Genomic DNA, 50607 nt, shown 5'->3' with positions numbered 1-50607 from the left:
TTTTTCTAGAAAAAAAGATAATAAACCATTTCAGTCCCAGATCTTTGGCTGATTTAAACTGCCTAATTTATTCAAAAATTAAAAAAGATCCACACATACCTCTAAATCCCTTTATAGAGCAGGGTCTATATAGATGACTACATAGTGACTCAACTGACAGTCGGACAGGTGATCACTTCTACTACTACAGCCTTTTAACACTCATGGTTTTTATTTTGGCTTTATGGTCTTTAATTGTCTGTTGATTTTTTATTTCTTAAACTCATTTTTGATATTTCCTTTCAAATGTAAAGTGAATTAAAAATAAAATGTTTCATTAAAATCGTTGTTATTATTACTTTTCGCTCCTCCTTGCATGGTACCTGCGCCATCTTTGTTGTTTTGTCGACCACAAAAACAAAACCCCCTGCTTTCTGAGGAGCGCTCTTGCAAAGCATTCTGGGATATATCTGCTCGTCTAGGGACCATCGATGTACGCCACTTTTCAAGGAGCATTGTGGGAAAATTTAAGTCCACTACATTTGGACACTCATATGAAATGGCGTAGCCCCTATATAGTGCTCTTATTAGGGAGGAAATTCATGCCATAGTTTGATAAACTTGAACCTTCTGTATGTGTATTTTCATTGATACCATTTGCAGTTAAAATTGTCAGAGTTCCCGTGTGTGTGTGTCAGTGTTGCATATTTTCCAGAGAGGATCTTGGTGGAGCACCTGGGCAGCCTAGACAGGTGGAGCTCATCAGTCTCCTCAGAGTGCTGGGATTTAAAGTAAAGCAGAGCCTTCACTCATTGCTGGATGATTAACGTTTACCGCTAGTCTCTCTGGTCTTCCATTGTTTTAACCTTTCTAGTTGTTTGCTATCTTCTGTGAATTTACCAGAAGTGGCTCAGTCCTTGTGTTTGCTTTCTCTTGGTTTCAAGAGGAATCAGTTCCACTGATTCACCTCCTGTGGATCTACTTGCAAGTTACCTACCTACCCGCTCCGCCGTTCATCATTTCCTGCCCAGCTCCATCAGACTCCTGATTCTCTGTATTACCACCCACCTCGCACTACCAGAGAAATATCATCAACGTCCCCACATGGGACCCTGGCCATCTTCCAGTCATTCAGGAGTAAGCTGTCTTACAAAGTTTCTAGCCACTATTAACTCCACTCTCATTCCAGACGCCACTGTTCACGGAACCTCCTCCTTAATACTGAAGGATCAAGAATTGTCTGTTTCTTATTTTTTTCAAAATAAACCGTTTTCCAAATTTGAACTGAGTTGATCTTGCATGTGGGTCCGAAATTTAAATCTGAACATGTCAAAAATCTTTATAAGACTACACAAAATAATCCGCATATTGGAGTGTTTCTCTGTGGACCTGTGAAAGTTTATCTTTTGTTGAGAATTTCCCCCTTGAGAAGCACTTTCTGAGAAGGTCCTCTTGGTTAAACATCCACGCAATGTTCTTTGCCCATAACTCTGACTTAAAATAAAAAATTAGAGATAGAGCGATCTGATACTTGGATCAGAGATCAGTACCGATATTGAAAAATTTGATCAGATATCTGAGATATTAGAGATTTTATGCTTGATATTGTAGATCCAATCCAGTGCACTTTACATGGAACTGTTATTTATTCTTTTTAAATCAGACTGGTTTGGATATCGACCATTACACTCAGCTTAGGTATTGAATTGGATTGGAAAAACTGGATCGCTGCATCTCGAAAGAAAATCCTTTTCACCTCATGATAGCGCCCCCACCATGTTTTCCCTTGAGAATATTGTTTCCATTGAAGTATTTCTTCAAGAACTTGAAGGAGTCAAAGTGCAGTTATACATATTTTGGTAACTGCATGCCTGTTTAATTTTTTTTCTGTATTGGGATAGTTAAAAATATCAGAGGAAAAAGGCATATTTACATAGTTTTATACAAAACTGATCAAAATAATTGGCACCCTTTCAATAGTATTGGTAACTGTGTTTTACACACTTAATGCTCTTTTCATCTCACCTGTGGCAAGTAACAAGTGTGGGCATTCTCAAAATCACACCTGTCATTATATAAAAAAGGAGAGATCTGCAATCAGTCTTTGTATTCTGTGTCTGTGCCTACTATACTAAACAGTATCGAGGTTACAAGTCTAATTCTAAAGATTTCAGTATTCCTTTGTCTACAATGCACAGCATTATTAAGAAATATGCAACCATGCCACTATAGCTAACCTCTTTGGAAGTTGATGGAAGATTTTTTTGAATTATAGGATAGTCTTATTGGTGTAGAGGCAGTCTCAAACAACCTCTAAAAAATGCAAGCTGTCATGCAGGCTAACAGTTCTACCTTGGATTGATTTCTCATTGAACGTTATTGTAGGGAAGCAAAAATTGCTTTCGTGAGAAGGCACATGCTAGATATGACAGAGCTGGTGCAGTTTACCAAAAAGACTGGTCTAAAAATTACAGCAGAAGTTAGAGTGGCTCAGGTTATGCTGAGCTATCTCTATAGTTATGCTGCTATAGGCTTAGACTGCTGGAGGACATAGGACCCATTTTAATCATTCTGATTCCAATTATCTCTCTATTCTCCCATTCTGTAGTATTTGGCAGTTCAATCTCTAACACTACGCTCTCTCTGCATTTTCTTATCATAGTAGCTTCATCTGGTCTGTTCCTATTTGGGAGTGACACCATCCTGGAGAGAAATATCAGCAGTGCTGTTGCCATAAATGCCTTTTTTTTTTTTTATAGATGTTAGAGCTTTTCAGTGTAGTCCTGGTGGGGGAGTGTAAACAAACAGCCTGTCGGTAAAACGGCGAATACGTCCTTCTTAAAAATTAATGAGCGTAGAGCCTCTTTCTGCTCATGTTTCAACGAAAACCCTATGTCTAATCCTTCCAAAACTGATTCCAAAGCTTAGTCAAACATCGCCATCAGAGCCAGCGGTCCTTCACACATGACTATGCTGAGAGAGGGCTTAGGTTAGCCCTGGCTGCCGTTAGCCACGGAGGTCCACTGGTTGCCGCGGTCCTCTCAACTTCGGAAATTGTTTTTTTAAAATTACGCATTAAATCAATAAATGGACAATTTAGTGACACTTTAAAGTATAATATTCTCACCTCAAATGATCTTAAAACGTACTTTTATTGAACAACAACAACAAAAGAAAAGAAAACTTTTAACTTTCAATGGAGCGCTCCATTGAAAACTCCTGCTGCTGCAGTGCATGCTACTGTTCAATAATGTTGCCATCTTCCTTGTTGTGCTTTCTCCAGCGTGGCGCAGCTTTGTCGTCCCGCCCTCAAAACCCCGCCCACTTTGCATGCAGAAATTCAAAACAAATATCTGCGTTGTGATTGGCCTGCCACTTCTAGGGCCTAGGGCATTGATCGAGGCTAGACCACTCGCAGGCAAAAATGATTTTGGCCTCTGGCGGGTGGGGCTAGTTTATCAGGCTAGTAGTGGTGCTATATAAATAAACTGAACTGAATTAAATTACGAGGAGTCTTTCGTGGTTTTAGAAATCTGTTGATTTTGAATCAATAGTAACCAAATATTAAGTTGAAGGTCCCAATAATTTCAATTATTAGAATTTTGTGGGAAATGATTTTAAATACTTACTTTTTTGTTCCCACTACTTTTTTCTTGTCCACATATACACAAGAAGAAATAAACAAACAACAACAGCAACAAAAAAATAAATAAAAAAGATCCATACTAAGACATGAGTAATGGCATAAACTTTCTGGGAGAAACACTTGGAAGAATTGAAGTGTTCATGGGTGCCAACACTTTCCATTACTTTATTTTCTTGGACTTTATCATCTTCCTCTACATGTAAATGGCCTGTACTTCTATAGCATTTTTTCAAGTCTGGAGATCTGACCAAAGCATTTTACATTCAGTTATTCATGCACACACTCACAAACTGATGGTGGCAAACTGTATTTGCCACCATCAGACAGAGCGAGGCTGCCGTACACGGGCACCACCAGGCCCTCTGACCACCATCGGTAGGCAATGTGGGTGAAGTGTCTTGCCCGAGGACACAACATCACTGACGACACTACTGGGGTCGAACTAACAACCCTCCGAATGCCAAGCAAACCCCTGCACCAGATGGCACTGTCGCACACATATATCCTATGTCCCTTACATGGCTTGTTCTCTAACAAACGTCTGAACCCATCACAGAACAGCTGGATTTATACCTAAAAATGTAAATGAATGAAGTTGGACTTTTCAATAATTTCGTTCACCAGCTGAATACATGAATACCACAGTTTTCCGAAATTTGCATATAAAACTTTAATAGAACTATGTGACATTCACTGTTTAGTGTGACCATCAGCCTGTCTCTTGACTCGGAGGGCACTAGCTGCACTTTATGCACACCAAATTTAATACATTCATACATACATACTACAAAATCAGATTTTATATTTGCTGTTAATTAAGTGTTTATTCACAAACAACACAACTCTCATTTGTCTATAGCTGTTCGAGTCTCTGTTCTGGTTTGATGTATGGGGTCTCCTGTTGATGGACGAAGGCTTGAAGTTAGTTGTTGAAGTCTGTCAAAGATACCAAAGACAGCTGAGAATGGAAGCCTTGATGTGCTGAGAAGTGTGACACCATGAGGACACAGCCAATTATTGAGGCCCACAAGGCTGCTGAACTCCAACGTGTGAAATCCTCGCAGTCAAAAGGACTCCGATGTGTTTCTTCAGGAGGTCTTAAGGTGGTCCCTTTCATAAACACTTGACTTAAAAGCGTCCACTGTTAATGTGATGCTTATTATCAACATCGATCCTGTCCTTGATGATAAGGAGATTGTTGGGGAGGCGGGGTAAGGGTTCTGTCTGAGGTGAATGTATTTATTTCAAGCATGGCACAGAGAGCTTTGTAAGCAGACAGCTGTCCCACCCAGCCTTTTACTGTAGACAGAGAAGGGTAAATTGAGGTCCACTGGGAGCCAAGGAAGGTCTCAGAGAGAGAATCCAATCCAAAATATTCACAAGGTTATCTTTGTCTTCTAGGACAGTTGAATCTGGACAATAGGGACTCTGACAGGATGATGCATGGTCTTATTGTAGCAGTGTGGGTGAAGTAATGGTTTAGCAAAGAAAAACTAAGAAAATGTCTTCAGACATGTTTCTATACAGTTTCTTCACAAACACAGACATTTTTATCACACAATTTTTACCACAAGATGTAAAGAAAATAAATAATTCTTTACATTTTAGTGTAAAGTGCTAAAAGTTAGTTCTAATTGAAAATAAAACCCAACCTTCACTTAAAAGCTGCTTTCTTGTTTGTTTTTCATAATTTCTTTGTCTTCTATCGCAAGAAGGTCAAAACTAAAATAGATCCTGATTTTAAGACCTTCTAATAGGCTTTATGTGAAACAGCCAATGGTAAGATGATCACTCTCATTGTCCACACCTTTATTTCTAAATGCAGATGTTCCCTTTGTGTTCTTGCTCTGTCCTTGTAGGGAGGTGCTGCTTCAGCAAAGCACTGCCTACTGGATGTATAAAAAGAGAAAATCTGAAACAGCAGAGAAGACAGGAACACCACCCCTGCAGGTCAGTATACCATCCTCTTAACATCAACTTCTTTTTATTTTATGAAGTCAAAGTTTTAAAATCTAATTCAACATCTGATCTCTTATAGACCCAACAGATCCATTCAGTCAAGTTAAAGAGGAGGGTCAATCAGGTAAGGAGTTTGATGGTACTTAAAAAAAGTCTCTTTTATAGGGTTATTTACCCTAAAAAATTAAAAATAAAACATGTTCTAACACATATTAACAAGAAAGTCTTTATGTTAGCTGAAAAAAATTTAGGAGCCATCAAAAAATATTAACACATATATTTAGAAGCAACAAGGAATAATGATCAGGAGCAGAAACATTTTTTGAAAAAAGTAAATTATTTAAGATAATACAACAAAATTTTTTATTAAAGAGAATATTATGACACTGAGTAGGGGAAAACATGTTATTCTACCTTATTATACCATTTTTATTAGATAATGAACCAATTTAGTAATTAACCAGCTGACTCAAAGATAAACCAAGTAGACAACTCTTAAAATGTCTTTTAATTTTGCATTTCAGCAGGGATTCATAGATCTTGTGATGTGATTTAAATCCTTCATGCAGGCTTTAAGATCACTTTCCATCATTTCTCACTACAATTTTCATTTCGCTTCTTTGAATTTAAAAGATGTAGTCATTTGAATGTTTTGATTATAATATTAATTTCTTCACAGTTTAGGTAAGGTCTTTTTTTAACTGATTTTTATCCAACTTTTGTGTTTTTCATTTAAATTCAGGGTTTCTTCAGACTTTATTACTTTACATACTAAATCTTTTGATACCAATCTTCGACTTCACAGATTTCAACATGTCGTGCGACGCCCTGATGGCGGAGTTTGGGCCTGCGGCATCCTTCTTGAGAAAATCCGACAAGGAGCGCCTGGAGGCCCAAACGCGACCCTTTGACATGAAGAGGAACTGTTTTGTTCCAGACCCAGACGAGGAGTATGTTAAGGCCGTCATTAGCAGCAGAGATGGGGACAAAGTCACCGCTGAAACTGAAAAGGGAAAGGTAAGAAGAACACACATGCATATTTACAAGTTGGAGATTTTCTTATGTTAATAAACAAACACAACTTTTAATAGCTTTTAAATCAGTCTAAATAAGATGTTCTCCATATAAATTCCTTACAGACTGTAACAGTAAAGGAGTCAGATGTCCATCCCCAGAACCCTCCAAAGTTCGATAAAATCGAGGACATGGCCATGTTCACTTTCCTCCATGAGCCTGCAGTGCTGTTTAACCTCAAAGAGCGTTACGCGGCATGGATGATCTACGTGAGTTTTGACCACCAACAACCAAACAGTAAACACTTTAAACACCCCAATAAGTCATTCCTTTGCTGTCCGTCTCTGACCTCAGACCTACTCGGGGCTCTTCTGTGTGACCGTCAACCCCTACAAGTGGCTCCCGGTGTACGACAAATCTGTGGTGAACGCCTATAGAGGAAAGAAGAGGAGTGAAGCTCCTCCTCACATCTACTCCATCTCTGACAATGCCTATCAGTACATGTTGTCTGGTAAGTTCTCTGCAGTGGCAGCTTGTAAATATTGTTAATCTAGACACTAAAAGACAGGAGACCTAACATAGAGCTTCCTATTTCATATTTTAGACAGAGAAAACCAGTCAATCCTCATCACGTGAGTCAAATACAATCCTAATGCCTTTATTGTGTCTTTTTATATAATCTCTTATATGTTTATATCAGGGGTGGAAATCTCCACTCTTTGAAGGCCGGTTTTCTTTAACATTTAGATTCATCCTTGGTCCAACACACCTGAATCAAATGGTTGAATTACCTCCCCAGTATGCAATCAATTTCTCCTTTCCTTTTAATTATCTATTTACTTGATTCAGGTGTGTTAGTTCAAAGACATATCTAAAAGTTGCAGGATACAGGCCCTCCAGGACTGGAGTTGCCCACCCTTGGTTTATATCATAAATTAGCAAAAGATGGTTGTTTTTTCTTTTTTTGTTTTTGTTTCCCAGTGGAGAATCTGGTGCAGGAAAGACTGTGAACACCAAGAGGGTCATCCAGTACTTTGCCAGCATTGCAGCTGTCTCTGGAAAGAAAGACCCAAGTCAGGAGAAAAAGGTTAATCTGACTGAACAAATGTTTTACACAATAATAAACACACAATCTACAGCTTGAGTGATGAACCTTTGTGCCTGACTTCCACACAGGGAACCCTGGAGGATCAAATCATCCAGGCCAATCCAGCTCTGGAGGCTTTCGGCAATGCCAAGACCATCCGAAATGATAACTCCTCCAGATTTGTGCGTATCATAAAATGAGTACAATGTGTTTTGTTTTGTTTTTTTATCTGAAGGGTGTACAGAGTTAGGTTAAAGAAGACCAACAATGAGTTGATGAAATGACAAAAATCATTATGAATTTAGTTTTTTCAATAATTCTATTTTTCTTAACAGGGTAAATTCATTCGAATTCACTTTGGGGTCAGTGGGAAATTGTCCTCAGCTGACATTGAAACATGTAAGTTTGCTTTGATTAAAGCTTAACATTTGTTTATCCTTTCCTTAATAATAAAACTGTTTTAGGGCATTAATAAAAGTCCTTATCCATTTTAAGTATTACCAATCGTCCTTCTTTTTAGATCTCTTGGAAAAATCTCGTGTCACTTATCAGCTCAAGGCTGAGAGAGACTACCACATCTTCTATCAGATTCTGTCCCAACAGAAGCCAGAATTGTTGGGTGAGAGCACAAAGACTGGAACAATCCTAGAAAAACTCCCAAGTCCTTATAAACAAGCATTTTTTTCCTTGAACAGAAATGCTGTTGATCACCAACAACCCCTATGACTACGCGTTCATCTCTCAAGGAGAAACAACCGTAGCTTCCATCAATGATGCAGAGGAGCTAATAGCTACTGATGTAAGTTGACACAGACTGTTGCCAATTAAGCGCATACTGTTTCCACTAAATCGTGTAAACCTCTGGCTGTTTTAAAGGATGCTTTTGATGTCCTTGGCTTTACCCAAGAGGAAAAGAATGGCATTTATAAGTTGACTGGAGCCGTCATGCACTATGGAAACATGAAGTTCAAGCAAAAGCAGAGAGAAGAGCAAGCAGAGCCTGATGGCACAGAGGGTAGGCGATACTCTGATATTACAGTAACTGCAGAAACACTGACCCAAAAGACTGACACAATAAATGCTTCTAGATACGGACAAAGTGGCATATCTCATGGGCCTAAATTCTGCAGACCTCATCAAGGGGCTGTGTCACCCAAGAGTAAAAGTAGGCAATGAGTGGGTCACCAAAGGCCAAAGTGTGCAGCAGGTGAACAAAAGAAGCATGTCTCTTTAATTTTAAGTATGTCAACAAAATTAACAAAAAAAAAAACTAATATAAATCAGCTTGTGTCCTCCTCATTTATAGGTATACTACTCTATTGGTGCTCTGGCAAAGTCAGTGTACGAGAAAATGTTCCTGTGGATGGTGGTGAGAATCAACCAATCCCTGGATACCAAACAACCTCGGCAGTACTTCATTGGTGTGTTGGACATTGCTGGATTTGAAATCTTCGATGTAAGTTTTAATGCTTTTATTTACCTCAGATATTAACTAAAGCTGCATTATACAATATGTCAATCTGTCTTTGCTTATGACTTCTAGTTCAACACCTTTGAGCAACTGTGTATTAACTACACCAATGAAAAGCTGCAGCAGTTTTTCAACCATCACATGTTTGTGTTGGAGCAAGAGGAGTACAAGAAAGAGGGCATTGTGTGGGAGTTCATTGACTTTGGCATGGACTTGGCAGCTTGCATTGAACTCATTGAAAAGGTTGGTATATCTTAAATCTAAGATCTTATTAGGTGTGGTCTGAGGTTAAAATCTTTGAATAAACGGTTTTCATATGTTGCCATAAGCTATCTAGAAACTGAAATAGCATCTGAATGTATACTAATGCTTCTCGTTTTACTGTTCAGACACAGAGTATTTCTAAACTTATGGCGTATATGATGTTTAATCTTCCATGCCTCTTTCCTCACAGCCAATGGGCATCATGTCTATCCTTGAAGAGGAGTGCATGTTCCCCAAAGCAAGTGATGCAACCTTTAAAGCCAAACTGTATGACAACCATCTGGGCAAAAGCCCCAACTTCCAAAAGCCCAGAGTCATTAAAGGGAGACCGGAAGCACATTTCTCTTTGGTTCACTATGCTGGTACTGTCGATTACAACATTGGCAACTGGCTTGTAAAGAACAAAGATCCTCTGAATGAGACAGTAGTTGGACTTTATCAGAAGTCCAACCTGAAGTTACTAGCTATGCTTTTTGCTGGGTATGCTGGTGCTGAGTCAAGTAAGGTCGCTCTTACTATGCCGATTATTGTTTTTAATTTGATTAAAGGAGTCATTCCTAGTAACGTCCCTTAATTTCTACAACCCCCATACAGCCCAGGATGCAGGAGGCAAGGGAGGGAAGGGAGCGAAGAAAAAAGGTTCTTCCTTTCAGACTGTGTCTGCTTTGCACAGGGTAGAAATTTTTTTTTACAACATTTTCAAGGTTGTCTTTACTGTGTCCAACATGTTAACCATCGACATCTTTCAATTACAGGAAAATCTAAACAAACTGATGACCAACCTAAGGTCAACTCACCCTCACTTTGTACGCTGCATCATCCCCAATGAGACCAAGACTCCTGGGGCTATGGAGAACCCTCTGGTCATGCACCAGCTACGCTGCAACGGTGTGCTGGAAGGGATTAGGATCTGCAGAAAAGGATTCCCAAATAGGATTCAGTATGGAGATTTCAAGCAAAGGCAAGAAAATGAACAATTCATGTTTAGATGATCATTTGAGGCACTAGAGTAGAGCTTAATGGTTCAGGTTCAGGTTCAAGTCTGGCGGGTGGGTCAGAAGGTGTGATTGTAGACATTCTTTTCAGCAACTGTGACTTTACTAGATGTGATGCTGTTGATGTTTCCCCAGTTGGTTTGTCTTAGTAGTATGACATAAGACACAACTGCTATGAATTTACATCAACTCTAAATCTTATTGGTATGTTTTGTTGTACAAATATTTATACTTAACTCAGCTGACAGAAAACTTAGGGATGACAACAAATTAGGCCTGCTTGATTCAGTTAATAGTTATATTTTATTATACGATGTTATAAGAACAGGAGACTTAAAGAAACTGTAGAGGAATGAACTTTCAGCCCAAGATGGTCAGGCAACTGCTTAGTATTGGAAAAGAAAGAAAAGATAAAACACTTAAGCAACTCTGCAACAAGCATGTGACTTATATGGTCAATGAATTACGTTAGCTAATATGTACGCAGAAGAAATCTTAAATAAGACACATTCCACAAACCAAATATAATTCCTCCAAATTTACACCCATGTAAAGATGATATATTTTCCCCATTTGGGAACTAGCAAAATAATATGTTTAAACCTTAAATTTAAACTTAGAACATGTTCCTCATTCAATCTTTTTAATTATGCTGGTTTTTGCTTGATTCAGATATCGCATCTTGAACCCGAGTGCCATACCCGAAGGGCAGTTCATTGACAATAAAAAAGCAGCCGAGAAACTTTTGGGGTCTTTGGATATCGACCATGAGCAGTACAAGCTGGGACACACAAAGGTTGGTTCTGTGGATCAAAAGCTTAAGCTTGAGAAATATGTTCTCTGACTTTCACAAAAATATCTGTCTCTACCAGGTGTTCTTCAAAGCTGGACTACTGGGTGTGCTGGAGGAGTTGAGAGATGATCGTCTGGCTCTAATCATTACAGGAATTCAGGCAAGATCCAGAGGAATTCTTGCCAGGATTGAGTTCCAGAAAATTGTTGAACGCAGGTTAGAGTTCACTGCATATCCCCCCCCCAAGAACTAAGACAACACAAATCAACAAACAAACACCATGTTGTTCTCTGCAGGGATTCTTTGCTGGTGATCCAGTGGAACATCCGTGCCTTCATGGGTGTCAAGAATTGGCCTTGGATGAAGATGTTCTTCAAGATCAAGCCTCTGCTTAAATCAGCTGAGACTGAGAAGGAGATGGCAAACATGAAAGAGGAGTTCACCAAGCTCAAAGAAGCCTATGCCAAATCTGAATCCCGCAAGAAAGAGCTTGAGGAAAAGATGGTCACTCTTCTCCAAGAGAAGAATGATTTACAGCTCCAATGGCAATCTGTAAGATCAATCTCTTAGTACAGCTTCAGACAGATACTTCTGAATTCGGTTATGATGAAATTTCCTCTCTGTAGGAGCAAGACAATCTTGCAGATGCTGAGGAGCGTTGCGAAGGTCTGATCAAGAGCAAAATCCAGCTGGAGGCCAAAGTCAAAGAGCTGACGGAGAGACTGGAGGATGAAGAGGAAATGAATGCAGAGATGACTGCCAAAAAGAGGAAGCTAGAAGATGAATGCTCAGAGATTAAAAAAGACATTGATGATCTGGAGCTGACTCTGGCTAAAGTTGAGAAGGAGAAACATGCCACTGAGAACAAGGTACACTTAATGTTAACCCACTTAGTTGTGCTTTGTGTCACAGAATGCCTCTGGGAGTAATTCCCTTCCACTCACTGGTCTATTCTGTGTTTCTTAAGGTAAAAAACCTGACAGAAGAGATGGCAGCTTTGGAAGAAATCATTGCAAAGTTGACCAAAGAGAAGAAAGCTCTTCAGGAGGCTCATCAGCAAACGCTGGATGACTTGCAGAGCGAGGAAGACAAAGTTAACTCTCTGACCAAGGCCAAAGTCAAGCTGGAACAGCAAGTCGATGACGTGAGTGCTCCCATTGATCATTGTGGTGAGGATAAATGATTCATAGCCTAGAAGGACGTAATGTTTGCAATGTGATTTTCTAGCTTGAAGGATCACTGGAGCAAGAGAAGAAAGTCAGAATGGATCTGGAAAGAGCCAAGAGAAAGTTAGAGGGGGACTTAAAGTTGACCCAGGAAAATGTGATGGATCTGGAGAACGACAAACAGCAGCTGGAGGAGAAGCTCAAAAAGTAAAATTAACTTCCATTTTTACAATGCAGCAGATGGGATGTTATGGTCAGGATCCATAGTAACATTTTCTGCATCTTTGAATCTAGGAAAGATTTTGAAATTAGCCAACAGCTCGGTAAAATTGAAGATGAACAGGCTATGGGTGCTCAGCTGCACAAAAAACTAAAGGAGCTACAGGTGAGGTCATCAGCAGGTATTTTCCCTTGATTCCATTCGAATTTTATTAATCCTTCTCCTAAATATCATGTGATTTCCATCAAGGCCAGAATCGAAGAACTGGAGGAGGAACTGGAGGCTGAGAGGACTGCTCGTGCCAAAGTGGAGAAGCAAAGAGCTGACCTGTCCAGGGAGCTGGAGGAAATCAGTGAAAGACTAGAAGAGGCTGGAGGAGCCACCACAGCCCAGATCGAGCTGAACAAGAAGAGAGAGGCAGAGTTTCAGAAGATGCGCAGAGAACTTGAAGAAGCCACTCTGCAGCATGAAGCCACGACCGCTGCACTGAGGAAGAAGAATGCAGACAGCGTGGCCGACCTGGGGGAGCAGATCGACAACCTGCAGAGGGTCAAACAGAAGCTGGAGAAGGAGAAGAGTGAGCTCCGGCTGGAGCTAGACGATGTGGTCTCCAATATGGAACAAATTGCCAAAGTTAAAGTAAGACATCTTGTATGACAAAAAATTTGTATTATAGAAAATTAAGTTCAATCGTTAAGTTTTGGAAATTATCCAGATAACTTCTTGACTGTTTTCCAAGTAGGAGAACCCTTGCACACATTTATTGTATTACTCTGTAAACTTATGAATGAGGGATTTAGCAACCTACTGAGCCAGTGTTCAAATAATATTTTGTGTCTATATGTGAAGGAAATGTTCCAAGACTTTATACACAACTGTTTTTTTTCTATGGGCTGTATTTAGTCAACCCAGACCCATTCAGTACGTGTCTAGCCTTAGATACTTCCACATTAGATCCACATACACATAATTATTATTATATCACATTGGCTTCTGCCTTCATTACATTATTACACACCCTAAATCTGTTTGCATCAAACATACTGATATTATTCAAAACTAACTCAGTTAAGGGCCCATCCATTATCTGACACACTTTATCCCGAGTGGGGTCGCAAGGGGTGCTGGTTCCTATCTCCAGCTGTCTATGGCGAGAGGTGGGGTACACCCTGGATAGGTCGCCAGTCCATCGCAGAGACAAACAGGGCAAACAACCATTCAAGCAAACATTTAGAATTTTGGTCTTTGGGAGGAAGCCAGAGTACCCAGAGGGAACCCACGCATGCTCAGGGAGAACCACTGAGCAGCCCAGTTAAGGGCTAAATTCATGATACATATTTGAACTATATTGATCTCACATTGGAGAAATTTACCTCTGCATTCAACCCATCCCCTTGGGAGGGCAGGGGGGCTGCTATCGTGGGGCGCCTGGGGAGCAGTGTGGCGTTAAGGGTCTTTGCTCACTCTGTGGGAGTGGGGTTCGAACTCAGAACCTCATGATTCCAAGCTCTATGCCCTAACCACTTTTGTTGTTTTTACTTTAAATAATCTTTAGTTTCATTATTTTCTAAGCTTTTTATTTTCAAGAAAACTCCAATAAACTGTCTTCTTTATGTACATTAATAGCAGCACCAAAAAGCAAGCAATAAAATAGCTGTAACTAATGCAATTAATAGGACACATATGATAGTTCTTTCTGATTAGATCTGATAAATTTATCACTTATTGATATTTTTCTTTAGACCAACCTGGAGAAAATGTGCCGTACTTTGGAGGATCAGGTATCCGAGTACAGGACGAAATCAGAGGAGGCCCATCGTTCCATCAGTGACTTCACCATGCAGAAAGCAAAGCTGCAAACTGAAAATGGTAACAAAATAGTGCAATAAAATTGTTGGCCATTACTGACAGTTAAAATCCATAGAATTGTTTAACGCTGCTCAATATTTGCTCATTGAAGGTAGGATAATCTACAGACTGAACTTTTTCTTTTACAGGGGAGCTGGCGCGGCAGATGGAGGAAAAGGACTCTTTGGTGTCCCAGCTAACCAGAGGGAAGCTGTCCTACACTCAGCAGGTAGAAGACCTCAAGAGACAGCTGGAGGAGGAGGTCAAGGTAAGTGTAACTTCAAGAACTGCTGCTCTTATGACACAATATCATCATTATTTCTGTTTGCATCATATCAGATAAGTTACAAACCGTGTAAACCTATAAACAACAACAAATAGTTCAGATAAATTATGCAAAAGATTCAAGGTAATTTACAAAAGGTTCCCACTTAGGGGTACGTTTTACAGAGCTGCCTTTCAGAATAGACACTACTTTATTAGCCATAATGATATAGATGGAGGTGTAGATTTCCTAGAGAAGTAACACTGCAAAAGAAATATAACTAGGTAAATTTCTTCTTGAAATAAAAGTATTTTTCCTTGTTTTGAGTGCTGAAGTGAACCAATTTACTTATGAAACAAGATGATTATTTATTTAAGGGCAAAAGTGCTCAGTCCATCGGCAGATCATCTTATTTACCTGCTTAAATTAAGGGCAAATTAACACATTTATAGAAATTTTTAGATACATCATCTAACAGTGAACAGAAGCTTAAGCCTCTCATTTTGTTGAGGAGATTCTGATAGAGAAGTTCATTTTTATTATTACTTTCTTAAAGGCCAAGAATGCACTTGCCCATGCAGTGCAGTCCGCCCGCCATGACTGTGATCTGTTGAGGGAGCAGTATGAGGAGGAGCAGGAAGCTAAAGCGGAGTTCCAGCGCAGTTTATCCAAGGCCAACTCTGAGGTGGCTCAGTGGAGAACCAAGTACGAAACTGACGCCATCCAAAGGACTGAGGAGCTGGAAGAAGCAAAGTAAGAATTTCGCAGAGTTGGCTTTATTGCACAAAAAAATTAGTCTCTGAATTGATCGAATGATTCCATTTTGGCTTTAAGGAAAAAGCTAGCTCAACGCTTGCAGGATGCTGAGGAAGCTGTTGAAGCTGCCAATGCTAAATGCTCTTCCCTGGAGAAAACCAAACACAGGCTTCAGGCGGAAATCGAAGATCTCATGGTGGATGTGGAAAGATCTAATGCTGCTGCTGCAGCTTTGGACAAAAAACAAAGAAACTTTGACAAGGTGATGCATCAAAGAAACATTCAAAGTGTCCCTTTGGAAAAAGAAAGACGTGTGATTTATTTCTTTATATGGTATACTTGCAGGTCCTTGCTGAGTGGAAGCAGAAGTATGAGGAGTCTCAGTCGGAGTTGGAAAGCGCTCAGAAAGAGGCGCGCTCCCTCAGCACTGAGCTGTTTAAACTGAAGAACTCCTATGAAGAATCTCTGGACCATCTGGAGACCATGAAACGTGAAAACAAGAATCTTCAGGGTGAGTAGGCTCCATGTTTAAAGGATATTTGCTTCAACCTTCTTGGGTTGGGGGATAGAAAACTGAATGATTTTGACTACAACAGAGGAAATTTCTGACCTGACTGAGCAACTTGGTGAGGGAGGAAAGAGCATCCATGAGCTGGAAAAGATCCGTAAACAGCTGGAGCAGGAGAAAGCCGAGATACAAACAGCTCTGGAGGAAGCAGAGGTGATAAAATGCTGCTACTTCATGCGTTTAGCACAACATGAAGGAATCCTACTAAATTTTTGTTTTGGCGCAGGCTTCCCTTGAGCACGAGGAAGGTAAGATCCTTCGAACCCAGCTGGAGTTCAATCAGATTAAGGCGGAAATTGAGCGCAAGCTGGCCGAGAAGGATGAAGAGATGGAGCAGGCCAAGAGGAACCAGCAGAGGGTGGTGGACACCCTGCAGAGCTCCCTGGAGGCGGAGACCCGCAGCAGGAACGAGGCCCTCAGGCTGAAGAAGAAGATGGAGGGAGATCTCAATGAGATGGAGATCCAACTGAGCCAGGCCAACAGGCAGGCAACAGAGGCTCAGAAACAGCTCAAGGGAGTTCATGCCCACCTAAAGGTGACGCCTAAGAACACAAAAAAATCAGCTTCCATTTAAGGCTCATTATTAAAAGGAAATTAAACAGAATATATCTATATTCCGTCGTGACAGGACTCCCAGCTGCAGCTGGATGATGCTCTCCGTAGCAACGATGATCTGAAGGAGAACATTGCTATTGTGGAGAGACGTAACAGCTTGCTGCAGGCGGAGCTTGACGAGCTGAGGTCTCTGGTGGAGCAAACAGAGAGAGGCCGTAAGCTGGCAGAGCAGGAGCTGCTGGACGTCAGCGAGAGAGTTCAGCTGCTGCACTCCCAGGTACAACAGCCAGCACAGAACAGCCTCTAACCAAAACATCAGGGACTGGGCTCTACACCCAGGGTTGCACAGCATGAGTTCTAAAACACTTTTTTGCCAGCTCTACAACAAACAATGTTTCCTTAAAAAATCTCCGGTATGTTAGCCCCTTTTTTCAATTTGTGTTCAAAAGAAAAAGGTAAGTTAATGAACACATAACATATTGACAGGACATTCAGTTTTAGGGACCTACCTTCCCTCAGGGTGACGTTCATGCAAACTCCACTGGCTCATTTCTAATGCTACCATTTCAACATGATCTCCCAGAACACCAGCCTGCTGAACCAGAAGAAGAAGCTGGAGGGAGACATCCCTCAGCTTCAGACAGAGGTGGAGGACGCCCTGCAGGAGTGCAGAAACGCAGAGGAGAAGGCTAAGAAGGCCATCACCGATGCAGCCATGATGGCGGAGGAGCTGAAGAAGGAGCAGGACACCTGCGCCCACTTGGAGCGCATGAAGAAAAACATGGAGCAAACCATCAAAGACCTGCAGCATCGCCTGGATGAAGCAGAGCAAATAGCCATGAAGGGTGGCAAGAAGCAGATCCAGAAGCTGGAGGCCAGGGTGATTATCTCCAATCTTCACAGCCTTGTTGAAAAATACTATGCCTCTTAGGTTTATTAAAAATGGGACATCCTTTCTTGTTTTAAGGTCAGAGAGCTGGAAAGTGAGGTAGACATTGAACAAAGAAAAAGTAGTGACTCTATCAAAGGGATCCGCAAATATGAGAGACGCATCAAGGAGCTCACCTACCAGGTTAGCTTTACTGTCACACCTTCTCTGTTTTTAACAATTATCGACTTATAAACATGCCAAATTGCTAATATGTTCTGTGCATTAAACAGACAGAGGAGGATAAAAAGAACCTGCACCGCCTGCAGGATCTGGTGGATAAACTTCAGATGAAAGTGAAATCCTACAAGAGGGTGGCAGAGGAGGCCGTAAGCCCTAACACCACAGACAAATGTTGTTTTTGTTTTGTTTCATACATTGATAACGCTGTATTAAAACCAAACCAATCTGGATCGTTCAGGAGGAACAGTCCAATGCAAACCTGGGCAAGCTGCGCAAGTTACAGCACGAGCTGGAGGAGGCGGAGGAGAGGGCCGACATCGCAGAGTCTCAGGTCAACAAGTTAAGAACGAGGAGCCGAGATGCTGGAGCGAAGGTGGGAAAGCTTCTCAGCGTTTAACCTGCAGCATTTCTGCTCTGAATCATTTTAGTGATAATCAGGGCTTGATTCTATTTTACAGAAATCACACGATGAAGAGTGAAACCACCACCGGCTGGATCCCTACATGTAGTTTAGCTGTAGCATTGTAGTTGTTCTTTATCCTCCATGCAACATGAGCGGAATAAAGAATAAATGGATTATGCACGAACCACCTGTTTCTGTTTGGTTTAAATGAACAGACTGTTAGAGCAACACTAAAAAACGCACTAGGACAATACATTTCTGTATGTTGTTTCTGGATAAAAAAAAAGGCAGTGTTGGCATCAATTCTGAGAATTTGGCTCTGCTGCACGCAGATCTGATGGGCTGCTGACACGGGCAGCTGGCGATGATCTGTTAGAGGATGATTGCAGGCAGCTTGATTTAGACAGAACAGATGAATCAGAAAATAAAGCAGCTGATGTTAATTCCTGCCCCATTTATCCATCCTACAGTCAGTTCGGATGTGGAATCATTGCCTCAAGCCTACAATGGAAAACCCCCTATATCACTGTCTCAGTTAAAGCATGTTTTACATTAGTAGGAGTCCGGCAGAGAATAAAGACAAGCATATGAAAGGAAAATATCATCTGGAAATATCATGTAGGGCGAGATGAAGCAACAGTTGACACAAATGTTTGGATGAGTTTATAGGTGAGGCTAAGAATGCTCTAACAGCTAAAAAGCACGGTGGGTGTAGCATCATGCTATGGGGCTGCCTTGTTTTCATAGGAACCGGTAAAATTCAGATGAAATAATTAAGATATGGAGGATCCCCTCATAGTTCTTCAGCTTAATTAGTTGTTTGAAGCTTGGAGACAGCTGCCTCTGATCCCTACTGCTGATCAAAACCTGATGTGTAATGAATTATACGGCTTTACATTAAGCTTCAGGAACAGTCTCAAGCTGAACACAAGTAAAAATGGGAATCATGCTTAAAAGCAAGGTCAGTGCAAGGCAATTGACCCATTCAAACAGACCTTACAAACCAGCAAGAAGTTGGATCTTTATGCTATGCTATCAGTCCCAGGGGCAGAGCTACAGTAGATGGGGGGGCCAGGGTTAGCCAATCATTGGCCACCCCGGTGGCCACCCTACCATTTTTTCCCCCCTCTAATACAGATGGTGACAGCAGTAATACTCTCAAGTGGAATATTTAAAACATAACATTAACAAAACACACACACACAAACAACAACAACAAAAACACTGTGGTTAATTATGCACATCAATATACTAACATTAAAGATGATAAATACAGAATTCATGTTTTTTTTAGAACTAGTTTTTGTGTTATTTGAGGTAAAGAGAAAATTATGTGTCTCTGCAAGTCATCTAACAGTCTTCAGTAAAATTATTGATAAATAGCTATTTTAATAAAATGTATTAAATAATCAATTTATGTAGAAATTAGTACTTGTAAATATAAATGTTATGCAGAATGATTATTGATAAAAGTAGCTAAGTGATGACAATCAAAAAGACGTTCACCCAAAACTCAAAGAATTGTATTCTCTATACCTTTTTATCTAGAAAGCACAGATGTTTAAATATTTGCGTCTATTTGTAAGCAAAGGTTGTAGAAAAGTATAGTTAGTCTTTATTTAGAAAATATGGATGCTGTGCCCATTCATTCTCCTGTTGTAGATTGACCTTGAGGTTCTGGTGCCTATCAACTTTCGGCCACCCCTCAGTTCACTCAAATAATCAATAGCCTTCAATCATTAGGATATCTGTACCACTGAAAAAATGAATGGAAATTATTAAATGCAACTGTAAGTTGGAAAATGCAGTTGTTGCTAAATTATGACATCAAAACAGTAAAGAAGATAAAGGAAGGTGCCTGACAGTACTACAATAGTCCATTAGAGGGTAGCAGACTTGCACTAATCCTGAAGTTTAACTCATTTTAAATGGCTCTAATAACAGGGAATGTTTTTCCTTTAAAATAACTTCACTAACTGTTAAATTATTAGTTTTTAATTAGACTTAGACAGATTTATTTTGTATACATGAGTGTATATGAAATGAAATTTCGTTTAAAACCGCTCTGAGCAATTTCATTTTTTAAAGTGCAGCCTTGAAAAACAACAATAAAAACATTTTAAAAAAAGAAAAAAATAGTAATATAAACAAAAGACTGTATATTTACAGTTCTAAACTTTTTTTATTTTTTTATTTAAATAATTCTTTTATTTTGAAAAGTTTTTGTGGGAACATTTGCCATGTTATAACCTGTAAACATGACATACTGATGGCTCAACAAATGGGTTAGATAATTTTTCACATATGACATTATGGGAATATATTGAGTATTTAAAGTATTGTACTGTATTTAGATAAGGTTATATCCTAACTAATTCATTAAGCTTTTAATTTAAATTTGACTTCACCTCTTCAGTACATTTGATGCTGCAACAGAAATGTTTTTCTATTCAAATGTAACTTGATACAGGACAGCCTGAAGCCTAAAAACATGGTTATGAAATGATCCCAGAAGATTTTTACAATCTTGAGTCTCACCTGAGGTTTCTTTTTTAAAGGAAAGTGAACATCTTGTATTTAATTAATAATGGTGCAGGTTTAGAGCTTGCATGTATTATGGCAACAAAGACGTCAGGGATCATTCCCGGTGACATTTCAAAGTCCAAGCTTGCCTCAAACTCTATAGAAACGCTCCCAATAAAATAAACAGTGTCAGTGTGTTAAACACCTTTGACCTTTATCATGTTACACAATACTAGATAGGCTTCCTTCTGCCTGTCTATCAGCTAGTCTGACCTTTTAACACAAACAGCTTCCTTCTTGTGTTGGAAGAAGCTTCAGGAGGGGGATAATGGCCGGAGATGCTCTGTGTATAACCAGTTTTTCATGTGTTTTTCCTTTTTAGTAGAATGAGCTGTGTAATAGTCACATATAACTTCATTTTAAGCCTTTTATTTTTTTAATTTTGCATGAAAATGTGTAAGGAGAATCGAAACAAAGCAAAAGCATTATAAATCTATCAATATGGAACTTGCAATGGACTGCGTGGATGCAATATTTGATAGACCCTCCTATTAAAATGACAATAAAGTCTGTCTAAGTCTCTTTAAGTCTAAGTCTATTCCAGGTGGAGGCATGCTAATAATATAGTTGGTCATTTGGATGGCATTCTGCTTTATTTTATCCCCATAGTGGATCTAGAAACTTGGTAGTGATCCTACTATTCAGGGAGCATCAGGCATGATGAGGGAAGAAAGGTCCATGCTTTAAAGACATCCTTAGATTGAATCAACTATGTCTTTTTGGCTCATTGTCTTAAACAGCACAACTTAAAATATAAAGGTCTACAATACCACAGATTATTTAGCACCATCAGAATTATTCCTAAAGAGGTGTTACATAAAAAACAAAAAAAACTTGATGATTACCAAAATAATTGAGATAAAGGCTCACAGCATTTGTACAGTACCATGTATAAAGAGTTCAAAGCAGGTCATAGATATCTGACAAAGAACTTGAGAAATCCATGCTACTAATATCATGCATGTAAAAGAAAAGTACTGCTTTAAATCCCTTAAGCTTTGGGCTCTGAATGGTAAAATTTAGACATTTTTGAAAGTGACTAAACAAAACCAAAAACCTTCTTAAAGTTGATGCTTATAATGTGTCCTGATGCTTCTGAACAATCGATGTTTCTTAAAGAATTATGTTTAAAGGTTGACAAAACACTGGCTGATTTATTCCCTTATTTTCTTTGTTTCAATGCTTAAATATTGGTTAAATGGATTCAAAAAGCTTTCAATGTCCAAAGAAAAAAATTCACAGGCTAATATAAAAAATAAAAAGCAAAACACTACTGCTACGGGGAAGACATTGAAATTGTTCATCAGTATAAATATCTTGGGTCTATTATAGATGACAAATTAATTTTCACGAGCAACACAGACATGCTATGTAGGAAAGGGCAGCAGCGCTTATACCGCCTAAGAAAGTTAGCCAGGTTTCAGGTTGACAAGACTCTAATGACCATGAGTCCATACTTACCTTCTCTGCCATCTGCTGGTACGCTCTTCTTAATGTAAAGAACAAAAATGCCATATCTAAGATTATTAAGGTGTGCAGTAAAATCATGGGTGTTCAGCAGAAAAACATGACTGAAATGTATGAAGATCAGGTAATTAGGAAGGCTGAGTCCATCTTGGATAATTATACCTATCCCCTACATAAGGAATTCCAGTTTCTACCCTCTGGTTCCCGTTTTAAATATCCACCAGCTCGGACCAATAGATACAAACACTCCTTTATTCCCTCTGCTGTTCAGCTGCTGAACTCTACTAGGAAAAGCAGATAGCCATATGTTGGATGCATATAGGCTTATGCTCTCATTTATCCCCTGCACTGCACATATTCTTTTATCTATTTTATCCAGCTAACTTTTATATTTTTTAAATATTTTATGTCTTTTATTTTTTTTATTTGTGATTTGTGAAATGTGAACGTGTGTGTGAGAGGTGTAATACTACTGCACAAAAATTGCCCATACTGGGACAAATAAAAGCTACTGAACTGAACTGAAACTGGCTTAATAAACTAAATACATATATATATATATATATATATATATATTTATATTTTAAAAATCAGACTGCTTTGCACAATGGAAAAGCAGATGTGAAGGCAGTTCATTCAGGACTATGACATATGCTGTAAAACAGCAATGCCCTTCCCAGATGATGTCATGACTTTATAATCTGAGCAAGAATGTGTTGCCTTGGTGTCAAAGCATCTTGGAAAGTTAAGGCACAAAGTACAGCACCACCAAAAGTGGAGTTTTGATTAACCATGCAGGTCAAAGGATCATTTATCTAACCATGACAACAGCAGTGTACTGGTTGCCACAACGAGCAGCGATGGGAAGAAACCAGCTGTATGTTGGGAGGTTGTTTCATCGACAGCACAGTTTTAAAAGTAGGTGGCACCTAGAAACTCAATCATTCATCTGGTTAGGGGGAAATCCACAAACAGGAATCATGCCTTAGGCATTATTTTTCTTAATCTTTACAATCACCTAAATTTTATTGACTCTAAACTGAACAAAATCATACACACCCAAACATAAATAACGCCGCAAGCCCAAAAAGCTTTGTTAGAAAAGTCTGATTTATTTATAAAACAGATATATTAAGATTTGGGATTGTCATTGTGCAAATAAAAGCAGAATGTTAGCCGGAAAATATTAATGAGTTCCATTCCAGTGTACAATTCTTATATTTACAAACATTTCAAATACTTAAGAAAATACAGTTCTCCCTTCTATTACAAAATACAATCAAGATCATGAAACCTCACATAACAGCATCTAGTGCACTTAAACTTTACACTTACTGTCACCTTGCAGGATGAAATACAAAGCTGAAGACAGAGCATGTGCCATAACCTTAAATTTACTGAGTGCTTTGTTCTTTTGAAAACAACAACAACAACAACACATTTATACTTAGAAGTACTGGACACCTCAACCATGCCACAACACTTTAATGTTAAAATCAATCACCTTTTGGCATTTAGAGTTTACTGAGCTTTGATCAAATACAATATACTGTACATTGTACCTAAAACTATGCCTATCATATTTGCTTTGTAATGCAGTAATAACCCTTCCTGTCATGGCTACGCACACACACATTTTAAGACCATGCAGCTTTCCCAGCAGGAGAAAAACAAGTCAACTTAAAAAGAAGTAAATGAAAAAAATTGCCAGTCTTTTTCAATTAGTTTAATGTTTCTTTAAATCTTCCTTTCTTGGTTTTTCTTACAGTTCTGTCTCCTTTTCGTCATCTCCATCTGAGTCTATGTAATATTCATCATCTGTTGTTGTGTCAGAGCTGCTGTCTGAGGATTCATCGAAAGTGTCGAGGCTGGATACATAGCTCCTGGAGGGTCGAAGCGCTCTGGACGACTGGCTGTTTGCTTGGTGCACTGCGTCAGGTGAGCTGGTAAAGACGGGGGACGGAAGACTGGGAGCTTTGGACATGCGTCTGGTTACTGGTGAGAGGGGAGGGGTTGGAGGAGGGGTTGGTGGACCTTCTGTATCCCATGAAAAGTGACAGATGTTCATGCTGGGGCTGCGAGCAAGACCTGGCTTTGAGGGATTACCCGTGCTAGACTGAGAAGGGGGCACTCCTGAGCTCCACTTTGCCAAGCACTGAGTCAAAGATCGAGGAAGGGATCTGGATCGCAACTTTCCAGCATCATAAGCGGAATATGACATGTGAGGTTCACAATTAGGCTGGGAATGAAATGGTCCCTCCTCATATGGAGTGGTCGTATCCTGACATAACTCCCTGCCATTACTGGCATAAGACAAAGCTCGCTGGGAAAGATCACCCACGCTCATGAACCTGGTTCCAGTAGAAATCCGTCCGGGCCGCGCAGGTCGACTGGACAGGACAGAGCTTACAGAAAATGTTCTCCCTGGTTCAATGCCATACTTTAAATCTGCATAAGAAGATGTGACAGGTTCTTTATCCTTTCCTGGACTCGGAGTTGGTGGACCAGTAGATGCCCGGCTCCTTCTTGAACTTCCTAACCGGATTCCTTCTCCAGGCTGAAATGGAGATGAGGGTTCCCCGCGGCGAGGAGGCTTTGGGCTATAAAACACATTATCATCAAACACTTCTGCAGTGGATAATGGGGAAACAGGAGAGAGAGAAGAAAATGGAGAGAAGGGACTCCTAGGGCTGGGTGTAGACTTCTTGCACTGATTTGGATAAATAGTATTAGGACTGTGGCTCCCATCAATACTATCATTCGAAAAGGACAGCAACTGGCTTGTAGAAGTTTGCTGTGCCCTGTTGTCCAATGCTGCGTCCGACTGTTCATCTGGTCCATGGACTGTCAAATGCATTTTAGTTTGAGGTGTAGCACAAGAACTTGGATCATCCCTTTTTTTTTCTTGAACAACACTTTCTGAACAAGTAGACAAATCTTTTCCTGCCTTTGTTTCTCCAACTGATAGTGCTTGCACAAGAGTGTATCTGTTGTCAGTCTTTCTTTTAGTATCCACCATTTTGACAGGTTTATGTTTTAGCAACGTCTCTTTCTCCTGTGTCTGGTCCTCCAGGGTTTTGGCACTGTCTGTGCTGACATCACTAATGTCGCTTGATCCACTGACAGAAGGTGTTAGGGAATTTCGCTTCCATTTCCATGGGAAGGGCAATTCATCCTCAGCCCGTCTCGGGTTGAATTTTTGTTTCAGTTTATTGATCATCTGGTCCACTTTGTTGTAATTTTTTACCCGCTCCGAGTCCGTCTTTGCTAAACTAGAGCTTGGTGAGCTGACGCTTCTCTTTAAGCTAAATCGGCTTTTCATAGGAGTCTGCTCATTATTGATCTCAACTGAATAAAACCTATTTTTAGCCTGCACACTCCCCTTTGTGGTTGTGTTATTGGTTTCATCAAGACTAGGTTCACTCTTTGTTGATCTACTTTCACTGCAGCTATTATCAGTGAGCATGCACGACTGTTCAACTCTTTCCGTACTCTGCATTGAGTGAGACTGTTGATCAAATTCTGTATTCACAGAAACCAAAGTGTTTGTGTTATGTTGAGAAGATGTAGGTGCGGTGTTCCTTGGTGTTTCTGTAGCTGTATCTGCTTTAGGTTTAATTCCATAAACTAGTGTTTCAGTTACATACGTTGAAGAAAAGCTGTGTTCCCCATCATCCTCATGAGACTGTGAGCTTACATGAAACCTGTTATCAAGAAGGTGTATTTGGTTATTTGGTTGTTCCTGGGTGTGGTTCTGAGAGTTATTAATTTTGACCCCATCAGTGTCTGAAACATTGGCTATTAAATTCTCTTGCTTGGGGCTTTCAATTTGGAGGGGCATAGAAAATGTCTGGACGGTTGACAAATGAGGTTTGCATGAGGAAGCACACAACTCAGCATTTGATGAAGGCTGTGGAGATGATTGGGAAACAACAAACATCTGTGGTGAGGTCTTTAACTCTCCTTGTGTCTGCCTAGTAGACTTGAGCGAAGAGTAAGGTGGGGTGCTATAGCGATGTCTATAACCACTTAGAAAGTCAGAAGGTAGGGAAAGGGGAGAAGAGTAACGACGCTGAACTACACCAGACTCTACTGATAGCGTAGGCTCCTGTTTGGTTGTAATTGGGCCCTTTTTTCCTTGGTCAGAAATCATAGTATCACCAACTTTATGCTTGCTTTTGTCATGCTCACTGGTCTCTACCTCAACACAATCAGTTGAGAAGGAGCGAAATTTCCCACCTTTTCCCATTTCTGTTTTTAAACTCCCTCGGTCAGAGGCATAAACAGGAGATCCACCCCCTTCTGCAATACCTGACTGTAGATATGAGAAGATAGGGGATCCTTGGGAGAGCTTTGTGGGGGCTGGAGAGTTTGATTGGACCTGGACAGGATCTGGCTTGTCCACATTGACTGACTCTGAACACTTTACATCTACTGAGTCCTGCCATGTAACCCGCCTCTCTCTTTTACCTTTCTTTTTGGGATCTCTTTCTAAACTGTTGTAAACTATGCCTTTTAACTTGGGTGGAGAAGTTTCTGAGGTGGGGCTAGGATTTACAGGGGTTGTAGGGGGAGTTAGAACTGAGGAAGCAGTGATAGAAACAGGAGATGTAATGGTGGAAGGGACAGGAGGGCTTAGGGTGGACGGACTATGCTGGGGGGTAGCAGAAGATATGGTTGGACTGGCGGATATGGAGCTGGCTCTCATTTTGTTTGTGTTGTCAGTTGGACTAAGGCTGGTCACAGGTTTAGAGAAGAAAGGTTTAGGAAGGAAGACGTAACCTCTTTTAAAGCCAAGAGGTGAGACATTAGATTTACTGGTAAATACAGATGTCTGTCCTGCAGAGGAGTAAATATTGGTGTTAGATGAAAACTGACCAGACTGGAAAGAAGATGTGTTTTTTGTGTTTAAGACGGAGGAGTGTTCAGATGTTGTTTGAGGAAGAGAAGGCTGACTTCTGGAAATGCTGGTATACTCATGATAATGAGGGAGTTTTGTTTTGCTTTGAGATGTACTAGCAAGTGTGGTTTTGGGTGGGGAACCATTGTATTTACCAAAGCTGTCTGCAGGTGGATTGGAGGTCATGGCAGGTTCATGTGCTATAAACAAAGTATTTCTTTCATCATTCTTGTCTGGAGCATTGGTGTGCCTTAGTTTCGTTTGTGCTGGAACTGTGCTAAGTTTAGAAGGCAACCAACAGTCAGGCATACTCTGAGGCTTTTGTGGTTCCCTTTTGTCTACATTTAAGCCATACTGTTGGGTGGCAGCCTGCTCTGATTCAGTTGATTGCGTCTTCAAAGAGAGATTCGTGTTAACTTTGCAAACTAATTCTTGTGTGTTTTTGTTATCGCTGTTATTCTGTGTATAACTAGCCAGCCTTTTGTTGTCTGTAGCACTTAGATAGTTTGTGTTTAGGTTGTCTTTTTTGTTGCCTATGTTGTTTTTCACACTGAGGGGAGAACTGCTTTCCTGAGAAACTTGTTTCCACCAGTGAGTTGATTTCATGTCTGTTCGCCTAGGAGGAGTGTATGTTTTTAAAGGTGCAGAGTGATCATAATTAAAGTATCTGGTTGTAGAAATTGGGTTCTTTTGGAGGGAGTTTGCAATATTTGCATTTTCAAAATCCTGGTGCCTCTCTAGGTGACTTTTACCCGGTGCTGCAGCTTCAGAAGATCTTAAACTAGTCTGGGTCATGTGTACTGGCTGAGACTGTTGGGTAAAGGGATTCTCTTTCATACTTCTGTTTGTTGGTGAAGTTAGAAATAAAAACTTATTCTCTCTGTGACTTGAACCTACTGGATTGACAACTGGCCCAGTTCTAATTGTCCTGCCAGAAAGAGTTGAGGGAGAGAGGAGAGTCTTTGATCTATCCTGTCCATTGCTATTGTGAGAACTGCTCAGAGAGGTGGGCTTTACCTCAGGGACAACAGGAGCTTGACATGAATTTGTTTCATTGAGATTGATTCTTCTAGAAGACAGAAGAACAGTGCTAGTTGTTGGTTTTGAGCTAAGAGAAGATTGTCGTTCTTGGGGGTTCCTCGTTTCATTCAAGTTAAGAGAGAGGGGGGACGAGGGCATTGCAGAAAATGCTGAAGGGCTTAAAGCACCCGAATCCAAAGAAACAGTCTGAATAATGTCCTTTCTAGTAGTAAAATCCAAGCTTGAAGGATCACTTTTACTTGACCAGCCAACTGTATAACTCCTGGAGCTAAGAAATGGGACTCTCCTTGGAATGTTGGACCCATGTGTCAGTACATTCTTTATACCATGTTGGTCCACATGCCCCTGGACACTTTGTTGTTGATTTGGTAAAGTATTTGCTGCTTCTTGCAAATCCACCTGAGCTTCTGAATATCCAGATCCATCAAACCTTTTGGTCCGTCTTAGACGGCTACTCCACTGAGGAGCCAGAACTGTCACCATGGTGGAAGACAACATGGGTACAGGTTCATCAGAAAGGTTCCCAAAAGGAGAATAGTTTTTAAGGTTTGTCTCGTGCTTTATGTCTGTTCTAGTTCCAGTTAAAGATCCAAGGCAATGTTTTGGGTGTGTCTCACATAGAGGTCTACACAATCCATTGTGTTCACATGCTTCAGTGATGTCTTTAGAAAGAATGTGAGTTCTGCTTGGGTTCCTGGTAAGTCCTAGATCATGGTTAAAAGCTCTGAGTTCTTCTGGCTTCTTGGGGGATAATGGGACAGTCTCCGAAGATGGACACAAGCTGGTTTCTTCTATAGGGGAGGATGAGGATTTCCCATTAACCTGTCAAGATACAGAAAAATTATTGCCATTGCCTGAATATAGCTGCAATATGTTTCTTTTTACAAATGATATACTGTGTAGTTTCCCTTGTTAAACGCAATGAGGAGCATAAACACTCCTTAAACTTTTCACATTTTTGCCACATTACAACCATTAATTTTATTATAAAGCTAAGATGCTAGACCGTTTAGCAAGCTTTTGCATTCAGCAAGTTAAGTCAGTACTTTACAGGCCTAATAATAAACCAGCTTTCAAGATCTAAATATTTTAATCTAATAAGACCTTTTTCTTTGCAGAGTAACCAAAGCCCAACCAGAATGAATGCAGAACATCTGTAAAAAAGAATACATATTCGAGTCTTGTCAAAGATTTTCAACAAGATTTAGATCTGGTCTTTAACCATTTCCTTATATAACATCATCATGCTTTGAATCAATTAATTCTCTTTTAGCTCTGGCTGTATGCTTGGAACCCCTGTACAACTGGATGATTTCCATGCACCAATTTCAAGTCTTATGCAACCCCTTAAAAGGACTTTTCAAGTTTTGTAATTTATAGAAAAGACAACCTTCATCAAATTAACTCCCCATTTTTCATAGCATGATGCTCCCACCATTACGCCTATTTGTGAGCAGATTGAGATACAGGGTTAGTTTCAGCATTACATAGTTTGCTATGTATGTTTAATGTTTAATTTTGTTTTGCCCCAGAGTTACGTGACAATATCCAATATAATAAATAACATATCCAGTGTTAAACATCTCTGTTATGTGATTTTTTTCAGTTCTCCACTCTTCTTTTTGTTGACGAATGTTTGCTAAAGGTGACTTATGAAGGCAGATTATTTTTTTGGAGTGTATTTATGGATATCAGAATATAAATGAGGATGTAAGATGAAGTAATTAGGATTTTTTTTATTGGTGAAAATGTCTTTAAGATGTGTAACGTTTTTCTTTAACTCTTAAGTTATGTGCCACTTTACATAGGTCTGTTTCATAAAATACAATAAAGTTTGTGGTTGTAATGTGACATGTTAAAAATATTTCCGTGATATGACACTTTTGCAAGGTAGTTTATATTTAACTACAGTTATGATAGATCAATGTTTCAGAACGGACTAGTTGTTTTCATAAGTCAACTTACTCTTATCTTATCTTACCAATGCAAATTCCTAAACAGTAATAGAGAAATCTCTCAGGCTTTTACAGCAGGAAACATGCTATCAGAATTTTAAATATCACGCTGACATGAGCAGGAGGTTTTCTAAAGTTTTGTTCCCATGAGATCGCTATTTAAGAGTTTGAAGCTCAGACAAACAGGTTATTGTGAAAGGCATGAGAGAGTTCCAAAGACAAGAAAGCACAAACACACCCTGTCTCTCTTCTAACTGTTAAAATAATCATCAATCTAAAATGTTTTTAAGTGTCACTCAAAGATCCCAACAAAGCGCACAGTCACCTGATTTTAAAGAACCGAAAGCATTGAAGTCACTCCATGATTAGAGTGGGAACATTATGAATAATGTGGAAATATAATCTGTAATTGGTTGTGATGAAAGATACTTTACCTGCAAGGTGCTGTGCTTGTTCTCAGCTGGCTGTGGGTCAAACAAACTGAAAACCAGAAAGACACAGAAGAAATAATTGATTAAATGCTTAATCTATCTAATTATTAAAAAAAAGAGAGAAAAAAAGTATTTTATTTGTTTTTCTTAACAAGAGCAAGCAAATTTGCACAACTGTTACAACAATAATTAAATGCTGCTAGACACACCCAGCGGTTCCCTTGTCTACTGTAATGTTTTTAACCACAACATTAGAGGCATAACATGTCCAACAATTTTGAAGAAAATGTTGATCAACAGGATCGCCGGCATTCCTCGCCTCGTTCGTTCTACTCTAAACAGCTTTCCCAGAGTCAGATGAACTCCGGCTTTGTACAGAATGCACACTCAGCCGAGCACTTTCAAAGCTTTTAATATAAGGCGGGACACAAGTATAACAACAATAACACACACACACCCTGTATTAGAGATGTCTATATAAGGGAATAGCAGTCTAATGTGATTTAGGGTGGACAGAAGACAAAAAAGAGAAGAGGGTAAAAGTGAAGGTAGAACACAGTAGCTCAGCTGAAAAGCTAATTGCAGTTATATTTACCTCCTAGTTTCGTAGTCAAGACCACACCAACTGAGACCAAGGAGTGCAGAGACAAGACCAAGACCATATAGGGTTTTAGCCTTGTCTTGGTCTCAGTACTTCTTGGTCTTGACTACAACACTCTCCTCACACTGTGACGAGCAAATGTACAGAGCTCCACATATGATGCGTTTTAAATAAAATTTTGTCCCTATGCCTGTCCTCCTTGTGTCTCAGTGATCTGGGGGACCTTTGGATTTTTGGGGCTTGTGTCGCCTCTTCTTCTATCCAGGGCACTGTAGTGTGAGTCTGGGGCCGCCCACACCTGCTATTAAGAATACTTTCCCTTTGAAAAAGCTTTGTAAATCATTTATACACGAGTAAGCCCATGCATACATACCACAAGAGTTTGTTTCCATGTGTTGACGGATACTTAATAATACTAAATACCAAGCTGCAGCAACAGAAGTATACCACCCTGAATAATATTGATTTATCACCATAGGTTTTGCCTTCAACACACATAGATATCTAAGGGACTCCAGCTGCTCTCTGAGCTTTTCTTGTTGTTTACTATGTCTATTTTTTTGCTATTGTTAAGTTCCCTGTTTTCTTTCCCTCTCATCTCATACCTATGTGGAGCAGACTTCTAAGAGTTGGTGTATACCTGTTGTCTCTTTTTATGCACTCTTTCCTCCCTTTCCATCTCTGTAGTACACGGTTTTACTCACTAAATAATGTTCAGTAAAGTTCATATATAAGTATCAAGTGGAACCTTATGGCAACAGTTATAATGGTCTGCTTGTAAAAGCAAAGTTGTTGAACTATCAGCTATATTGGCAAAACAGCCAACACACAAAAAAAACTATGACTAGTATGATTTATAGTCATGCATCTGAAAAATGAAAGTGTGTAGAGAGTCCACGGCATCATCAAGGAGTATCTTTCAGTGGAATACAGCTTAGGGATCTGAGCTATTTGACAAATGAAATCTAAGAATGTAGAGTTGGATTTCCAGAAAGATGCCTCAAACTTGATTTATTGATTGACTTTAATGATCTCACAGTGGAAAAACGTACTCCTCACATCAGCTCAAATTGTCAAAAAGAGAAGAAGAAGGTGCCAAAAGAATAAAAAGGTGCATGGGATATATACAGTATATACAGTGCGTCCACATATGACAGCTTTAAAGTGGTAGGGAAGCGGCTCTTCCAACTGTTGCATTACCGAATTCTCCCAAGTGGTGCCCGATTTTACACGAGTTAATAAAGTGAATGTGATTGGTGGTTTATCAAGGGTGCGGGATTGTTGTGGTGAAAGGTTGGCAAGCAAGTTTGGTAGTGGCCGGTGTCTTTGAACCATCTTGCTAACCAGTTAGCAACTTAATGCTAGTAGGTTCCCAATGGGAAATTAAATTAACACCAAGTAGCACTTAGCAACGACACTGTCAAGGAACGCTACGGACAGCGGAAACAGGCAAGAGGAGGAGAGTTTTGTGTCGGAGGTCGTGGACGAGTCTCCTCCGTCAAACATTTTTTATTAAGAGGAGGAAAGCGGGAACAAAGTTGTTGTGGAAGAGGAAGCCAGGGCGGCAGAAGCTTGGTTTGGTGTAGAAGGCTTACAGCCGTACATGTTTGAGCCCTTGCCTCGCAACGCTGCCAGTTCACAGACTTCCATCCCCATGAACACTGGGACGTAAACTCAATGGGAAAGTAAATGATTGTTTTTTATTATTTCAGTCGTTGCATATATTAGCGGCGACATGTGAATAAAATGCTATGACTGAAAAAATTTGATTGACAGATGACCGTTGATATATGATTGGTTGAATTTAGGTGTACAAGCTGACGTATAATTAAATGGCCTGAATAAAATAAGGGGAAAAAAACTGATTTTAAGTGAGAATTTTTTTAAATAGAAATTTTTTAAACTTTTGGGACAATATGGTCTGATAAAGAGTACATTTATATACATGTTTAAGCCAGAATGATTTGAAATGTAAATATGATTTCCCTACGACTTTAAGAGTTTTAGCATATTTTTGAAAATCCTACTAACAAAAAAGCCCACTCCAGTGATTAGTATTAACTTTTAAGACTCTCAGTGACCTTCCAGGTTCTCACTGGCAGCAGGTAATTCATCGCAGATTAGGGGGAGAAAACAAGGTTTAAAGTTACTGTTTGACTAAATGATAGAAAACATGTGATTTAAATGGCTCAATGAACCTTTATTGGCAGATATTGTAAAACAAAACATTCCATACCTGGGATGTTGACCCACTGATGGCTCTAAAGTCTTCTCCGGTCTCTGTTTTGGTCCGGAGAGTCTAAGAAAGACGCTGGTGACGAAGATGGAATCAGCAGAGCTTTCAATCTGGACCACAGAATGACCCCAATAATAATGAGCCTTGTCCTTCCTGAGGCTGTCAGCTGCTAGCGTCAGTACTGCAAAAGATTTAGAGTTGAACGGTGAAGTCCAGCTCATGTTTTTTTGTCTTTTCATAGCATTGTGTGTCAGATCCAAACATTACCTTCGTCAAGCTCTTCCTGACTGAATGCTGCTGGGTGCTGATCAGCTGATGTTTCACTGCAATTCTGGTTCTCTTGACTGAATCGGCCCACAAAGGTTTTATCCCGGTGTTCACTAATGAGATATAAAGAGAAAACAAAACATTAATCAGAGTGCTCTATTATTACTGAGGATTTTCCAAAGCAAAGATTAAAAGCCTCCGCAGGTTCCTTTCAGTTAGATGTGGTTTTTCTACCTCTAGTTTATCTGATCCACCAACTGGTTTTGCCTGATTATTTTCCTTGGAACATTGTTCACGCTCAGTGCTGAAGGAATCTAGCAGCCTTGAAGGCTACATAAATAATAAACATGATGATCGTTTAACAGAAAGTGGATTTTTTTTCCTTCATTTCTTATTTTAAATAAAGCTACACTACAGGTTCATCATGAAATAATTAACTAGTTAATCTATTTTCCTTAACGCAGATTTGAAATAAATAAAAACATGTTACGGTGTTAAAGCCTCTGCTGTCATAAGCAGGAAAAGCTGCCAACAGGTTGTTTAAGAGACGCAAAGTGTCCCACCTCTACAGGAGGGCAAAGCAAGAAGCTGACTGCCTCTACAAATGGAAAGTTAATCGGAAGGTAAAAGTGTGGAATAAAAAGACAAATATATGCAATAAAGATAACCTCAGCCCTGAATTTATTGTGAAGCAAAGTCCATTGAGGAAGTAGGAGCAAATTCCTGCACTATGGTCTGCCTCATCATTTTAGAGACATCTACAGGAGATGGTTTACAAATGTGACATTCCTGGTGTGAAGCCACCTCATGCTTCTGTATAAAGAACATCTTTGTATAGTTTTATTAAAAATTATATATTCTTAGAAACTGTTTCCATTTTTTTTTTTTGTAAGATAAATGCATAAAATATCTACCTCTAGATGTAGTCCACACTGAGTCTAAAGTTTTATCGGCTACTTAAAAGCTTACACAGCAATAATGCCATTAATAAGCAATGGAATTTCAAGGGTAGATAAAATCAGCAATAATCTGGTATAAACAAGCAATAAAAACAAGATATGCTGCTAATTTGATATTTAAGATGATGAAAGAAAGGGTACACTGGTTCAACAGATGGGGAAAAAACAGAGAAGAGTGTTAATGTTCTCTAACATGCCTCGAAAAAAAATAATACCCAACTCTAATTGCCTTTATCTGTTTTATATGAGATTTTAAATCAGTATCGATTGTTTATATTGTGACACTTTTACTGTCTTCATGGCTTTTTATGTCCATTTTGTCTTACTGTAATGTGAATTTCCCAGAAGTGGGATCAATAAAGTGTTCCTTTATCAACATGACCATCAACTGCACAATATTAGCAAAACCTGCAAAATGCGACAAAGATGGTAAATGTTGCAATACTAATAATGTATGTAAAAGTATTTTTTGTTTTGGGTTCATTGTAAACATATAACCCAGAAATGTAATCCTCTATCCAGCTGGAAATAAAAGTCGATCTTATCATTTCCACAATTCAGTCAAATGTGTCAAGAATGTGTTGAAAAGAAGTAATAAAACCAAATGAAAGAGTCTCTCCTTTTGCATATGTAATAAGTCGTTGTGACAAGCACCCTGTGTACCACTGTGTCTTAAATTGAAGCGAAATGAAAAGAGAATTGGCTGAATTGTATAATTGTGTTTCCATCTGAAGGAGTTTTATTGAAACAAATAAGTTAAAATAAAAGCAAATGTAAAAAATATGCAACTAGAATTAAACTTGAGCATCGGTCAATCGGACGATTTTCCCTGTGATCGGCCACGACCAGCAACCAGCTGGTCCTTATGAGGAGCACCAATTTTAAGCATTGTATTATTGAGTAATTTATTTCTGTTGCCAGAGAATAGGACAGGATTAATTTGGAGAAGCATGCCAGGGTGAGTGAGCAGCAAGAGGCTAGCTTCTAGAGGGTGAAAATGACAGCGGGGAGTGTTTGAGGCAGACAGAGCGGCAGAGCAGTGAGAGAAGGATGCTGCTGTTCAATGTCTCTGATTGATGTAGGACCACGAAACAGTCCTTCTAGTAATAAATTCAAACTGCTTTTTTAAGAACAACCTAAAAACCTCTAAAGAGCATTCCCGCATCATCCTTTGTCAACATTATCTTTTCTAGCTTCCATTTTAATTAAAAAATGCTTGCTTTTGCTGTGTCGTTCACTAAAACAATGGTCAATTCATGATATAATTTTGATACCTAATAATACAATGTGAATGTAAATAAGAGAGCAGCTGAAGAATTTATGGATTTGATGCTATGATTGGTGACTGTCTCACAAAACCCTGACCGGTGCATGTCTAAATAGAATTATCAATAATCAATTATGTTATCAGACAAGAATTGTAAACAAACACAGTCAGTTAAATCAACCCAAAAACAGTTCAAGCAGGCCTGGAGTCTTTCTCACCTAGTATAAGTTTTTTGAAAACTAAGTTTCTCTAGTTTCATATGAGTTTCTCTCATATGAATGCAGAAATGAGCAAACGTCCCGTGTAGCGTTTCTTTCACTGAGTCCACGTCTGTATGTGTCGCCACGTTTGCCTGGGTTGTTCTAAAACCATAAATAATTATGCAACTTTTTATATATTTAGTTAAACTCTTGAGAGGCTGTGGCCGCGTCAGGATGCTTAATCACATCCTGTGGGAATAGGTTTGAAAAATAAGGCTTTGTTTGTTCTGCACAATAATCCAAGCTAATCAAAACAATGTACAACACAATTCAAAAAGTAAAATGGAAGCTTACATGTATTTGTTTTTAAAACACATCCTTCATGTTTCACAGTAGCTCTTAATTACTTCTAATCTAAAGTACTGGATCAGAATATTTGCTCTCAGTAATAGGTCCGTCTAATTAAAGTAAATGCAAATTTTAAAAATACATTATTAATCCCAAATGGAAGGTAAACTTTATTATTATTAATAATAATAATAATAACAGGTATATAATTTGTTTTGAAACCCTTTTGTATGGACCTTTCGGTTTTGTACAATTATGCACTGAACAAATGCAGTGTTTTAAACTTTTGCACATGCAGAGGATTTATGAGCCCGACTAAACTGCACAAGATTTAAATTCAACATGTGAATTCAAGTGACCAGACAATGATGGAGCACTGGAGACAAACCAAAGCTTAAGCACCTCCTCCACAATAATTAAAGGGTAAGGTTTGGAAACGTTATGGTTTCTGAGTCCGCTGCAGTGATGAAGATGGAAACAAGCAGACAGCTGCTGCTACACAACTGGAAAATATACAGAAGATAACAAACAATGACTGCAGATGTGGTGTTAGACCTAAAAGTCCCTCTGCGTCATGGTCTTGGTTCTGTTTAAGTTTTATCTTTGAGTTTTTATTGGTTTTATTTCTATTTTGTGTTATTCTAGTTATTTTTGTAGGTGTTTCTTGTTTTCCCTCTGTTCACACCTGCTCTCAATCGGCTGATTAGCCTGGTCTTTGTTTCTGTCTCCCATATATACACCTTCTGCTCAGTCACTGTTGCTGGTTTGTCATCATTTCTTTTCTCCCTTGTTGTGAGTATTCCTGGTTCTCAGTTTTTTGTTGATTTGTGGATTTATTTTTTGGATATTTACTTCTGTTACCCTTTTTGTTTATTAAATCTGCAAGTAACCACCTTCAGCTTCAGTCTCTGCATTTGGGTCCTCTCAAACCCCCACCCAACAAGACACTTTGGCTACGTTCACACTACAGGCCTTAATGCTCAATTCCGATTTTTTTTACTGAAATCTGATTTTTTTTGCGTTGCCATTCATATTTCCAAATATATGCGACTTGTATGTGATCTCCTGTGTGAACTGCAGTCATACAACGCAAGTGTCCCACATGTGCAGTAGAGGACGCAATGACGTCACAGGCCAGCGTGCTCTGTGTTTATGGAAATAAACATGGATGGTAGTGCCGGCGCGCATCTAGCGATCTTTTCCAACCATAAAAACTCAATCTTTTCAATATGGTTAAACATAAATACTGCTCTCCGCATCATCATCTGCCATGGTTGTTGTTTTTCTTGCCGCTTCTGCGTAGCAAGACGCATAATAGTTACCTTTGTCGTGTATAAATTGCGTTCAGATCGGATGAATGCGACCTGGCCGTTCAGACATAGGTTGCATTTTAAAAGATCAGATTCGTATCGGAATCAGGAACACATAGCCAAGTGGCCTTGGTTGGATTAGAAAAAATCGGATCTGCGTTGTTCAGACAGCCATGAAAAGATCAGATCTAGGTGGCATATGGGCCAAAAATTTGGATTTGGGTCACTTCAGGCTGCGATGTGAACGTAGCCTTAGAAGTCCAATTATTATTAGAACTGATAATCATAGATATGTGAAAAAGCAGCTTGTTTAGTTCTGCTGGTTAAGGCTAAAAAAACAAAAAACAAACTACTATCACAAACATTACGAATAAAATAGTTGAGAAACCCTGTCTGCAGACATACTTTAATATAAGCCAAGAAAGAAAAGTATCCTATGATGTGGGGATATTTTAATAATATGACAAGAAACTATATAGCAACATGTTTTCTGTTGGCAGCAAAATAATTTTGGGAGTGTTGCACGAGAAAAATTATACCGCCGATGAGCTCTGGGGCTTCCGTACAATTTAGAAAAACAAACTGGATAAACACAGCAGGGCTAAAACAATGAATCGATTAATCAAGATTAATTGGTTATTGAAATATTCATCAACTAATTTTCTAGTCGCAAAAACTGTTGAATAGAGTTCCAAAACAGGCTTTTAGCTAGCATTTGGTACAGGCATACATTGTACAGCCTTTACTGAAAAAACGACAAATTGTATACCGTGTTTTTCTCCTGTATTTGTACAATATAAAAAAATTCAAAATGCAAGAAATAGCATTTCAGAGAGTCTAAATTTCAAAATTTTCCAGGGGAAGGTTTAGCTTCACTTTGTTTAATTTCTGTGCAAAATCTTTAAGAAACCTTTTCCCATCCGATTTATAATTGATTAATAAAAAAAAAGAATTGTCAGGTTAATCACTTTGCAAAATAGTTAGTTGCAGCCCTAAAACACACATTGCTGGATTTTAGAAAGCTGGATAACAGGAAGGCCACATGACTTCCATACGTTTAGGATGAAAGATAACTGAAATTGTTGCTTTTTTATCCTGTTTACTGTAGAAGTAAAATGTCCAAATAAAATAAAAATATATTTCCTGTACTGATGTAATGTAATCTGATTTGTGTTGGTTTATCACCGGAGCCTAAAAAATAAAATCAGAAGAAAAAATCCCGACTCTCTCATCAATCATTAACGCTCCGCATGTCTCTGCAGTCATAATGTCTGCAGGATGGGACCAGTCTGAAGATAAGGCCAAAGGTAAACAGCCACACTTCTCGCTGAAACTGTAAAACCAATTAGAGCTTATGTAACAGCCAAACTGTTTCTCCTTCACCCTCAAAATCCGAGCGGAGTCGCCCACTCACACAGTCACTGAAAATTTGCAAATGCGTAACAACGGCTGCAACCCGCAGCTGCTGTGCCAAACTTGGCCGCTGCAGTGACAGTGCAGCAGAGGTCAGCGCTCCTCTGCATGTGCATCAACTCTCTGCAACCTCTCCTGAACAAACATTAGAATCAGGACATTATCACTCCCTTCTTATTAATAGACATGCCTAAAATGCAGCATTATGAAGTATACCTGTGCCTTATTTTCTATGTTCCTAACAAAGCAGAATCACACCCTTGCCCTCAGGGGTGACTTACTGGCATCAAACAAGAATAATCTGCACTAAAGCCTGCTGGAACAAGACATAAGAGCAAGGAACAGACAGGGAAGTGAGGAAGGAGGGTGAGGGCCTTGGATAGCACACCTTTGGTGCATTTTTTAAGCCCTATCTATTCTCCTTCAGGCATCTGAAGAAATGTCACGTGGCAAAGATACTAATGCTTGTAAACCTGAGGGGGGGCTCCATGGGGAAAAAAAAAATCACTCCGGGATTGTGGATACAAATTAATCAGTACTGTGTCCTTTATAAGAGAATGACTCCACCCGAATAATTCAAAGGTCACTAAAGATTGCCAAGTTTGCTTGTCAGGCATCTTGCAAATATGTAAGGCGGGGCAGGTAATTATTAGCGCTGTCCTGGGACTACAGTCCCCTTAAGCGAGACAGTTTCTGTCCTAATTGGTCCTCTGGGTGGTGGAACTACATGAGCACACAACGGGTGTGTTCACTTTCTCTGGCATGAGAGCTTAATTGCTTTGTCTCTCTAATTAATCCTGCATCGTCAGAGCATTAAGATACCTCAGTGCAACAAACGTGCCTAAAGCGTGCATGTGAGATCAAAGCTGCACAAGTATCAGGAGGTTTAGAGACTCCCAGATGAAATGGTGATGAGATAAAGGGCCCCGATGCTCATCAGCCATTCTTTGTGAATGGTCTCCATTATGCCATTTTTCTGACCTTTTCTTACTGCTGTGGAGACTAAATGGGCCAATGGGGGTTCCAAGTCCCAGCAGTGGTGGGCTGTCAAGGCCAGACCAGCATAATTAGCTCAAACAGAGGCTGTATAGAAATGTGTTTGTTGTTTCATCAGCGACTAAACCTGATGTGGTTTAATGGGGAGAGATTAAAGTTTTTCTTTCTGTATGTGAGGCACTTAAAGGTTTATTCTGCTTTGATCTCTATCAGCATCAGAATCCCACATCGACAGATTTAGATGAGAAACTTTATAGCTGGAGTCCTTTTTTCACACAAATCTTCTGTGTCCTACTGTTCTCTTGCCTTTCACAGTTTGAAGACGAATGGGTCTATGTGTCAAAATGATGCCCCGAGGAAACAGGAAGTCATTTATTTTTTCCTTTTTTTGACAATTATAAATTAAAAACCTCAAACATATATTTTAAAAACGTTATTAAAGACACTAATATTTTCTATAATTCAATTATTTCAGAATGAGGATCATTTTCCTGATCATAGCTGTCTCAGATCAGGAATCTTGACCTGGAAACACCTGCTGCACCACGGATCAGGATTTCACCAGGAAGACTATTTGTAAACTGATCATTGAGCAACATGTCAGTGTTTTTCTTAAAAATAACAGCTGTATTGTTTGGACTTCTCAAGTTTTTGTTTGCAAATTCCACAGTTTTCCATACATTTTGTATTTTTTTGTATGGGGGAGGTGTTGTAAAAATCTTTATGATCTCATTTTACTTGAAAAAATTCCATGCTAAACACTCTGTTTGCCACGAGAGTTTCTTTATTAGTCCTGCATAGAACACAGAAATTGTTGAGATCTTTTCTTTAAAGATGCAATCAATAAACTCTTCATTTGTTAAATTTCAACTTGGCATCATAACAACCACCAGATCAGACAGAACCACTGTTTAAAAACCCAGATCCAATTAGGCCTTTTCCACTAAATGACTCAGAATCCTGAATACTGACCATTAAAATCCTATAATGAAGATTCAAACAGTGAAATGGAAAAATGCAGATTTTTTTCATTTTTAGAAATCTAATCAAGTTTGGAAATACAGCTTCTTAATAAAAAATACTTTTAATTCATTCCTTGCTAAAAAAATAGAACCAAAATAAATTCACAAATTTCCCAAGAAAATTTGGAAACCAGCTATGTGTCATATTTAACTATTTATTGATACATAAATAATAATAATAATAATAATAATAAAACATTGTTCTATTCTATTTCATAGTGCACAGACATTGCTGCTGTCTTCATTTATGTCTTAAATTATTATAATTTTTATAGAGACCTTGAAGAATGTTGCTTTTTTAAAAACTAAAGGATTTTCTTAATTTTGACTCAAACCTGTGGTTTCAGACACTAGAGAAGAAAACACCTAAAGCCATTAGTGACATTTAACCTGCTGTTTATAACAGAGGAAAACAAACTTTCACTGTTGTTTGACAGCTGATAAGCAAAGAGCCAGTTATCATGACAAGCATCTGAAGCTCTCTTTGTTGAGATGGTCTGTAAGCGGATGAGTAACTGAGAGGCTTATTTTGGCTGCACCATTATGTGCCTAAAAGATGTTGCTGTTTTCCTCCTTTTTTCCTCCATGAGGTCAGCTTCTCTGTGGGTGTGTATGCAAGCTGCCAGTTATGGCTTACATAACTGCGAGGACTCGGCCTGAACTTAAAGTGTGGGCGTGTGCGCGCTCGGCTCTCACGAGCATATGCAGTGGCTCAACTCCTGCAAATGATTTACTCCTTAAAATCCCGCTTAATATCCTGCCTAATGAGTCTCCACTTAATGGTTTAGTGATACATTTGCACAGGTGTCAACAAAGAAGGGGACCAGGACAAAGTGAGACTTGTTCTGCTGCTGCCACACCTTCCCTGCAAGTTAGATGTATAGAAAGACTGTTTGCTTTGCAGACTTTAGGCTGGTATACATTATGTGTCGGCTTAGCCGGAGTTAGGAGGAGAATAAGATACATTTGAGCTTCAACGTGCACAGACAGTAATTGTGCATATATAGATTGTTGAAGTGCAGAGCTTGGTGAACATGTACCAGCTCGTCAGGTTAAGCGCGAACAACTATGCCCTGAAGTAGCACAACCCGATGCTGCTGCTTCATGCTTCCAGTCAAACTGATGCATGGATGCATGCAGCCACACTGGAGTATGGGTATGTTAAAGTGCCAAAATTCAATAAATAGATAAAAGATTACTTAAAAGTGTCAATGTTAAAGTAAAACTAGAAATAAATACCTGAATATATGATCCGATATGTCATGACATAAACATGAAGAGAAAAATTAAGTCCACATCAATCACAAAAATCAGACATTTAGATTATTTAGATTATATCTATGAACTCTGTGTGGGATGTTATTAATGTATCTAATCTGTCAGTTTTTTTTTAAATCAACGTCTCGGTAGCAGTCAAAGTAACTCATTAAAAATCAAATTATTGCAAAGTTTTAGGATGTTGGCGTGCGCTTGCAGAAGGGAGCAAAAGTTTCAGTTATTTTCGAGTGTTTATGAACAAAGGAAACATGAATTTATTGAATAAATTCTATAATAACAGAATAGTACGAAAGAGGATTAGCCTCTTACACCCTAAGGGGGTATAAATAAATTTCTGCCTGACAAAAACACACAAAAGTAAATCACTTATAGCCTCAAAGCTATTAGATTTAAGAAGAAACTTTTGGTACGTCTGTAAAGGTAAGATGTCATAGAATGGTTTTCTGGTGTCAGCACCATTGTAGCTTTGACCCTGCCTGAAATATTAGGGACAAAATACAAAATATTTTGCATTTTTTGAACCTCGCCAAAATTTTCTTTGAAATAAACATTGCAAAACACTACCAAAATATTATTTATAGCACAAAAAAGTAGTACAGACTTTCAAATCTAAATGTTGTGTAAAAATATACAAAATGTGGACTCAATCAGATGAATCATATTTATTTTAGAATGGTATTAGTGAGAAATTTCTTAGGCGGAGAGGCCATTTTGGCACATTTATCCATAAATGTCACCAAACTGTGCCAAATATGTTATCAATACTGGGGGTTTGGTAAAATTACGAGGTCATGTAGCAGCTGGACCCGCCGGTGGGTCCGTAGGGTTCAAGGGGTTAAGGCCACAAAAAAAAAAAAGTTAACTGATTTTTACATTTTATTTCAGTATTAGAAAAAAAAAATCTGAATTCTGACTTTAATCTCAAAATTCTGAATGAATTCTGATAAAGCTAGAATTCTGAGAAAAAAAGTGAGAATTCTGAGATTAAAGTGAGAATTCTGAGATTAAAGCCAGAATTCTGAGATTACAGTCAGAATTCTGGAATAATCAGAATTCAGAATAATACTGAAATAAAATTAAAAAACTTTTTTTTAAAGTTTTTTTTATTTTTCCAGTGGCCCTAATCCTCTTCCATAGAATAGCACTAAACGAAACTATACCTAATCTAAAATGGACCAGAACGCTAAGAAAACAACACAGCACGACAACAAAATAAATTAAATAAAAATAAACAAACATGGAATTGAAATAATGACTTTCATCTAAACGCGAAATTTACATACAAAGCAATTGTTATCCAAATTTACACGTTGTTTTCCCCGAGGAATCATTGTTTCTGCGTAAAAACCCTCTGGACAACATCCAAGATGATATACAACTTATAAGAAGTAAGCTTGAAGAAATATTCTAACGCCGAATTCATCTAAAGGAAAAACTCAATCAGTTAAAGTTTAATTTTTTATATTACAGTTTATATTTCCACCTGATATCCCGTAAGGTTTTAAATCCGCTGTTTTCGTAACAGGATTCGCTTACGTTCGTCTACCATCACCGCAAAGCCGTCTAGAATCGCTACTAAAAGCCGCGCAGCTTTAAGAAGTGCTAAGGATCGTGTGAAAAACGAATAAAAAGCCAAAGCATTACAGAGTTATAACACAGAATCTGGTAAAAGTGAGTTTTAAGTGGTTTCCAGCTACCTTGCAGCTGTAGTCCATGCAGATCCCGCTGTGGCGCACTGAGCCTTCGCAGCCTCTCCTCCTCCTCCTGCTCCTCCTCCTCCAACTCTAAGCTCCTGCTCTGCTGCGTCACTTGTTGACATCCTATTTTAACCGGTTCAATAAGACCTCAGCATTCTCACTGGGAGTGCACAGAATCTTAAAAATGCACAACGGAATTCGCTGGGAACTTACTGAGAAATATGAAGGCCAACTAAACGCAGCGTCAGGTTAAAGTTCAACATTAGTGGAGAGGGACAGGTGAGCGCAGGGGAGACACTTGCGGGGACAGATAGCCGGAAAAGGTGGCTTCCTAGTGTCCTTCCCAGAGTCCTTCTCCTGCAGATCTTTTCTTAGCACCAACTCACCCCTTAGTAATGCACTGAAAAAACTATGTAAATAGAAACTACTAAATATCCTAAACCAGTAGAGGAAAAGTTAACTCTAATGTTTTATCTGACCTTCTAATAAATTCATTTATGTTATGAACAATATGTTAATTAAATAGAGTAGAGCCAGAGAAAACTAGAATAAATGTTTCAAATGCTTTGGCTAAAAATCACTGTTTATGTTTGTTAACCCTTTGATGCCTGTTGATGCTAATAAGCAACAAACCACTTGTATTACACTGCAAAATTTTTTTATCTACCGTAAGTCAATTTTTACCAATGGAACAAGACAATTTACATTTAAAATAAGAAAAAAACAACAACAACTGCAGTCTCTTATTTCCCAAAAGGTGCATAATATCTAATTATCTTATTGTAAGGGTAAAAATGCTCGTTCCATTGGCAGATCATCTTATTTTCCAAGTCATATTAAGTTATTTTAAGACATTTTTACTCATTTTCAGGACATTCTTGCAGTGTTGGCAAACAGCCGCCAAAGAGTTTTTGCATCACCCCAGTGCTAGTCACAGTGTAAGTTTTTATGAAGTTATAACTGCTCTTACAACATATATTTTACCTTCATTTCCATTTATTTAGTAACATTAACATTTTTAATTTGTCATCTCATTGAAGGGAGAAAAACACACAAAATTTCTTTTTACATGTACATATATATGTACAGGTTAATAAGACTTTAAGTTAAATATAAATCCACCAGGTACAAAGGAACACTGCAAGAGACATAAAATCTTGTAGGACTTGTTGACAAATATCCATGCTGTACGCAATTTCTTTATCAGTACCTCGGATTTCCTGTATTTTCAGACAATTGGGTCTATGTATTCTTAATACTGATGGATTTTCTGTTTTTCTAAACCTGGAAAACATTTCATAAACCTTGTTTTGTTTGTACTGTAAATGGCTCCTTGTCTTAACATAAACAGGCACAATTTATATTTTATTAAAAGCACAGGTTTGAATCTTTAAAATGTAGTGTTGGCAATTCTTTAGAGTTAATTATTCCTAATTAAGTTTTTTATTTTGAAATCAGTTTCTTAAAATCACTGATTGAATCCATTGACTATGGCGGTGGTTTCTTGATGGGCCCTGCCAACAACTCTTTTTAACAGTCGAACAAATAAAAGTCAACTGTATGACATATTGCAAAGAAACTAAATCAGAATGTCTTTTAATATAACATTCCTAAAATTTACAGTGTAATTACTGAAGGTTTAATTGATTTTTTTTTTCTATGTGTAACAGGATTTAACAATTCTTTTTAAATTACCTGACAACATTTATTCAACTTGCTGATACCTTGCCCTGTGCCCCTGCTATGAGTGAACCATGTAAACCACTGATTTATTGGATGAACAGAAAAAGAAAATGAATTTATATTATGTAGTAAATATATATATATATATATAATCTTTCACTCTGTGTTATTTTGAAAGCTTTATAAAAATACTATTATCAAAAACTGTAAACAAAGAATTCCTAAAGATCTGGATAGACATTTATTAAACTTATTTTTTCTGTAATAAGCTCAAAATTCACACATTTTCTCTATTAAACAAATTATTGTAACTCCAAAATAAAAAAGTGTTGCTGTGGTCAGTTCAATGTGTCATGAAGGGGTACGATCAATCATAAATCTACTTCAGGCCTCACTCAGCCCTGAACTGGATCTGAATTAGAAACGGTGCTGAAGAATGTTCTGCCATATATGGTAACAAACGTCACCTATTCTTCATAGCCCTTTTTCTCCTCTGTTTTGGTTTGTTTTTGTTCATGGCTTCCACACCCTCCATCGCCACCTGATCTGAGGCTTCACATCTCTGAGCTGAGCCTTTGCAGGGAAAACAGCACCCTCTTCCTGCCTCCCTCCACATACTGTTCTTTTCCACTGGAATGCAGGAAACGCTTGTTAGGGAGAAAGTAATCAGCAGCCACGGCCCAATTTAGGAAGCAACAACTGGAAAATTTTATGACTGGTAGGGGACTGATGTTGATTTAAACCTGTTTTATTAAAATTATGAGGGAAATACGGTTAAAAATTAGTTTGAAAATAAAAAAAAAAAACACCCAAAACTTCCAATTTAGTGTAAGGTATTTCGTGGGAAATCAAACACAAAATATACATTTAATAGAATCCTGTAAAACCGGATAAAGTACATTTTGCCTAAACTATTTTTGTACTTGGCACGGGTTGGCCCTGAAGTATACAGTAAGTATGATATGATCCAGACACTATTTCTTCTAGTTACTCTTGAAAATGGGAAAGAAAAAAGAAGATAATTCTCAAGTAAGGCAGCTGTGTGTTTACCTTCAGAAGATCCCAAATCTATGAGGGTAATTTGCCATTTTAGCTTTCTTATTTCTACAGCCAGCAGCATTTGAAAAAATTGAAATGAGTAGTTAAGTTTATATTGTTAGCTCAAACGGTAGCGCCTGTGATGCTGTGGACTCTCTTCTAATTGGATCCTGGGATTGTTGTTAAAGCTACCAATGGGAAAAGCTAATTAATCTGTTCCATTTTGGTTTATTTTAGATTGATGCATCAAATTTATTCTAAAGGCCTTAAGATTATATTGCACAATGAACTCTGAAATTCCTGGATAATTTAAAAAAATAAAGGTACACTCTTACAGAAACTTCAAAATATCCATCGCTAAATCTTCACAAAGGCTGAAAATCCATAACACAAGGTCTGATCAACATAGAAATGGTTAATTGTGAAAAAAAACTTTTGTTTAATGTTATCTTAGTAAATATTACAGAAAGACTTAATGAGATGATCTAAGAATTTAAAAAAAATTATTTTGAGTTTTTACACTAGTCGCTCATTTTTATGGACAGTAGGGGGCGAGACATGCGGGAAAGGACCACAGGTCGAATTCGAACCCGGGTCAGCCACGTCGAGGACTAGGGCCTACAGTACATAAATGGGTCGTGTGCGATAACCACTGCGGCACCAAAGCACACAAAGAAGTGTTTTTTTTTTTTTTTTCAGATGGCTTTAAAATTTATATTTGATTCCAAAAAAAATTCCCAAATATTTTATTCTTTAGACATTTTAAAACAAAAGTCTGGTTTGGTCCTGGCCTGTCCCCCATTAGCCATTTTGACCTCTTGTTATAACAAGCCTGTGTTTATAAGAAATGGGAGAACCAAAAAAAAAAAAAAAAAAAATTTATAATTCTTGGAGTGACTCTGTATTTTCTATGATCTTTCACCTTTTTTCTCTCTGCCTCACACCACCTCACTTTATGCTCCAACTCACAAGATTGCTGTTTCCCTAAAGCACCTGCCAGGAATTTACGATAAATGTTTCCTCTCCACCAGTTTATGCATCTGATGGCAGTTACAGTATCCAGACCTCTTGATACTAGTTTCTTGGTTTGATTCCTTAGATTAATTTGTATATGACTCAACAAAAGTTTCTCTCACACATTAATCATTTCGTTTACAACATGACCTCCGCTAACCAGTATGTTCTGTGGGCTTTTTGAGGCATTCCAAGGCCAAAAAGGAAAATAAGTTCCCGCTGGATGACTGAATTTCTCACTTTAGCTCTAAGCCTCTCAGGTCACCTTTTGGAGGAAGCTAATTTTGGCAGGTTGAATCCCCTTTCACCTTTTTCCACTATGACCTATACCTCATGGCTATAGATGAGGACGGAAATATACAAAAAATCATCAATCTTCTATGGACTAGTACTCTTGCGACCAAATCCATTTACCATGTGGTCCTTGTGAATAGATTAGTTAGATACTTTAACTCCCCTGCTTTAAATAAGAACTGATTCCGGTAGAAAAGAAAAAAAAACAAACACCTTTTTTCCATGTGACAACCATGACTTCAAATCCGGAGATGTTGACATTCATACTGACTGGTTCACACTCAGCTGTTAACTGCTTTCAGCAAACTCAAGGCTGTGGCTTGTAGATTCCAACTGAAACCCACCATCCAACATAGTATGGAACCGAACATCCCAAACAAGACCTCATTCTCCCTACTTTAGATCCTGTGCAAGAGAACTGTTACCAGAACCCATTGGCAAGCACAAACTTTTCGAAGGGCATGGGCAGAAAGAAAATAAAGGCATATTTGGCTTCTAAGGAGTACTTAAACGCATGTTTTGGCTCCCAAAGAGGCTCTTTAGCATCCATTTTTCCACATTTGGGCCAAAAGAGAGGGGACCTTCTGCACGCCACTCTCAGAACCAGTGGTGGATAAGGTACTCAATATTAGTACTGGAGTAAAAGTATTGATACTCATAGTCAAATTTTATTAAACTACAAGTAAAAGTGACAAGGTCAAACATCTACTCAAGTTAAAGTATCAAACTACTCACTTTTGAAAATACTTAGGTATTAAAAATTACATGGATTTAAAAGTACTTATGTGTTCAAAAGTACGAATACATTTTTCTAATATCAGTACATTTCTGTGTACTCTTCAGTTTAATTTCAGAGCAATTTTAAAGTACCTTGTAACTTTCAGAAACCACCTGATGTATTGATGCATAGAGCTACTCTGCTAAAAACTCTACACCACTTGTAAAGAACTTTTGCATAAAATTCCACAAACAATTTAGGACAGCTATTTTGATTATTGATTCTTATTTAAAAACAAAGCAAAAGCAAAACAGGATCGTCTTGATTCTCCTCACACTTTTATAATAGAATAGAGGTTTAAGGTTTAATCTATTACCATAAAAAAAGAACACAACTCATACTACTGAAGAACTTGGTCCCATAGCATACCTGTCCCTTCTTTTGGACAAAGAAGAGAGGTGGTTTGAAAGGGGTTTGAAGGAAGCCATTTACATGAAGATAGAAAAACCAACCTTAAACAGAGGGGGTGGATTCAAGTTTCAGCTCTCAAAAACCTATAACGCTGCATTAGAGTTGATTCTTCACTGTCTCAATCCTCATTGCCAGACCAATAACAACAGTAACAACTCCCCATTACAAAGGTATGGGCCAGTTTTCGATTAATTTGTATCCCAACAATGACCTTAATGACTCCCTTTCACAAAGGGGTACAATTTGCATGTTTCTAAGCCATAAAAAGTATTTTGTTTGGCTGCTCAATAAAAGCCTATGGCTCATACAGACATTTGGAATTGATGAAGCTCTCTGGATGGAAAGTGAAATGTCTTAAAATTTGGAAAACAAAGTCCAGTGGTTTGTTTTTTTACTTTCTTTTGGAAGTCCCATAGCAACAACTAACACCCTAATTAAAAGTATAAACTAAAAATAATATCCACCCTGAGTTTCTCAGCTTTATGGAATGTCATGCAAATCTCCAAAACAGTTGTGTCCAAATTCAGTCCTAAGGGCGGCAATCTTTAATGTTGAAATTGCATTTAAAAAAAAAGTACAAGTAAATAGCAGCTTCCTTGACATGAAGTGGAGTAAAAAGTATAATATTTGAAATTGAAATGTAGTGGAGTGAAAGTAAAAAGTAGCCCCCCAAAAAAATCACTCAAGTAAGGTAAAGATACTCAAAAAATACCTAAGGAGAGTAATCAAGTAAATGTACTTTGTTACCTTCAACCACTAGTCAGGATGTGTAGAAAATGGTAGCCTTGGTGGAGTAACAATACATTATGCCATACACTTCTAATTTGCTCTCCAGAAAATAGTGTGTCTCGCTACAGATCAGATCCTTACTTTAAGAATATTAAAATGCCCCTCTGAATTAACATCAAAGCCCGAAGCTGTATCTGTAGATTTAAGAATATGTAATAGAGAGTGCAACCACAAGAGGTCAGTGTTGTTCTTTGTAAGAATGTGAAGGTCCTGTGGTCCTGTGGTTTACTGATACAGTTGTATATGTACAAAGTGAGTTGAAGTCGAAATTATTGGATTATCATTTAAACATAAAACTGTATCATGGTACATCATGGGCAAGTTTAATTTTATTTAATTCTGGTTAAATCACATTTAAAAGCATTTACTAATGCTTCCAACATTTATAATAGTTTTAATACACACATATGGAAGTATAGAATAGAATAGAAACTCCCTTTATTGTCCCAGAATGTGGAAATTGTGGTGTTACAGTAGCAAATGCATTACAGCAATAATGATCACACAAATATGGGCCTTAAAAAGTGAA

The 50607-nt window shown here is 38.5% G+C and overlaps 2 protein-coding genes across 2 annotated transcripts; one reads left to right on the top strand and one right to left on the bottom strand.

Moving 5' to 3' along the window:
* The first annotated feature begins 5522 nt into the window (after positions 1-5522).
* Positions 5523-18310, top strand: LOC107095245 (myosin-6). Its single transcript, XM_015391248.1, has 39 exons — positions 5523-5575; positions 5664-5708; positions 6390-6601; positions 6724-6867; positions 6953-7109; positions 7203-7230; positions 7580-7685; positions 7775-7867; positions 8021-8084; positions 8206-8304; positions 8381-8484; positions 8562-8700; positions 8774-8892; positions 8992-9141; positions 9229-9399; positions 9611-9920; positions 10015-10094; positions 10176-10381; positions 11088-11211; positions 11288-11424; positions 11505-11760; positions 11835-12077; positions 12176-12352; positions 12436-12581; positions 12669-12759; positions 12844-13233; positions 14337-14463; positions 14592-14710; positions 15264-15460; positions 15542-15725; positions 15809-15974; positions 16060-16184; positions 16258-16566; positions 16660-16863; positions 17170-17466; positions 17554-17658; positions 17748-17843; positions 17936-18070; positions 18156-18310. The coding sequence occupies exons 3-39, from the start codon at positions 6398-6400 to the stop codon at positions 18174-18176; spliced, it is 5823 nt and encodes a 1940-aa protein (XP_015246734.1). The 5' UTR covers positions 5523-5575; positions 5664-5708; positions 6390-6397; the 3' UTR covers positions 18177-18310.
* Positions 18311-23254: 4944 nt separating this feature from the next.
* On the bottom strand, positions 23255-44149 carry LOC107095246 (signaling mucin MSB2-like). Its single transcript, XM_015391249.1, has 5 exons — positions 44072-44149; positions 33582-33694; positions 33315-33495; positions 30481-30526; positions 23255-28913 (listed from the first exon to the last, which is right to left on the bottom strand). Exon 5 carries the CDS (start codon positions 28587-28589, stop codon positions 23913-23915), a length of 4677 nt encoding a protein of 1558 aa, XP_015246735.1. The 5' UTR covers positions 28590-28913; positions 30481-30526; positions 33315-33495; positions 33582-33694; positions 44072-44149; the 3' UTR covers positions 23255-23912.
* Between the last annotated feature and the right edge of the window lie 6458 nt (positions 44150-50607).

This window comes from Cyprinodon variegatus, unplaced genomic scaffold (assembly GCF_000732505.1).
Source record: "Cyprinodon variegatus isolate N-32 unplaced genomic scaffold, C_variegatus-1.0 Scaffold533, whole genome shotgun sequence".
Lineage (NCBI taxonomy): Eukaryota > Metazoa > Chordata > Actinopteri > Cyprinodontiformes > Cyprinodontidae > Cyprinodon > Cyprinodon variegatus.
Note: the sequence above shows the minus strand (reverse complement) of the source record. Positions and strands in the feature narration are given on the sequence as shown.

What these genes read in the sequence shown, in the direction of transcription:
- LOC107095246 (XM_015391249.1), bottom strand. Translation starts at nt 28,589, where the DNA reads ATGTTGTCTTCCACCATGGTGACAGTTCTGGCTCCTCAGTGGAGTAGC.
- LOC107095245 (XM_015391248.1), top strand. Translation starts at nt 6,398, where the DNA reads ATGTCGTGCGACGCCCTGATGGCGGAGTTTGGGCCTGCGGCATCCTTC. An exon ending in CTGTGTCTGCTTTGCACAGG is followed by an intron (nt 10,095 to 10,175) that starts GTAGAAATTTTT and finishes TTTCAATTACAG; the next exon opens with GAAAATCTAAACAAACTGAT. An exon ending in TCCAGAAGCTGGAGGCCAGG is followed by an intron (nt 17,467 to 17,553) that starts GTGATTATCTCC and finishes TCTTGTTTTAAG; the next exon opens with GTCAGAGAGCTGGAAAGTGA.